Genomic DNA, 72,089 nt, shown 5'->3' on the forward strand with positions numbered 1-72,089 from the left:
TCTTTATATAAAGAAATGGATATGTGATGATTGTTTTGTGAGTCCTTGATCTTTTAAGCTTATCTGAAACCTCATATGTATGCATAGATGATCTTATTGCCAGAAAATATTATCTCTTTCTTTCCTCTCTTCATATGTCACACTTGTTATGGCATTATTATTATTATTGCTCTGGCTATGTATTACAATGTAATTGTTTGACCCTAGAGTCTTCCTTCTTATTGCTTCCAATACATTTCACAGTAATGAGAATAAGAAGGGAATTAAGGGAACAAGGTCAGCTCAGGCTTGCAGGAGTGAGAGGGTGAGCTTTAGAATAACTCAGATCAGGGGGCTATGCCCATCCCTGTCACTTAAGCAGCTATGGGAGGTTTGTCACATAATTAAACTCTCTGAGAGAGCCTTGGGCTCTTTAACTCTGAAGGGAGTTTGGCAAGCCCTGCCTGGATGGACAGGTGGCATGTGGTGGTAACTGTAAAGCATCTGCCACAGTGCCTGGCAGGCACCATATCCCTCCTTTCTCATGACTGGTGGCTGTACTTTCCAACCAAGATCTGGCCTCCTTTAGGCCTGATATAGGGCTTCCCTGGTGGCTCACCAGTAAAGTGTCCGCCTGTGATACAGCAGCTGCAAGAGATGCAGACTCAATCTCTGGGTCAGGAAGATCCCCTGGAGGAGGAAATGGCAACCCACCCCAGAATTCTTCCTTGGAATATCCAATGGACTAAGGAGCCTGGTGGGCTACAGTCCATGGAGTCACAAGAGAGTCCGACATGGCTTAGCAATTCAACAAGAAGAAGGAGGCCTGGTATAAAGATGTGAGGGAGAGCCTTGCCTGACAGTCTTCCCCTGAGCTTTCTAGAACTGACATCAAAGGGCAGGGCATGACTCTCTTTAGTCCCCTCTATTCAGGGATGAGTAGACCCCTCAACCTTCACTTGGACTTCACAATTTGACTTCTGGTGAGGCCTGAGGAATCCCCTCCTTCTTGACCTGAAGCCTACCTCCTCCTAGTAAGACCCATACGTCCCTGTGAGCCTGGACAAGGAGACAGGGTGGCCTTATCTAGCCACCCCTGCCCATAGTCTCACAATAATGAAAGCTGTGGCAAGCTCCTTGAGGATGATAGATGGTTCCTCTCAGGGTCCCAAGTCAGGGTCCAAAATTTGACTCTTAGCCAAGCCCAAAACTCCCCCCTCTGTTGATATGGGTCCACCACCATCAGACCAAAACCCCAACTTCCCTGCCATTACACAGTCAGAACTGAAGGGGCCCTTGGCCTGACAACTCTACCTGTGGCCTTCTAGTCTGACAGTAGGGAAGATTCTGTGTGGCTCTCCTGGTATGTGTGTTTAAACAGTTTTAACATCCCCACCCTGACTTGGAGATAACCTGGAAATATTCATAAACTGTAAATATTCCCTGGTTTGCCTTAAGGCTTCTCCCCTCAGGCCCCCAATTCCCCGAGACCCCCAAGGGAGAAGTGGAATTTGCCTCATCGGTCCACCACAGCCTGTGGTCTTCCGAGGCTAACAGCAGTGGAAGGAATATGTTTTGCCCCTATTGTTTTGACACAGATGGTCTTTTCAGTCATCAGGGTCCCTACCTTGGCTTCTGGTGCAATCTGGAAATCATCCTTCTGCTGAGCTGTGGCTGCTCCCGTTGACCAGGATGAGGTTCCTTCCCTCCACGAGACGCTCTGGGAGGAAGTGAGTAGGACTCACCAGGACACCAGACCTAAGTGGCAGAGTCTCAGGCCTGACAGGGACAGCGCCCTCTGTGGCCACCTTCCTTCTGGGAGGCATCCTTCATTGTCAGCCTGTGCCATCAGTTGACTCCTGTTTGGAACTCAGTACCCGACCTCAACTGGATGGGGCCTCTTGCACTAGTCCAAGGACTGTAAGGCCCTGAAGCCATTCGCCTTCAGAAAATGAGGGATAAACCTAGTCTGAAAGTCCTGCCTGTTCCCTCCCAGGGCTCATTACATTTGCAGGACTTTGTAAGAATTTCTCTGTAGCGGGGTAGTTGCCTGCTGCACTCCTCAGACAAGGTTGGGCCACTCTCATACCTCACATTTCCACTCTGATGAACATCCAGTCTATAAACCAAGGTCCTCACCTCCTTGACACCAACTAGGCAGAAGTCTGCAGGCCCTTGAGCTAACCAGCACTTCCCTCTGCCTCCCAGGGCTCACTGGAGAAGATGGGCTAAGTGTAGCCCTGTTGGCTGTGAGTTGAGGGGCTTCCATGTCCATACGCTGGGTCTTCACTTTGACTCTGCACCCTTCCTGGGGCTGCTCTATCCTCTGCTGATTCCCAAAATCCCTACTTTTCAGGGACCTGAGTTGAAAGTGTCAACCACAGCAGCCCACATCGTTCTGGACTTCATGGGCTTGTCAACAAGGTCACGTATATCTTCACAGGTTCCTACTATGTCGCTGCATCTTTCCATCACCCTCATTCAGGTTTCTCACTGTCAGTTCTGAGAGACTGATCCTCTCTCCTCTACCAACCTCAGAATTCTGCACCGAGACCAAGGTTCTTAGGTCTCTGAGAGGCCTGAAGAATAAGCGAGGCTATGCTTAGCCTAACAGGTCTGAGATCCCCTGTGACTGAGAGCAGTTGGGACTGCTGTTCCAGTGATCAACCCCCATATTCTGGGGTGTTCCTCTCCTCAATCCTCCAACATGGTGTCCTCATCTTGCTTTCTGGGTCTTGGATTAAAGGCTTCTGGGGAAATTCCACATCTCTGCAAACCCTGGAGCCATGCTTGCTCTGCAGTGCTACAGAGAATGAATGGGTCCTTTTCCCAGGAGTGATAGGAGATGGAGAAGCTACAGCCAAAGGCAGGAGTCCCAGGACAGGTGGTCATCCGTCAGGGAAAAATGGTACATCAATCTATCTCATCAGCCAGGGGAAGGTTCTCACGTCATTTCTGTTCTGATAGATTTACTTTCTACAGACAAGAGACTGTAGGCATGATATGGAGAGCCCCTGGTCTTCAGAGGTTATCTCACACGGCCAATGCACATGCTAATGCTGTCACCAAATAATGTCTCTTTCATTAATCTATGAGTAATGAATAAGGGATACATACTTCTGGTTAAATGTATTTGGTATTCTTACTGCTCTGGCTACACATTCTGATCCACCAACTTGAGCAGAAGGGTATTCTTTTTTATCACCTAGGACAAATTTTGAAGTATTGAGAGAAACACTGAAATAAAACACACATGGTGGGGACTTTCCTGGTGGTCCAGTGGCAAGTACCCCAGGCTCCCACTGCAGGGGTCCCAGGTTCCATCCCTGGTGAGTGAAGTAGACCCCACGTGCCGCAAATAAGATCCAGCACAGCCACATAAATAAATAAGAAAAAGGAAATTAAATGTCAAATATTAAAAGTACTTGTTTAAAAGAAAAGACAAGGGTATGTCTCTGGGTCGGGGAAGAAGAACAATATGTATGCTACAGTAGTTTAGAGCAGGAGTCTAGTGTTAGCTCTGTCATTTAGCAGCCTGAAGTAGTTTGGCACTAAACCAAACTCTAACTCTATGAGCCTCTGGCTCTCCACTGTGAAGTGAGTATTATAAACCCTGCCTTGTCAGACTGGTGGAATATATGTATTCATGGAAAGCATCTAACACAGCACCTGTCTCTATTGAGAACTTACAGACAATCACAGTTATTATGATTATCTTGACCTCAGATGTTACATCAGCTGGGTTTCTTTTCTTTTTTTGCATCCATCAGATGTCAGAAACTATGCAGCGTTCTAACTGAAAGAAAAACAAAAGTGACCCCAACTCCCCAATCAGCGAAAATTCTGCTTAGCAATGAAACCAAAGTAATATATTCTCTCCACTCCCTCTTTACCCTGCTTCGTTCTTGTTCTTCTTGAAATAGAGAGTATCTCAGCCTCTCCTGTAGAATAACAGCTTCCCTGGAAACTATAATTGAATGGGCAGACTGGGAGGTTCTTTGACCAAACAGCGCCAGTACAGGCCTGAAAGACTTCCTTGAAGCAGATGCTCAATTAATGTTTGTGTAAAAGAAGAGCCACAAATAAATCATTTGCTATAATTTATATTCTCAAACATTCTTGAAAACCACAAGCAGATCCAAGGATATATCTTATACATTTACAAAAGAGGAGACTATAACAGAGAGTAAAGCAAACCAAAAATTGAAGAACTTTCAGCTCTCTATGTATCTATGTTCTGAGCTTCTATTAGTGTGGTGTCTTTCACATTTCTAAGGCTATTCTTATCCTAAAGTGATGTTATTCTCATCCGGGATCACAAAAATCATTTGAGGATTTCCAATATGCATTTCCAAAACCAAAATTCCTACTCATAAATTTGACAAACAGCAAAGTGTGTGTGACCCATGTTATTCAAATACTTGTATCATCAACCTAAATACACTTTCTGTTGAAAAAAGAAAGAACTGAAAACTGGGGGGGGGAGGGGCAAGTCAACAGGAACACAGGCTGATGACAGGCTTTTCTGAACACAAAGTGAAGAATGGCCTTCAGCCCACACTAGGGGCGAGATGACCAGCTGGATGCGGCCCTAGCGTGGGCACTGGCCGAGACAGAAGGGCCAGCACTGGCTGCAGCAGAAATGCCAGGCATGGCTGAGGCAGGATGCTCAGCCTGGGCTACAGCAGAAGGGCCATCCCAGACCGAGAAAGAAATGCCTGCAGTATCCCAGACAGACGTGCCAGCCCTGCCCGAGGCAGAAGTGCCAACGCTGGCTACAGCTCTGGGGCTGGTGCTCTCTACTACCTCTCCGGAAGACTCCTCAAAATGCTCCAGAAAGGTAGCAGGGACCGTATCATTGACCTTGGCCCAAAACTCCAGGACTTTCATCTTGTTGGATTCCATGAGTGCTCTCGGACCCCACAGGAACTCATAGCGAGGGGGATCACTGCCTGGCACCTGGCGGTACTCCACGTACTCTTCCCGCACCAGATCTTCTGTGAGGAACTTCCTGGTATCTCCAAAGATGAAGTGCCTTCTTCCATCATAGATGCCCAGAAAATTCAGGACCTTCCAGATCTTCTCCTCAGAGAGGCGGTGGCCATTCATGTAGATGACACCCAGAAGAGGCATCAGAAGACCATTCTTCGGCAGCCCCCGGTCACCTCTCATAGACTCACTGTCACTGAGTTCTAGGTTGCTCACCAGGATATAGGAGTGACCGTCCGGCCTGACTTCCTTCAGCACCAGGCCAAACACCATCTCTATGTGCTTCGAGGCTTTCCTGAGGATCTCAGGGAATTGCCCCCTGTACCTTTTATTGATTGCCTTCAGCATTTCTGACCTCTTAATGAGCTCCCTCTCTTTATACTTATACAGCATCTTCTGCACCAACACCTGCACCTTCATGGTCAGAGGATCTGTGTGAGAGCTCTCAGCAGCAGCTGAGGCCTGGGAGGAATTTCCACCTCCCTGACCTTGGCCCTCGGCACCTACACCAGCTCTTGGGCGTGCTGTGGCACCAACACGAGCTCTTGAGCGTGCTGCAGCACCGACACCAGCTCTTGAGCGTGCTGCACCACAGACATCAGCTCTTGAGCGTGCTGCACCACAGACATCATCTGTTGAGCGTGCTGCACCACAGACATCAGCTCTTGAGCGTGCTGCACCACAGACACCAAATCTTTTGGGTATAGCACCTGCAGCAGCACTGGTGGTGCCTTGGGGTCCCTGAGGCTCCTTCGGGGTGCCAGCACCTGAGGAGCTTGAGGGAGCACTCTCTACATCAGGAAGGGAGGAGGAGGTGGTCTCTTCTCCCCTAGATGTGGTGGCTTGATCATGAAGACCCTGAGTCTCAGACCGGGCCTGGTGATGTTTCTCATGACCACGGACCTTACTCTTCTGCCTACGGGGCATGATGGCCGTGGACAGGAACTACAGGCAGGAGTCTGGGTCAAAGGACAGGAGATTGGTGCACCTAGAGGATGGAGAATGAGGCGATGTGAGCAACTTAAAATGGGGAGATTCCACCTTGCCTTTATCAAAGGCCGCCTCTGCAGGTGTCCTTGAGGACACTGCCCGAGGAACCCACAAGGCTCCTGTTTCGTGCTCAGCTGTCCCCACAGAATCCCACAGAGGAGGAACTGAGGCCTTCGATTTTCCCTCTGCATCCTCTCAGCCCTGCTTTGGATTTACTGGCATTGCGGTCCTCTCAGCTCATCTTTAGTGTTACCGTGTCAAGCCTTGGCAGAGCCTGGGCACCCTTCTCTCTGCTACTCTGATGCAGACAACTTTAGACCTCCACATTATCCAGAAGCCAAGTGAAGGGATATCTCAGGCCACCTCCCTCCCAGGGGATACCCAGTGCTGAGGGCTCAGTAGGGTTTTTTCCATCCTGAGTTCACTGGGATCACCATTCATGGTCCTTACCTTGGCTCCTTAAAACATTGGGCACCATTCTCCATTTGCTGACTGGTGGCTGTACCTTCAGACTAGACATTTCCCCTCCCCTAGACTTGGTATAAAGCGGTGAAGTAGATGCTCAACCTCACAGCCCTTCCCTGAGATTTCCTGGGCTCAAATCCAAGAGATGGGATAAGTGCACCGAGTACTCACTCAGGTTCCTCAATTGGGCTCCTGGCAGAGAAGCTCCTCTTTTTCTCCTGAATTGATGCCTGTGAGATAGTAAAAGCCAATCACCGTGTGTCCCAACAGGAGGAAGTAAGATGACCTTATCTTACCAAACACAGTCTTCTAAGAACAGGTGCTTTTATAGGCAGGTTGATGTCCCTGTGGTCCCTCACAGGATCCCAATTCAAGGCCTATAATATCTTTTTGCTTCTCTTTTCTTCTCTCTTTTCATAATTAAATTTATTTACTATTAATTGGAGGATAACTGCTTTACAGTATTGTTTTTGTTTCAGCCGCACATCAATATGAATCAGCCATAGGTATACTGTACGTCCCCTCCCTCTTGAAGTTTCCTCCTACGTCCCAGCCCATCCCACTACTCTAAGCTATCCCAGAGCACGGTGTTTGAGCTCTCTGTCTCATATGAATAATTCCCAGTGGCTATCTAATTTACATATGGTAATGTGTGTGTTTTCAATGTTACTCTCTCAGTCTGTCCCTCCCTCCCTTTCCCCCCGTGTCCACGAATCTGTTCTCTATGTTTGCAAATCCACTGCTGCCCTGCAAATAGGTTCATCAGTACCATCATTTGAAATCCATGTATATGCGTTAATATACAATATTGGCTTTCCTCTTTCTGACTTAATTCACTCTGCATAGAAAATTAGGACTAAAATTACCACATGGAAAGTGGAGCTAAGATGGCGGAGGAATAGGACAGGGAGACCTCTTTCTCACCTACAAATTCATCGAAAGTACATTTGAACGCTGAACAAACTCCGTAAAACAACCTCTGATCGCTAGCAGAGGACATCAGGCGCCCAGAAAAGCAGCCCATTGACTTCGAAAGGAAGTAGGACAAAATATAAAATATAAAAAGAGAGACAAAAGAGTTAGGGACAGAGACCCGTCTCGGGAAGGAAGTCTTAATAGAGGAAGTTTCTAAACACCAGGAAACACTCTCACTTGCGGGTATGGGGGATGTTTTCAAGTCTCGGAGAGCAACTTAACTGGGAGGAAAAATAAATAAAACCCACGGATTACATGCCTAAAAGCAACTTTCAGCAGAAAAGTACCCAAGACGCTCGCACCCGCCACCAGCTAGTGGGGGCAAAACGGAGAGGAGCGGGAAGCATTGCTTATGGTAAGAACCGGGCCTGAATGCCCTGCGGGCAATCGGAGAGAGCTAACCTGAGATGGCAACTTAAACTGTGGGATAGCAAGAGAGAGAGAGAAAATTAACCTGTGAAAAGCCCTAACTGAAGACACTGCCGGCTGTTGACAGAACAAAGGAAGGACTGAGCAATTCCGGAGAAGAGCTAACCGGCTGTGGACTGGCCTGTCCCCTGCCCGAGGCAGGAGGCAGTGGGGAGGGGAAAGGGGCAAACCTGGCCCCAGAGACAGCATCCCCTACCAAACTGCAAATAGGTTTCCAGTCTCTAACCAAAGACTTTCTGAGATTCTGGAGGGTTGACACCTGCTGGGAGGGTCGCAGCTAGAGACCAGCTCCCCAGAAGAGACACAAGGCGTGCCAGACAGGTGGAAACTGAGGCTGGGTCCACAGAGGGGAGAAGGTGCACGGCACCCTGGGAGAGTGAGCCCATCAAGCTCCTGGCTGCCTGAGCTGCTTGGCAGGGAAGGCACAAAACGCATGCCGAACAGAGTCTGCGCTTTCGTGGAGTACCCGAAAACTGGAACCTGCGTGGCTTAGGCCTCAGAAGTGCATGCACCTCAGGGCCCGCTCCCTGTAGAGCAACCTGGAGCCTTAGCACTGTAGATGGGGAAAGCACACACGCCACGAGTGGGGGCAAAACCAGTGTGGCCGGAAAACCGCGAGTGCTCCCCACACACGCCAGTGATACGTCTGCAGTGCCCCGCCCTCCTGCCCACAGCACGACTGAACAAGCAAACTTAAACAAGAGTCCACCTCTGTCCGTGTGTGTCAGGGCTGAAATTAGACACTGAAGAGACCTGCAAACAGAAGCCAAATAAACAAAGGGAACCGCTTCACAAGTGACAGGTGCAACAGATTAAAATCCCTGTAGTTAACACCAACTCTACTGGAAGGGGCCTATAGATATCGAGAAGTGTAACCTGGAAGAAGCAGCTATCTGAAACTGAACCGAACCCACACTGCCCGCAACAGCTCCAAAGAATATCCTAGACATACTTTTACTATTTTTTGAATTTAAAAAAAATTTTAATGTTTTTCTTTTCTTTTTTTGGAAATGGCAACCCACTCCAGTATTCTTGCCTGGAGAATCCCATGGGGGGAGGAGCCTGGGAGGCTACAGTCCATGGGGTTGCAAAGAGTCAGACACCACCGAGCTACTTGACTTTCACTTTCACTTTCTATTACTCCTCTACTGCTCCTTAATTTTCATTTTCATAACTGACTATAACCTTGCAAAAAAAGACCCTATTTTTAAAGCAAACTTCATACATATTTCTTAAATTTTTTGTGTTTTTGTTTTTAATATTGTATTTTTAAGAGTCTAACCTCTACTCTAGATTTTTAATCTTTGGTTTTCAGTATTTGATATCAATTTTGGACATTTTAGAATCCAATATTCAGTACCCATTTTTACTCAGGAGTGTGATGATTACTCTCTCCCCCTTTTGACTCTCCTTTTTCTCCCCCAGATCACCTCTATTTCTTCCATCCCCCTTCTCTTCTCAGTCCAATTCTGTGAATCTCTGTGGGTGTTCTGGGCTATGGAGAACACTTAGGCAACATAGTACTGCGTAGATCTGTCTCTCTCCTCTTGAGTCCCCCTTCTTCTCCTCCTGCTCATCTCTATCTCCTTCCTCCCTCTCCTCTTGTTATTGTAACTCTGTGAACCTCTCTGGGTGTCCCTCATGGTGGAGAATCTTTTCACCATTAACCTAGAAGTTTTATTATCAGTGCTGTACAGTTGGAGAAGTCTTGAGGCTACTGGAAGATTAAGACTGAAATCCAGAGACACGAGACTTACACCCAAAACCTGAGAACACCAGAGAACTCCTGAATACAGGGAACATTAAGTAATAAGAGATCATCCAAAAGCCTCCATACCTACACTGAAACCAACCACCACCCAAGAGCCAATAAGTGCCAGAGCAAGACATACCACACAAATTCTCCAGCAACGCAGGAACATAGCCCTGAGTGTCGACATACAGGCTGCCCAAAGTCACACCAAACCCATAGACCCATCTCAAAACTCTCTACTGGACACTCCATGGCACTCCAGAGAGAAGAAATCCAGCTGCACATACCAGAACACCGACGCAAGCTTCCCTAAACAGGAAACCTTGACAAGCCAATCGTACAACCACACCCACTGGAAGAAACATTCACAATAAAAAGGAACCACAGACCACCAGAATACAGAAAGGCCACCCCAAACACAGCAATCTAAACAAGATGAAAAGGCAGAGAAATACCCAGCAAGTAAAGAAACATGAAAAATGCCCACCAAGCCAAACAAGAGGAGGAGATAGGGAATCTACCTGAAAAAGAACTTAGAATAATGATAATAAAAATGATCCAAAATCTTGAAAACAGAATGGAGTTACAGATAAATAGCCTGGAGACAAGGATTGAGAAGATGCAAGAAATGTTCCACATGGACCTAGAAGAAATAAAAAAGAGTCAATTAAAAGTGAATAATGCAATAAATGAGATAAAAAACACTCTGGAGGGAACCATCAGTAGAATAACGGAGGCAGAAGATAGGGTAAGTGAGGTAGAAGATAAAATGGTGGAAATAAGTGAAGCAGAGAGGAAAAACGAAAAAAGAATCAAAAGAAATGATGACAACCTCAGGGACCTCTGGTACAATGTGAAACGCCCCAACATTCGAATCATAGTAGTCCAGAAGACGACGACAAAAGAAAGGACATGAGAAAATACTCGAGGAGATAATAGCTGAAATCTTCCCTAAAATGGGGAAGGAAACAGCCACCCAAGTCCAAGAAACCCAGAGAGTCCCAAACAGGATAAACCCAAGGCGAAACACCCCAAGACACATAGTAATCAAATTAACAAAGATCAAACACAAAGAAAAATACTAAAAGCAGCAAGGGAGAAACAACAAATAATACACAAAGGGATTCCCATAAGGATAACAGCTGATCTATCAGTAGAAACTCTTCAGGCCAGAAGGGAATGGCAGGACATACTTAAAGTAATGAAAGAGAGTAATCTACAACCCAGATTACTGTACGCAGCAAGGATCTCATTCAGATATAAAGGAGAATGCAAAAGCTTTACAGATAAGCAAAAGCTGAGAGAATTCAGCACCACCAAACCAGCTCTTCAGCAAATGCTAATGGATCTTCTCTAGACAGGAAACACAGAAAGCTTGTATAAACGCGAACCCAAAACAGGAAAGTAAATGGCAATGAGACCATACCTATCAATAATTACCTTAAATGTAAATGGGTTGAATGCCCCAACCAAAATACAAAGACTGGCTGAATGAATACAAAAACAAGACCCCTATATACGCTGTCTACAAGAGACCCACCTCAAAACAAGGGACACATACAGACTGAAAATGAAAGGCTGGAAAAAATTATTCCACGCAAACAGAGACCAAAGGAAAGCAGGAGTCACAATACTCTTATCAGATAAAATAGACTTTCAAATAAAGGCTGTGAAAAGAGACAAAGAAGGACACTACATAATGATCAAAGGATCAATCCAAGAAGAAGATATTACAAGGATAAATATATATGCACCCAACATGGGAGCACTGCAATATGTAAGGCAAATGCGAATGAGTATGAAAGGGGAAATGAACAATAACACAATAATAGTGGGAGACTTTAATACCCACTCACATCTATGTAAACAGAAAATTAACACAGAAACACAAACTTTAAATGACACAATGGACCAGCTAGACCTAATTGATATCTATAGGAAATTTCACCCCAGAACAATCAATTTCAACTTTTTCTCAAGTGCACACAGAATCTTTTCCAGAATAGATCACATCCTGGGCCATAAATCTCGCCTTGGTAAATTAAAAAAATTGAAATCATTCCCGTCATATTTTCTGACCACAGTGCAGTAAGATTAGATCTCAATTACAGGAAAAAAAAATATTAAAAATTCAGACATATGGAGGGTAAATAACACTCTTCTGAATAACCAACAAGTCATAGAAGAAATCAAAAAAGAAATCAGAATATGCATAGAAACAAATGAAAATGAAAAAACAACCACCAAAAACCTAGGGGACACTGTAAAAGCAGTGCTAAGGGGAAGGTTCATAGCAATACAGACTTACCTCAAGAAACAAGAAAAAAGTCAAAAAAATAACCTAAATCTACAACTAAAGCAACTAGAGAAGGAAGAAATGAAGAACCCCAGGGTTAGTAGAAGGATAGAAATCTTAAAAATTAGGGCTGAAATAAATGCAAAAGAAACAAAAGAGACCATAGCAAAAACCAACAAAGCTAAAAGCTGGTGTTTTGAAAAGATAAACAAAATTGACAAAGCATTAGCAAGACTCATTAAGAACCAAAGGGAGAAGAACCAAATCAACAAAATTAGACATGAAAATGGAGAGATCACAACAGACAACACTGAAATACAAAGGATCATAAGAGACTACTACCAGCAGCTCTATGCCAATAAAATGGACAACTTGGAAGAAATGGACACATTCTTAGAAAAGTATAACTTTCAAAAACTGAACCAGGAAGAAATAGAAGATCTTAACAGACCCATCACAAGCAAGGAAATCGAAACTGTAATCACAAATCTTCCAGCAAACAAAAGCCCAGGACCTGATGGCTTCACAGCTGAATGCTACCAAAAATTTAGAGAAGAGCTAACACCTATCTCACTCCAACACTTCCAGAAAATCGCAGAAGAAGGTAAACGTCCAAACTCATCCTATGAGGCCACCATCACCCTAATTCCAAAACCAGACAAACATGCCACAAAAAAAGAAAACTACAGGTCAATATCACTGATGAACATAGATGCAAAATCCTTAACAAAATTCTAGCAAACAGAATCCAACAACATATTAAAAAGATCATACATCATGACCAAGTGGGCTTTATCCCAGGAATGCAAGGATTCTTTAATATCCGCAAATCAATCAATGTAATACACCACATTAACCAATTCAAAGATAAAAACCATATGATTATCTCAATAGATGCAGAAAAATCCTTTGACATATTCAACATGTATTTATGATAAAAACTCTACAGAAAGCAGGAATAGAAGGAACATACCTCAACATAATAAAAGCTATATATGACGAATCCACAGGAAATATTAACCTCAATGGTGAATAATTGAAAGCATTTCCCCTAAAATCAGGAAGAAGACAAGGGTGCTCACTCTCACCACTACTATTCAACATAGTTTTGGAAGTTCTGGCCACAGCAATCAGAGCAGAAATAGAAGTAAAAGGAATCCAGATAGGAAAAAAAGTAGTGAAACTATCACTGTTTGCAGATGACATGATCCTCTACATAGCAAACCCTAAAGACTCTACCAGAAAATTACTAGAGCTAATCAATGCATATAGTAAATTTGCAGGATATAAAATTAACACACAGAAATCCCTTGCATTCCTATACACTAACAATGAGAAAACAAAAGGAGAAATTAAGGAAACAATACCATTCACCATTGCAACAAAAAGATTAAAATACTTAGGTGTATTCTACCTAAAGAAACTGAAGACATACATAGAAAACTATAAAACACTGATGAAAAAAATCAAAGAGGACACAAAGAGATGGAGAAATATACCGTGTTCAAGGATTGGAAGAATCAATATTGTGAAAATGAGTATACTACATTACTTTTCCAACAAAGTCCGTCTGGTCTTGGATAAAGATCTAAATGTAAGACCAGAAACTATAAAACTCCTAGAGGAGAACATAGGCAAAACAGTCTCTGACATAAATCACTGCAAGATCCTCTATGAACCACCTCACAGAATATTGGAAATAAAAGCAAAACTAAACAAGTGGAACTTAACTAAATTTAAAAGCTCTTGCAAAACAAAGGAATCTATAAGCAAAGTGAAAAGACAGCCTTCAGAATGGGAGAAAATAATAGCAAATGAAAAAACAGACAAAGGAGTAAATTAATCTCAAAAATATGCAAGCAACTCCTGCTGCTCAATTCCAGAAAAATAAACGACCCAATCAAAAAATGGGCCAAAGATCTAAACAGACATTTCTCCAAAGAAGACATACAGATGGCTAACAAACACATGAAAATATGCTCAACATCACTCATTATCAGCGAAATGCAAATCAAAACCTCCATGAGATACCATTACACGCCAGTCAGAATGGCTGCTATCCAAAAGTCTACAAGCAATAAAGGGTGGAGCAGGTGTGGAGAAAAGGGAGCCCTCTTACACTGTTGTGGGAATGCAAACTAGTAGAGCCACTAGTACGGTGTGGAGATTCCTTAAAAACTGGAAATAGAACTGCCATATGACCCAGCAATCCCACTCCTGGGCATACACACCGAGGAAACCAGATCTGAAAGAGACACGTGTACCCCAATGTTCATCGCAGCACTGTTTATAATAGCCAGCACTTGGAAGCCACCTAGATGCCCATCAGCAGACAAATGGATAAGAAAGCTGTGGCACACAACGCAGAGTACTAACCACTATACGATCACAGCAAAGAATGAAACTAGAACACTTTCTAACACCATACACAAAAATAAACTCAAAATGGATTAAAGATCTAAATGTAAGACCAGAAACTATGAAATTCCTAGAGGAGAACATAGGCAAAACATTCTCTGACATAAATCACAGCAGGATCCCCTATGACCCACCTCCCAGAATATTGGAAATAAAAGCAAAAATAAACAAATGGGACCTAATTATACTTAAAAGCTTTTGCAAAACAAAGGAAACTAAAAGCATTGTGAAAAGACAGCTCTCAGATTGGGAGAAAATAATAGCAAATGAAGCAACAGACAAAGGATTAATCTCAAAAATATACAAGCAACTCCTGCAGCTCAATTCCAGAAAAATAAATGACCCAATCAAAAAATGGGCCAAAGATCTAAACAGACATTTCTCCAAAGAAGACACAGATGGATAACAAACACATAAAAGATGCTCAACACACTCATTATCAGAGAAATGCAAATCAAAACCACAATGAGGTACCATTACATGCCAGTAAGGATGGCTGCTATCCAAATGTCTACAAGCAATAAATGATGGAGAGGGTGTGGAGAAAAGGGAACCCTCTTACACTGTTGGTGGGAATGCAAACTAGTACAGCTGCTATGGAGAAGAGTGTGGAGATTTCTTAAAAAACTGGAAATAGAACTGCCATATGACCCAGCAATCCTACTCCTGGGCATACACACCAAGGAAACGAGATCTGAAAGAGACACGTGCACCCCAATGTTCATTGCACCACTGTTTATAATAGCCAGGACATGGAAACTACCTAGATGCCCATCAGCAGACGAATGGATAAGGAAGCTCTAGTACATATACACCATGGAATATTACTCAGCCATTGAAAGAATTCATTTGAATCAGTTCTAATGCGATGGATGAACCTGGAGCCCATTATTCAGAGTGAAGTAAGCCAGAAAGATAAAGAACATTACAGCATACTAACACATATATATGGAATTTAGAAAGATGGTAATGATAACCTTATATGCAAAACAGAAAAAGAGACACAGATGTACAGAAGAGACTTTTGGACTCTGTGGGAGAAGGCGAGCGTGGGATGTTTCGAGAGAACAGCATCAAAACATGTATATTATCAAGGGTGAAACAGATCACCAGCCCAGGTTGCATGCATGAGACAAGTGCTCAGGGCTGGTGCACTGGGAAGACACAGAGGGATCGGGTGGAGAGGGAGGTGGGAGGGTGGAATCGGAATGGGGAACACATGTAAATCCATGGCTGATTCATATCAATGTATGGCAAAAACCACTGCAATTCTGTAAAGCAATTAGCCTCCAACTAATAAAATTAAATGGGAAAAAAAAGAAAGCTGTGGTACATATAGAAAATGGAATATTACTCAGCCATTAAAAAGAATCAATTTCAATCAGTTCTAATGAGGTGGATGAAAGTGGAGCCCATTATTCAGAGTGAAGTAAGCCAGAAAGAAAAACACCAATACAGTATACTAATGCATATATATAGAATTTAGAAAGATGGTAACGATAACCCTATATGCAAGACAGAAAAGGAGACACAGATGTATAGAACAGAATTTTGGGCTGTATGGGAGAAGGCGAGGGTGGGATGATCTGAGAGAATGGCATCAAAACATGATTATCAATTGTGAAACAGATCACCAGCCCAGGTTGCATGCATGAGACAAGTGCTCAGGGCTGGTGCACTGGGAAGACACAGAGGGATCGGGTGGAGAGGGAGGTGGGAGGGTGGAATCGGAATGGGGAACACATGTAAATCCATGGCTGATTCATGTCAATGTATGGCAAAAACCACTGCAATTCTGTAAAGCAATTAGCCTCCAACTAATAAAATTAAATGGGAAAAAAAAGAAAGCTGTGGTACATATAGAAAATGGAATATTACTCAGCCATTAAAAAGAATCAATTTCAATCAGTTCTAATGAGGTGGATGAAAGTGGAGCCCATTATTCAGAGTGAAGTTAGCCAGAAAGAAAAACACCAATACAGTATACTAATGCATATATATAGAATTTAGAAAGATGGTGACAATAACCCTATATGCAAGACAGAAAAGGAGACACAGATGTATAGAACGGAATTTTTGGCTGTATGGGAGAAGGCGAGGGTGGGATGATCTGAGAGAATGGCATCGAAACATGATTATCAATTGTGAAACAGATTGCCAGTCCAGGTTGGATGCATGAGACAAGTGCTCGGGGTTGGTGCACTGGGATGACCCAGAGGGATGGGATGGGGAGGGATGTTCAGGACGGGGAACACATGTAAATCCATGGCTGATTCATGTCAAAGTATGGCAAAAACCACTACATTATGGTAAAGTAATTAGCGTCCAACTAATAAAAATAAATGAAAAAAATGAAAAAATAAATTACCCCAGGAGCCAACAATCCGATACTGGGCATATCCCCTGAGGAAACAGAAACTTAAAAAACACTTCTACTCCAAAGTTCGTTGCAGCACTCTTTACAATAGCCAGGACATACCTGGATAGCAACCAAGGCCTACATTTGATTTATGACAGGATCTAAGATTTCTCAGTGTGCTGACCATGCCGCTCAGACAAAGGCGGAGTGGTCAGAGGGGACTTGCTTCCCCTTTAGGCTGCAGTGGGAACCGCCATGTATTCTTGAGGTCTCAAAGGGATGATGACAGGGAGGATGTGGTCTGAATGATGTGGTGTGGAACATCCCCACAGCCCCTGAGGTTCTCACCATCCCACCAGGGAACGCGAAACTCTCCCTTCCCAGCCTGACGCTCCCCGCTTTCACCTGGTCTCTCACTTCCCTGAGATGATCTGGGAAGCGTCATGTCACAATGCCTGATTGCGACTCCGTTTCTTATGGGAGGAGCCCCCATCCTCACTCAGCGTCACAACCATCAATCGTGTTGGGGACTAGGCCCCTTTGTTGAACTAGGTTTATTCCTTTAGAGCAAGCTTCTACCTCCCTGATCCCACCTCCAGCAAACGATAGGGGGCACCACAGTCGGCCAGCTCCACGTGGGGCCTCCTAGAGCTGAGTGCAGGGGGGCCGCTCAGTGTGGCCCCCATGCGGTTTCGAAGTCTGATAACTGGCCCTCAGGGACGTTATCTAGGACCGACACGTCCTTCAAGGGTAGAACCCGGGCCTACCCCCACAGACCAGCAACTTCACCTAAGACACGCTAGACCATATTCAGCCGATAGCTCTGAGGGACTCGAAAGAGCCAGATAACAGGGGTGGGATGCGGCTGGGTCACTTTTCTTAATAGTGGGTTCGCAAAGTCCCTTCAGTTACATTCCGGTCCTCACCTTGGTTCCGGACAAGTCCTGGACACAGAAACGCCACCAAAGAGACGCCACGACTCCCAGTCAATCTCCTCGCCTTTGAAGCGGAAGTGGATGGGAGCTGCGTACGGTCATACGGGGGGTCTCCCGGGGATGACGGCAGGGGCCTGGTGCTACGGGAACCCCGGTAGCTCAATATTCATCCGTCCCTGGGTCCTCCTTCTGCAGTGTGTTAGAGCCTGGGACGTCTCCAGCTATGAATCCAAGTCCTCCAGCCCCCAAACAAAGCCCTTGCCTCCCTGAGTCCCTAGTGGGAGGAGTCAGGGCGCTGCTCTGAACATCTCAGCTTGTCAGGAGGGGCGCCACTCTGTGAGCCTCCCTCGTTGGGGGAGACCCTCTCACTAGCACTGATGGTCCTCACTTTAAGTCTGGTTATGGTCAAGACGTCCCCTCAGCAGATCTGGGGCCTAATCCTGCTAGAGGAGGCCCTGCCCTCCCCGAGATCACACAGGTGGAATGAGGGGACCACTTAGAAGTAGCTCTTCTCGTCTCTCAGGGCTAAGAATTTACAGAATTCTGTTTGGCTCCCTCTCCAGGGGTCCCCTCTAAGAGTCAGCATTGTCATCTGAGGTCCTGCTTGGGCTCAGGTCCATTCTTCTGTGAAATGGAGGCTGATCCTATTAGACAGAGATTTCACCTCACTGGGACTTGCCAGACTGAAATCAACCTGACATCTGTTTCCAGAGCTTCCCAGGTAGCCCAGCATCAGATATTTTCCAGGGCCTCCTTTCATGGTGTGTGCTACCATGAGTCCACTTTCAGGAACTCATATTGACACATGATAAATCCTATAACTCCACTCTCTACTTTATGAAGCTTCTTGTCTTACATCAAGGTCCTAGTCTCCTGCGAATTCCACGTTGGAAGTCAGGGTGATCCTCTTGTGATCCTAGTCCATCAGGGCCTCTGAGAACAGACAGTGAGGATGCAACTTGAGTCCTTCTGGATTCCTCCTGCTCAGCATCCTCACTACATCTACCACAGCCAGGGATTACTCCTTCTACTGATCTAAGATTCCTCTTCTTAGTCTTTGGGTGACCCCTGTATTCAGGGGTGATTGTCTCCTCAGTCCTCCTTCATGGAGGTTCCCATATCAGCTTCTGTCCTTTGATTAAAGACTTCCTGGGAAATGCATATTCCTACACACATTGAGCAGATACCCTCTAGAAAATCTTGGAGAAAAGGGGACTAGGTCCCAAAAGTGATGTTAGATCAGGAAAACGGAGCAGAAATCAAGGAACTCAGGACAGATGTTATGCTGTCAGAGAAAAAGAGCTGATATATTCCTTGTCTTCAGCCACATTTAAGGGGTCTGCTAAGTCGCTCAGTTGTGTCTGACTCTTTGTGACCCCATGGACTGTAGCCCGCCAGGCTCTTCTGTCCATGGGAATTCTCCAGGCAAGAATACTGCAGTTTCTGGCCATACCCTCCTCCAGGGGATTTACCAAATTCAGGAATCGTACCCAGGACTCCCATATTGCAGATGGATTCTTTACTTTCTGAGCCATGAGATTTAGGGTAGTTCTGAAGTATTTATCTCGGCATCTCCCTGTGGGTCCAGTGGTTAAGACTCCGCACTCCCAATGCACAGGACCTGGGTTCAATCCCTAGTCAGGTAACTGGATTACACATGCCAGAACTAAAAGTTCACGTGCCACACCAAAAAGCATCACATGCTGCAGCTAAAGAGCCTGCATGTGGCATTAAAGATTCCAAGTATCACAACTAAATGCAGCACAGCCAAAAAGTAACTATTTTTATTTAAAAATTAAAATGTTTACTTTCTATATAGAAGGATAGTGCCACATAATCTTGTAAGCCCTCCATCACTTGAGGGTGTCTGAATTTGCACATGCAGATGATCATGTGATTACTGAGCATCATCTCCTTCTCTCCTTTATTCATACCTCTTAATTATTTTGGTGTTTGTATTGCCTTGGCTATGTATCCCAACCCAGTGTTTTGCTCACAGAGTCCTTCTTTCTATCACTCAAGATACATTTTGGAGTGCTAGAAGACAGTGAATTAACTGCCTCATGAGCACCTCAGGCTGGGACAAATGGAAGGGTATGTGCTCTGGACAAGTTCAGACCAGCGCTCTAGTCCCAGCTCTGTCTCTTATCAGTTGTGTGGACTTGGGTCCATCCCCAAACTCTGGGAGCCTCAGGTGAAGTGGCTTTTTTAGGGCTAGTGGCATGTAGCTAAAGCACCTGGCACAGTGCCTGGACCACACTGAGACTTTACACAATATCTGTTTTTACTATGATCATGATTATTTTGTTCCCAGAGGATACCACATACCCTGATGTAGTTTTAACTCCAGGAGATGTCAGAGAATCTGTGCCATTCTTGGACATAGAACACCAAACCAGTCCAAAATGCTGTTTAGAAAGAATCTTTCATTTCTACTACTAAATCATATTTTGAGTGTGGGGGTAGCTTTTTTAGGTGAATGAAATTCACATAGTCTAGAATTTGGTTCTGAGACTAACGCTTCCTTCCTTCCAAGCTGCTCTTTCATTTAAACAACTCCTAGAGTTGTTTTGCCTTGGAGAAGGAAATGACAACCCACTCAAGTGTTCTTACCTGGATAATCCCAGGGATGGCAGAGCCTGATGGGCTGCCCTGTATGGGGTCACACAGAGTCGGACATGACTGAAGTGACTTAGCAGCAGCAGCAGCAGAAGAGACTCGCTAATTGGCTAAGAATCTGTTCTCCAAATGCAGTGGGCCTGGGTCCCATCCCTGATCAGGCAACTAGACCCCACTCCACACACCACAAGTAAAAGATACCACATGCCACAACTATAACATTCCTCATGCTGTAACTAAAGAATTCTCAGGCTGCAAGGAAGTTCGAGGATCCTGGATGCCAAAGACAAGACCAAGCATAGACAAATAAATAAGGAATTTGCCTAAGCTTCATTAGGCCTGGGAAGAATTGCTGGAGGAACACTGGGACATCACTGGATTGGGCCCTCTCTTCCTCATCTTTCAAAGCTGTGATTCACAGGATCTCCTATAGCTCACAGAAGGGGTGGGGTGGGGTGGGGCTGGGATGGGGGTGGGGCTGAGGGGGAGGGGGTGGGTGTGGGGAGAAGCCTGATGGGGTGTTCTACAGTCCTCATTCACAGTCCACATCTTCGTATCTATCAGAGCCTGACAGTCCTCCCTTTACTGAACTGTGTCCACAAGCCTCCAAACAAAGTTTCACCTCTTACAGTTCGGCAGGGGAGAAGTCCGGGAATTGAGCGCATGGGTGCCGCTTTGTGTCGCCATCTTCACTGCCCCATGCCTCGTTAGCACTCGGCACTCTGCCAGGACTGGAGTTAGGCATTTACAGAATCAAGTAATTGCTTATCTTACACAATGTCTTAGATCAACATAAACAGAAAATCAGCCTAAGAGAATTGTAGGAACCGTCCCCTGCCGATCACCGAGATGAGACTTTGGGCGTACTCTTTGTTACAGGATGGGGGAATGGTCCCTTACGACCACATTCAGGTCCTCACCTTGCCTTCAGCTAAGTCCTGGGAATCCACTCCTAGCCACACAAATGCACTGAACATCAGTCCGAGCTCTTCCCACTAGCACGGAAGTTTTGCGGAGACACTTCCGGCTATGGCTGCCTTATGCAGGATCTCTGAGGGATGATGACAGGGGCAGGGCTCTGTGGGGACCCCGTCGTTTAGTGTTCAGTGGTCCCTGGGTCACCATTTAGGTTCCTGAACATGCCGTCTGTTAGAGTCCGGGACCCTTCGCCCTATGGATTTGAGTCCTCCAGCCCCCAAACCAAGCCCTCACCTCTCCGAGTCCCTAGTGAGGAGTCAGGGCACTGCTCTGAGCATCTCTCCTTGACAGGAGGAGCGCCACTCTGTGAGCCTTCCTCCTTGGTGGCAGAGACCCTCTCATTAGCACTGATGGGCCTCATCTTCCCGGTGGTGATGGCCAAGACGCCACCCTCCTAAGAACTGGGGTTTCCATCCTGATAGAAAAAGTCTTTCCCTCACTGAAACCAGACAGAAATGAAGAGGCTTCTCATCCCTATAACTCTGCCTGGAACCTCTGGGGTTAAGAATAGGGGCAGGGGTCTGCAAAGCCTCCTCATTTGTGAGTCTAGTGATACTTCTTTCTTCACTCAGGGGTCTCACCATGATCCTGGCCAGTCCTGGGAGCTGACCTTCCAACCTGAGATTCTTCCTCCTCTGAACCGAGGCCATTCTTCTTAGACTCAGATTTTGACCTCACAGAGAACTACAAGGCTTCTAAGAGGGAATGTCCTGTCTGGGAATTCTAGGCCTGAGAGCAAGTTTGGGCAGGTCTCTGAGTGACGTGTATTTTAGGGTGGTTGTCTCTCCAGTCCTCACTTATGGGGGCCCAAATTTTGTCTATCTCTTGGATTAAAAGATTCCAGGGAAAACCACATCCCTGCAAACTCTGGAGCCGTGTCCCTAATGCAAACCTTACAGTTTCATGTCCCAGACTGGACCTGAGATGGGGAAAATAACACAGAAGGCAGGGGGCAGGATGGGGTGTGCTCCCAGAAAAAAATGCTGACCCATCCTTTCAAAAGCCAGGTTCAGTCTCTTTTCATGGCTTGTTTTAACGATTTACAGGCATACTTTTCAAACATTGTACTGCACGGAATCATTGTTCACAAATACTGTGTTTCGTTACAAACTGAAAGTTTATGGTAACCATGCATTGAACGTGTCTATGGCACCATTTTCCCAACATCATGTATTCACTTGGGGTCCCTTTTCCACATATTGTTCATGCTTTAAATATTTTAAACTCTTTCCTTATTTGATTTTTTATGGTGCTCTGATCAGTTGTATTTGTTACTATTGTAACTGTACGACATTTGTAAATTAAGATATGTGCATTTTTAAGACATCTTCTAGTAAGCCTATAATAGGATTAACAACTTTTATAAGCACTGGGAATCCCCCAAATTCCTAATGATTTACTTTATGACAGGGTTCACTTTATTGCAGTGATCTAGAACCCAATTCACCATATCTGAGACATGAGTACAATTCTAAAGGAAAAAGCCATCCAAGATGCTTTTGTGGTATTCTGATTGAGGTCATCTGACACTGCAGAGAGAAATGATCTGACTGTCCATGTCATCTGTTTCTCTTCCTTTTTCCTGTCATTTCCTGAGGTAGCCTTCAAGGCTTTGTGCCTAAAGAAGTGCATTGGAAAAAAAAAAATAAAAGAGGTGCATTTGAATATATCCAGAGGCCTTACTTTCATCCCAAGATACATTTTGAGTGGTAAGGAACACAACTCTGCTTTAGGACAAGAGGAGTATAACAGTATAGGCTCTAGAGTAATTAAAAGAAGAATCTAATTCCAGGCCTATCAGTCACAAGTGTTCCCCAGCAAGGGCTCACTGCCTGATGCACAAGGAAGCGAAGATTATGGAACGGGCTTTTGAGAGAAAAACTTTAATCCTAGGTGGAGTAGCAAGAAGACAGGAAGTCGGGCTCTCAAATCTGTCTCCTCAATCCAGAGTTTGGGGTAAAATTAAAGGGTTTAGTGGAACTGCAAACTTGGAAGCTAATTGGCTAGTCTTGAATTAGTTCATGTGAGCTATTCATGCTGCTAGAAGCCAAACTGTCCCTATTGAAGGACTTCATACAGTTCTCCCATGGCAACATTCCTACTCTCAGTGTTCCACAGACTGAACCCTCTTGGTTCGGGGCTCATCCTGGAAACAGGGGCTCCTTTTTTGCACTTGTATAGTGCTGCCTCTAAAAATAACTCAAGGTTTGATTAATCAATAACCTGTTTTAAGGAGGAAAAACAAGTTTAAACTGGTCAGTGCTTTATGTTTCAATCCCCCCATTTCTCTTCGTACATTCTTCAAGCTTGTGGGAAACCATCCTCAATTTGGTTAATGATTCTCAAATTGTGTAGAAAATGATAATCCCAGGTCCCAGATTTTTGTACCAACAGGACTGGAGTGTTATATAAGCATTGACAACGTTGAATTAATTGGTATTTAAGAAAGGTGATTATCAGAGGCTTTGTTTCCTTCACATGTGTCTTTACAGGATATTGCTTTAGATGTGGCATTTTGGTGGCTGCATGGAATTTATCACTACTGGGTCAGCTGTCTTGGCTTTTCCTGGCCACTCATCAGCCCAACCTGAGCTCTGCAGTTGAATGATTAATTTCTTCTACTGTAGGGCTCTTTCAAAATTAGTTTACATTTTGGCCAGCAAACAGAGCCTGGACCACCTGCATTTAACCAATGCTTGCTGCCTCTTCCTAGCCTTCACGGATTGCAGTCGACATCAACCAGCACTCTTATCAGGAACTTGAGGTCTCTGGATGAGGCAGAAATGTTGGCTTCCCCCAGAAAACCCTTGCTTTCATGGGAGCTGTAGGAAGGCCTTCAGGGCTTGTCTTTCTGTGGCTCAGAGTGCTTTGTTCCTTTCTAGGAAGAAAATGGGCAAACTAGAGGCAGTGTCCCTTAATTTAGGACCCAATTCCATCTCCTAGGTTGGTTTCTGGGAGGAATTGGCTGTATGAATTCCCTGGAGAAACCACTGAGAAGAATGGACAGTCAAAGGTGACCAGCTTGGATCTGAGGGTTCACTTAAAGAACCCTGAAAAGTTTTCCATTACATGTGGTTATCAAACTGTAGCTTGAAAGGCACACGTGCTACCCAGCTTCCAAGGAATCTGTCCCACCAGTTCCAAGACTGGAGCCCATTTGGTCAGAGGCTCCCAAAATTTCTGCCACCCCATGTGATGAGGAGAAGCTTGTCCTCAAAGAGAGTCCTATGGAAGTTCAGGCTCTGTCTCACTCTCCACATGGAGAAACTTACCTAGTGAGGAGGAGGCTGAGATAGTGATTGCATGACATTGAAGAAAGTGAAAGAGGAAGCTGTCTTAGACTCAGGCAGAGCTGACTTTCAGAGAGCAACTGAGGAGCACACACGTTTAAACACCATTTTCCTCACTTCCTTTCTGTGCATGCTGGGGTTTAATCTTTCTGGTAGATGACTGGGCCACTTGGGAAGCCCACATCTACAACTAATATAAAATAGCAATAACCAAAAAGCGCCTGCTGTATAACACAGGGAACTCTACCCAATAATCTGTAATAATCTGTATGAGAAAAGAATCTGAAAATGAGTGAATATGTGTATGTATAACTGAATCACTTTGTTATACACCTGAAACTAACACAACATTTTAAATTAATTATACTCCAATAAAATGAAATAGAAAAATAATACAACCATAGCATCCAGCAATCTGACTCCTGGGCATATATCCTGAGAAAATCATACTTCGAAAAAGGAACAATCACCCCAATGAAAATTGAAGCAATATTTACAATACCCAAGACATGGGAGCAACCTAAGTATCCATCAACAGAGGAGTAGATAAACATGTGTTCCAGAAATACAAAGGAATATTACTCAGCCATATGAAAGAATGTAATTTGCAGCAATGTTTACCATACCCAAGACAGGGGAGCAACCTAAATGTCCATCAACAGAGGAGTAGATAAACACGTGGTCCGGAAATACAAAGGAATATTACCCAGCCACATGAAAGAATGCCATTTGCAAGAACCTGAATGGACCTAGGGATTGTCATACTAAGTCAAGTAAGTCAAACACAACTCGATCCCTCATCTGTGGAATCTAGTTTAGAAAAGAGATAAAATGAACTTATTTACAAAACAGAAAACTTATGGATCCTGAAAATGAACTTATGGATACTAAAGGGGAAATGTAATGAGGGATGGATAAATCAGGAGCTTGGGATGAACTTACACACACACTATATATAAAAGAGATAACCAATAAGGACCTCCTGCATAGCACAGGGAACTCGAATTGATATTCTGTGATGCCTATATGAGAAAAGAAACTGAAAATGAATTTATATATGTATAACTGAATTACTTTGCTATATGCCTAAAAGTAACACAACATTGTAAATCAACTATACTCCAATAAATTTTCAAAAATAGACTATCTGGGCATATATCTGAAGAAAACCATAATTTGAATAGGAACAAGCACCCCCATGTTCACTGCAGCACTGTTTACAATAGCCAAGACATGGAAACCACCTGCAGGTCCATCAACAGATGAGAAAGACGTGATACCTGAATACAATGGAAGCATACTCAGCCATAAAAATGAATCAAATATTGCCATTTTTGGCAATATGGACGACCTAGAGATTTTCATACTGAGTGAAGTAAGCCAGACAAAGACAAATACCACAGTATACTGCTCACAGGTGTAATCTAATTTTTTAAAATGACACAGATGGACTTATTTACAAAACAGAAACAGACTCACACAATTTGAAAACAGATTTATGGTTACCATAGGGGAAATTTGTGAGGAGGGATACATTAGAAACTTGAGATGAACATACATACAGACAACCAGTATAGAAAATAGATAACCGAACAGGACCTCATATATAACAAAGGGAACTCTACTCAATATTCTGTAATAGCCTATATGGGGAAAGAATCTGGAAAAGATTGAATATATGTGTAACTGAATCACTTTGCTGTATACCTCAAACTAACACAGGATTGTAAATCAAGAAATCTCCAATAAACTTAAAAAAATATATATATCCATCTGTAACAATACCGCTGTGCTGCCACCTTAGGCAAAGGGGAAAAACCCCATCACCTCCATAAAGCAATGTTTCCAGTCCAGGAGCAAGGTGTTTTATCTCCCGATTCAGAGGATCCTCATTAATTATAGGTTGAAAAAGTTTCACCACATTTATCCAATAGCCAACTCCTATTAGCCAGTCCCAACACATTAAACAGTCAGACACAGACAAACATAGGCAATTAAATCCAAAGGCCTGGAACCTTAACCCAGTGTTCAGAGCTCTAACCCAATCATTTGAGCACCTCAGTAGCTCTAACCTCTGGCATTGTCCTCTTAGGGTGGGTCTCAAACCCACGACTGTAGCCTTAGGATTCTAATCAGACAGAAGAAACTCTCCTAGGTGGGACTCTAACCCACAGTGTTGTTGTCGTTCTTCAATCAATCAGTCATGCCTGACTCTGCTTCCCAAAGGACTGCAGCATACCAGGCTTCCCTGTCCTTCACTTTTTCCTTGGGTTTGCTCAAAAAAAAGAAAAAAAAAAAAAAAAAACTAAATGTAAGACCAGAAACTATAAAACTCTTAGAGGAAAACATAGGCAGAACACTTGATGACATAAATCAAGCAAGATCCTCTATGTCCCACCTCTCGGAGTAAAGGAAATAAAAATAAAAGTAAACAAGTGGGACCTGGTGAAACTTAACAGCTTTTGCACAGCAAAGGAAACTATCAGCAAGGTGAAAAGACAACCCTCAGAATGGGAGAAAATAATAGCAAATGAAACAACTGACAAAGGATTAATTTTATACAAGCAGCTCATATAACTCAATACCAGAAAAACAAACAATCCCATCAAAAAGTGGAAAAAGACCTAAACAGACATTTCTCCAAAGAAGACATATAGGTGGCTAACAAACACATGAACAGATGCTCGAAATTTCTCATTATTAGAGAAATGCAAACCAAAACTACAATGAGCTATCACCTCACACCAGTTGGAATGGCCATCATCAAAATGTCTACAAACAATAAAGGCTGGAGTGGGTGTGGAGAAAAGGGAACGCTCTTGCACTGTAGGTGGGAATGTAAATTGATACAGCCAGTATGAAAGACGATATAAAGATTCCTTTAAACTAGGAATAAAACCACCATATGACCCAGCAATCCCACAACCTGGCATATACCCTGAGGAAACCAAAATTGAAAAAGACACATTGTTTGTTGCAGCACTATTTACAATATCTAGAACATGGAAGCAACCTAGATGTCCATCAACAGATGAATGGATAAAGAAGTTGTGGTACATATACGCAATGGAATATTGCTCATCCATAAAAAGGAACACATTTGAGTCAGTTCTAATGAGGTGGATGAACCTAGAGCCTATTATACAGAGTGAAGTAAGTCAAAAGGAGAAAGATAAATATTGTATTCTAACGCATATATACAGAATCTAGAAAAATGGTACAGAAGAATTTATTTACAGGGCAGCAATGGAGACGAACAAAGCTACAGGAGGTGATGGAATTCCAGTTGAGCTATTTCAAATCCTTAAAGATGATGCTGGGAAGGTCCTGCACTCAGTATGCCAGCAAATTTGGAAAACTCAGCAGTGGCCACAGGGCCGGAAAAGGTCAGTTTTCATTTCAATCCCAAAGAAAGCCAATCCCAAAGAATGCTCAAACTACCACACAATTGCACTCATCTCACATGCTAGTAAAGTAATGCTCAAAATTCTCCAAGCCAGGCTTCAGCAATACATGAACCATGAACTTCCATATGTTCAAGCTGGTTTTACAAAAGGCAGAGGAACAAGAGATCAATTTGCCAACATCTCCTGGATCATGGAAAAAGCAAGAGGGTTCCAGAAAAACATCTACTTCTGCTTTATTGACTATGCCAAAGCCTTTGACTGTGTGAATCACAATAAACTGTAGAAAACTCTGAAAGAGATGGGGATACCAGACCCCCTGACCTGCCTCTTGAGAAACCTATATGCAGGTCAGGAAGCAACAGTTAGAACTGGACATGGAACAACAGACTGGTTCCAAATAGGAAAAGTGGTATGTCAAGGCTGTATATTGTCACCCTGCTTCTTTAACTTATATGCAGAGTACATCATGAGAAATGCTGGGCTGGATGAAGCACAAGCTGGTATCAAGATTGCCAGGAGAAATATCAATAACCTCAGATATGCAGAAGACAACACCCTTATAGCAGAAAGTGAAGAAGAACTGAAGAGCCTCTTGATGAAACTGAAAGAGGAGAGTGAAAAAGTTGGCTTAAAGTTCAACACTCAGAAAACTAAGATCATGGCATCTAGTCCCATCACTTCATGTCAAATAGATGGGGAAACAGTGGAAAACAGTGGCTGATTTTATTTTTCTGGGCTCCAAAATCATTGCACATGGTGACTGCAGCCATGAAATTAAAAGAAGCCTTCTTCTTGGAAGGAAAGTTATGACCAACCTAGACAGCATATTAAAAAGCAGAGACATGACTTTGTCAACAAAGGTCTGTCTAGCCAAGGCTATGGTTTTTTCTGGTGGTCATGTATGGATGTGAGATTTGGACTATAAAGAAAGCTGAGCACCGAAGAATTGATGCTTTTGAACTGTGGTGTTGGAGAAGACTCTTGAGAGTCCCTTGGCCTGCAAGGAGATCCAAACAGTCCATGCTAAACGAGATCAGTCCTGGGCATTCATTAGTAGGATTGACGCTGAAGCTGAAACTCCAATACTTTGGCCACCTGATGCAAAGGGATGACTCATTTGAAAAGACCCTTATGCTGGGAAAAATTGAGGACAGGAGGAGAAGTGGATGACAGAGGATGAGATGGTTGGATGGCATCACTGACTCGATGGACACGGGTTTGGGTGAACTCCAGGAGTTGGTGATGGACAGGGAGGCCTGGCTTGCTGTGGTTCATGGGGTCACCAAGAGTTGGACATGACTAAGCAACTACACTGAACTGAACTGGATGGAGAAACAGTCATAGAGAATAGCCTTATGGGAATGGGGAGAGGGGAGGAGAGGGTGAGATGTATGGAGTGAGTTACATGGAAACTTACATTACTGTGTGTAAATTACATAGCCAAAGGGAATTTGCTGTATGTCTCAGGAATTAAAATGGGGCTTTGCTATATGCAAAACAGAAAAAGAGACACAGATGTACAGAACAGACTTTTGAACTCTGTGGGAGAAGGTGAGGGTGGGATGTTTCGAAAGAACAGCATGTATATTATCTATGGTGAAACAGGTCACCAGCCCAGGTGGGATGCATGAGACAAGTGCTCAGGCCTGGTGCACTGGGAAGACCCAGAGGAATTGGGTGGAGAGGGAGGTGGGAGGGGGGATCGGGATGGGGAATACGTGTAAATCTATTGCTGATTCATGTCAATGTATGACAAAACCCACTGAAAAAATAAATTAAAAAAAAATGGGGCTTTGTATCAATCTAGAGGGGTGGGATGGATAGGAAGATTGGAGTGGGGTTCAAAAGGGAGGCGATATATGTATACCTATGGCTGATTCATGTTGAGGTTGGACAGAAAACAACAAAATTCTGTAAAGAAATTATCTTTCAATTAAAAAACCTCATATTTCCACATGAGTGATGTGATCTCCATCTTTTCGTGACTTCAGTATATATGAAAATCTCAAGGATGTCTACTGTCTCCACTTTTACTCAACATGATTTCAGAAGTACTAGCTGTAGCAAACAGAGATGAGAAAAAATGAAAGGAATCGAAGTTGTAAAAGAAGTGAAACTGGCACAGTTTGCAGATGATATGATACTAGACATAGAAAAGCCTAAAGATGCTACCAGAAAGCTACTAGAGCTCATCAATGAATTGGTACATTTTCCGGATGCAAAATTAATACCTAGTGATTTTCTTAATGGCATCTGGGAATGCATCTGTTGCCTGTTGATATTACAAAAGCTGCTTCTCCTATTATTTTTATATTTTATGTCAAACCTCTTTCTAGAGTTGTCAGGCCATTCTTTGCTGCCATTAAATTCTTCAGCTTTAGATCCTTCAACCCCCTTTTGCTTTAGGTTGTCATAATGACTTTGATTTTTCTTCAATCATATTAGAGTCTATAGATATGCCTTGATTATAGCAATCCTGCACCCACATACAAGCTATATTTTCAACATAAGATAAAAAGATATTTCCCAAAAAGCACAAGGTTTTCACACCTGCTGGTGTAGCTGAAGTGATGCCTTCTTAAACTTCATGTTCTTTTTCTTACAGTGGTCCTTATGCTGGATTCATTCATCTTGAAATGGTGGCACCTACAACTGCAGACCCAAACTGTGGTACATAACAAGCAATTCAACTTTTTTGCGTAATGTCGTGACTTCCCTCCGCTTCTTGAGAGTGCTTCCAACACCACTAGGGCCACTTGATATGAGTCCTATCATGTTATTCAAGGTTTACAATATCATGGTAAACACAATGAGAACTACGTGAGAACCACTGGTGGTCAGATTTTTTTAGATCACAATTTACTACCGAAACTGCTCAACCGGGATTGAATAGTGCTATTCACAGTCGATAAGTGTGTGTGTGCGTGTGTGTGTGTGTGTGTGTGTGCGAGCGCATAACTTTTGATAAATTTAAGCTTTTCATATTTGTGTATATTTTATGGTAGTGAGTGCTAAAATGGACTAGTAACTACATAAGTTTTATGCATTCACGATACCTTTCTCTCAATCTTTTTATATTGCTAGGCTATGCGAGTCACCTGTTTTTTCAAGTCATCTCAAATCTCTGAATAGTTTTCAATGTATTTATTGAAAAAAAAATCATCTATCTGTGGACCTGCACAGTTCAAATTTGTGTTGTTCAAGGGTCAACTGCATACAAGGAGGTGGCAATGCTGAGTTGTACGATAGTTACATTTGTGATTTTCTGAGGAACCTCCACACTGTTTTCCATAGTGGCTGTGCCAATTTATATTTCCAGCAACTGTGTACAAGGGTTCCCTTTTCTCAACAACCTTGCCAAAACGTGTTATCACTTGGCTTTTTGATAATAGCTGTGCCATCAGGCATGAGGCGATGTCTTACTGTGGTGTGGATTGTCATCTCCCTGATGGTTAGTGATGCTGAGCTCCTTTTCATATAGCTGCTGGCCATTTGTATGTCTTCTTTGGAAAATGTTTAGGTTCTTTGCTCCTTTTTTTAGTGATTTTCGATTAATTAGTCTGTCATAGAGTTGTCTGAGTTCCTTTTATAAGATATTAATTTATGAGATATATGGCTTGCAAACTTTTTCTCCTATTCCACCTTTTCATTTAGTTGATTGTTTCCATTGCTATACAGAATCTTTTTAATTTGATGTAGTGCCATTTAGTTTTGTTTTTCTTGCCTGTGTTTCTGTTGTCAAATTGAAAAAAAATAATAAAACTAAAATCCCCAGAACATTGCCAAGACAAATGGCAAGGAGTTCTCCCCTATGATTTCTTCTAATTGTTTTTAGGTTTCTGGTCTCATTTTTAAGTCTTTAATCCATTTTGCATTTTTTGAGTATGATGTAAGATACGACTCCTGTTTAATCCTTTTCATGCAAACATTCAGTTTTCTCGACACTATTGGGTGACTGAGGATAACCTCTTTTTCACTGTGTATTCTTAGTGCCTTTGTCAAAGATGACTTGACTTTCTGTGCATGGTTGTATTCCTAAGCTCTATTCTGTTCTATTGGTCTGTGTGTCTATGTACATGCTGGTATCACACTGTCTTGAACAAAGGCAAGAAGTGCCAGGCTTCCACCTTTGCTCGTCTTTCTCAACATTATTTTGTCTATTCAAGGTCTTTTTTGGTTTCATAAGAATTTTACCATTTCTATTTCTCTGGAAAATTCCAGTGGAATTATGACACACAGTACATTAAGTCTGTAGATCACTTTGGGCAGGATGGATACTTTCACAGTATGGCTTCTTCCAATTCATATACTTGGGGCATCTTTTTATTTGTGTCTTTTCCAACTTCTTCCATCAGTGTCTTGTTGCTTTCAGTGTATAGATATTTCACTTCTTTGATTAAACTTATTTCTAAGTATTTTATTCTTTTTGACATATTTGAAGTAGAACTGTTTTCTTAAGTTCTTTTTCAGATAGTTTGTTGTTGGTATTTAGAAACACAACTCATTTTTCTGTGTTATTTTGTGTCCTGCACCTTTCTTGAATGCATTTCTTAGTACTAACAGGACTGAAACTCAAATCATTCACCACACTGACACTTCCCCCTACCAAGAAATGTCACAATCTCTCTTGGTACCCAGCTGTACCAGCCCGAGACAGGGGGTGATGTCAAAGAGTCAAATTGCTGTGCTTACACATTTCAAGTGCAGCTGATGTAAATTTTATGCTTACCTATGGTACTGCAATTTCTTAATTGGGTTCTAGACCTTCTATAAAGGTATTTTGTTACTTATAGAATTTTAAAATCTGGGTTGCTATGGGGAAACAGGGGCTGGGAATTCCTGTTCCACTGTATTGCAGATGCCACACACTCAAGACCCTTTTCGTTATTTCCTGATATAAACAATTTCACTTAGTATTCATTCACATTGGTAAGAAACTCCCAATACTCTTGACATGTTATCTTGCTCTGAATCACAAAGAGAGACTCAAGGATTTCCAATTCGTTATAGAAAATACCAAAACCTTTATACTTATACTGAAATGCAGTAATAAATGGGATATACTTTGTTCATAAACACAGATATGGAAGTAAAAGAGACCTTCAATGACAAGGAAGTATATTTCAATACTATGAAAAAGAAAGCCCTAAGCAGAAAAAGATACATCTCCCAGTTACTGAGGTCAAGCAAGAACAAAAAAAGACATAAAATGTATTCCCTTAATCTCCATCTTGGCACTCAATTACTTCAAATACTTCCTTCTCTTTTCAACCTCAAGATGAAGGATCTGTCCTGGATGTCACTGTGGGAGGAGCAAGAGGACTGAGATCTGGAACGTGCCCTGCTCATGGCAGTAGCACTCTCTCTAAGCTCTCGAGGCCTCTCTCTACCTCATCCTATGATGGAATTCAGGACCTCCAAGGGCTGACAGAACGAAGTGGATGCTACAGAACCCCAGCGGTTCTGGGTCACTATTTCTTTCACTTCTTTGTCAGGGGCTTCAAATATATATTGGACAATTCCTACTCTGACCTGAGATAGTCCTGCTTAGACCAAAGGTTTCAAGTCCCTGACAACTCCACTGTGACAACAGGGAAAAGAGATGTTCACCTTGAGATCTCTCCCTGGAACCTTCTTACACCTAATATTCTTGGGGGTGCTTTCCTCAGTCCAGACATATGGGTGTCCTCCTATAGGCCCTTACCCCTTTGATTAAAGGCTTCTTGGGAAATGCCACATCCCTGAAAAGCCCCAATCACTTTCCCTGCTCAAAACTTGCAGAGAATGAATCCCTGTCCTAGGAGTGATAAGAGATGGGAAATATATGGCATAAGTAAGGGGGGCCAGGTAGAGACCTGCGAGAGAAACAAAACGTGGTAACCTGTCCCTTCTCTCCTTCAGCCAGATTTCTCAGGCAACCTCTAATAAATAAACTTGATATTTTAGATCTAACAGAGATTTCTTTATACAAAGAAATGGCTATGTGATGATTGTTTTGTGAGTCCTTGATCTTTTAAGCTTATCTGAAACCTCATATGTATGCATAGATGATCTTAATACCAGCAAATATTATCTCTTTCGTTCCTCTCTTCATATGTCAGATTTGTTATGGCATTATTATTATTATTGCTCTGGCCATGTATTAGAATGTAACTGTTTAAACCTAGAGTCTTGCTTCGTTTTGCTTCCAATATATTTCACAATAATGAGAAGAAGGTAATTAAGGGTACAAGGTCAGCTCAGGCTTGCAGGAGTGAGAGGGTGAGCTTTAGAATAACTCACATCAGGGGGCTATGCCCATCCCTGTCACTTAAGCAGCTATGGGAAGTTTGTCACACCATTAAACTCTCTGAGAGAGCCTTGGGCTCTTTAACTCTGAAGGGAGTTTGGCAAGGCCCGCCTGGAAGGACTGGTGGCATGTGGTGGTAACTGTAAAGCATCTGCCACAGTGCCTGGCAGGCACCATATCCCTCCTTTCTCATGACTGGTGGCTGTACTTTCCAACGAAGACCTGGCCTCCCTTAGGCCTGATATAGGGCTTCCCCGGTGGCTCACCAGTAAAGTGTCCGCCTGTGATACAGCAGCTGCAAGAGATGCAGACTCAGTCTCTGGATCAGGAAATGCCCTGGAGGAGGAAATGGCAACCATCCCCAGAATTCTTCCTTGGAATACCCCATGGACTAATGAGCCTGGTGGGCTACAGTCCATGGAGTCACAAGAGAGTCCGACATGGCTTAGCAATTCAACAAGAAGGAGGAGGCCTGGTATAAAGATGTGAGGGAGAGCCTTGCCTGACACTTCCCCTGAGCTTTCTAGAACTGACATCAAAGGGCAGGGCATGACTCTCTTTAGTCCCCTCTATTCAGGGATGAGTAGACCCCTCAACCTTCACTTGAACTTCACAATTTGACTTCTGGTGAGGCCTGGGGAATCCACTCCTTCTTGACCTGAGGCCTACCTCCTCATAGTAAGACCCATACGTCCCTGTGAGCCTGGAGCAGGAAATAGGGTGGCCTTATCTAGCCACCCCTGCCCATAGTCTCACAAGAATGAAAGCTGTGGCAAGCTCCTTGAGGATGATAGACGGTTCCTCTCAGGGTCCCAAGTCAGGGTCCAAAATTTGACTCTTAGCCAAGCCCAAAACTCCCCCCTCTGTTGACATGGGTCCACCACCATCAGACCAAAACCCCAACTTCCCTGCTATTACACAGTCAGAACTGAAGGGGCCCTTGGCCTGACAACTCTACCTGTGGCCTTCTGGTCTGACAGTAGGGAAGATTCTGTAGGCCATCTTGGTATGTGTGTTTAAACAGTTTTACCGTCCTCACCCTGACTTGGAAATAACCTGGAAATATTCATAAACTGTAAATATTCCCTGGTTTGCCTTAAGGCTTCTCCCCTCAGGCCCCCAATTCCCCGAGACCCCCAAGGAAGAAGTGGAATTCGCCTCATCGGTCCACCACAACCTGTGGTCTTCTGAGGCTAACAGCAGTGGAAGGAATATGTTCTACCCCTATTGTTTTGAGACAGATGGTCTTTTCAGTCATCAGGGACCTTACCTTCTGGTACAATCTGGAAATCGTCCTTCTGTTGAGCTGTGGCTGTTCCTGTTGACCGGGATGAGGTTCCTTCCCTCCACGAGACGCTCTGGGAGGAAGTGAGTAGGACTCACCATGACACCAGGCCTAAGTGGCAGAGTCTCAGGCCAGATAAGGAAAGTGCCCTCCGTGGCCCCCTTCCTTCTGGGAGGGATCCTTCGTTGTCAGCCAGTGCCATCAGTTGACTCCTGTTCAGAACTCGGTACCCGACCTCAACTGAATGCGGCCTCCTGCACTTGTCCAGGGACTGTAAGGCCCTGAAGCCATTTGCCTTCAGAAAATGAGGGATAAACCTAGTCTGAAAGTCCTGCCTGTTCCCCCCAATTGCCCATTACATTTGCAGGACTTTCTAAGAATTTCTCTGTAGTGGGGTAGTTGCCTGCTGCACTCCTCAGACAAGTTTGTGCCACTCTCATACCTGGCATTTCCACTCTCTCATGAACAGCCAGTCTATAAACGACGGTCCTCACCTCCTTGACACAAACTAGGCAGAAGTCTGCGGGCCCTTGAGCTGACCAGCACTTCCCTCTGCCTCCCAGGGCTCACTGGACAAGATGGGCTAAGGGTAGCCCTGTTGGCTGTGAGTTGAGGGGCTTCCATGTCCATACGCTGGGTCTTCACTTTGACTCTGCACCCTTCCTGGGGCTGCTCTATCCTCTGCTGATTCCTAAAGTCCCTACTTTTCAGGGACCTGAGTTGAAAGTGTTAACCACAGCAGCCCACATCGTTCTGGACTTCATGGGCTTGCCAGTGAGGACAAGTATATCTTTACAGGTTCCTACTATGTGGCTGCATCTTTCCCTCACCCTCATTCAGGTTTCTCACTGGCAATTCTGAGAGATTGATCCTATCTCCTCTACCAACCTCAGAACTCTGCACCGAGACCAAGTTACTCAGGTCTCAGAGGCCTGAAAAATATGCGAGGCTATGCTTAGCCTAACAGGTCTGAGATCCCCTGTGACTGAGAGCAGTTGGGAGTGCTATTTCAGTGATCAACCCCCATATTCTGGGGTGTTCCTCTCCTCAATCCTCCTACATGGGGTCCTCATCTTGCTTTCTGGGTCTTGGATTAAAGGCTCCTGGGGAAATTCCACATCTCTGCAAACCCTGGAGCCATGCTTGCTCTGCAGTGCTAGAGAATGAATGGGTCCTTTTCCCAGGAGTGATAGGAGATGGAGAAGCTACAGCCAAAGGCAGAAGTCCCAGGATGGTGGTCATCCGTCAGGGAAAAATGGTACATCAATCTATCTCATCAGCCAGGGGAAGGTTCTCATGTCATTTCTGTTCTGATAGATTTACTATCTACAGACAAGAGACTGTAGGCATGATATGCACAGCCCCTGGTCTTCAGAGGTTATCTCACACGGCCAATGCACATGCTAATACTGTCACCGAATATTGTCTCTTTCATTAATCTATGAGTAATGAATAAGGGATACATATTTCTGGTTGAATATATTTGGTATTCTAACTGCTCTGGCTATACATTCTGATCCAGTAGCTTGAGCACAATGGCATTCGTTTTTATCACCTAGGACAAATTTTGAAGTATTGAGAAAAACAGTGAAATAAAACATACATGGTGGGGACTTTCCTAGTGGTCCAGTGGCTAGTACCCCAGGCTCCCACTGCAGGGGTCCCAGGTTCCATCCCTGGTCAGGGAAGTAGACCCCATGTGCTGCACCTAAGAGTCAGCACAGCGAAATAAATAAATAAGAAAAAGGAAATGAAATATCAAATGTTAAATGTACTTGTTTAAAAGAAAAGACGAGTATGTCTCAGGGTCGAGGAAGAAGAACAGTATGTATGCTACAGTAGTTTAGAGCAGGAGTCTAGTCCCAGCTCTGTGAGTGACCAGCCTTAAGTATTTTGGCACAAAACGCAACTCTGACTCTATGAGCCTCGGGCTCTCCACTGTGAAGTGAGTTTTATAAACCCTGCCATGTCAGGCTGGTGGAATATATGTATTTATGGAAAGCATCTAACACAGCACCTGCCTCTGTTGTGAAATTAGAGGCAATTCAGTTATTATGATTACCTTGACCTCAGATATTACATCAGCTGGGTTTCTCTTTTTGCATCTATCAGATGTCAGAAACTATGCAGCATTCTAACTGAAAGAAAAATAAAAATGACCCCACCTCCCCAATCAGCCAAAATTCTGCTTAGCAATGAAACCAAAGTAATATATTCTCTTCACTCCCTCTTTACCCTGCTTTGTTCTTGTTCTTCTTGAAATAGAGAGTATCTCAGCCTCTTCTGTAGAATAACAGCTTCCCTGGAAACTATAATTGAATGGGCAGACTGGGAGTTTCTTTGACCAAACAGCGCCAGTACAGGCCTAAAAGACTTCTTTGAAGCAGATGGTCAATTAATGTTTGTGTAAAAGAAGAGCCACAAATAAATCATTTGCTATAATTTATATTCTCAAACATTCTTGAAAACCATAAGCAGATCCAAGGATATATCTTATACATTTACAAAAAAGGAGACTATAACAGAGAGTAAAGCAAAGCAAAAATTGAAGAACTTTCAGCTCTCTCCTATGTATCTATGTTCTGAGCTTCTATTAGTGTGGTGTCTTTCACATTTCTAAGGCTATTCTTATCCTAAAGTGATGTTATTCTCATCCGGGATCACAAAAGTCATTTGAGGATTTGCAATATGCATTTCCAAAACCAAAATTCCTACTCATAAATTTGACAAACAGCAAAGTGTGTGTGACCCATGTTATTCAAATACTTGTATCATCAACCTAAATACACTTTCTGTTGAAAAAAGAAAGAACTGAAAACTGGGGGGGGGGGGGGGCAAGTCAACAGGAACACAGGCTGATGACAGGCTTTTCTGACCACAAAGTGAAGAATGGCCTTCAGCCCACACTAGGGGCGAGATGACCAGCTGGATGCGGCCCTAGCGTGGGCACTGGCCGAGACAGAAGGGCCAGCACTGGCTGCAGCAGAAATGCCAGGCATGGCTGAGGCAGGATGCTCAGCCTGGGCTACAGCAGAAGGGCCATCCCAGACCGAGAAAGAAATGCCTGCAGTATCCCAGACAGACGTGCCAGCCCTGCCCGAGGCAGAAGTGCCAACGCTGGCTACAGCTCTGGGGCTGGTGCTCTCTACTACCTCTCCGGAAGACTCCTCAAAATGCTCCAGGAAGGTAGCAGGGACCATATCATTGACCTTGGCCAAAAACTCCAGGACTTTCATCTTGTTGGATTCCATGAGTGCTCTTGGACCCCACAGGAACTCATAGTGAGGGGGATCGCTGCCTGGCACCTGGTGGTACTCCACGTACTCTTCCCGCACCAGATCTTCTGTGAGGAACTTCCTGGTATCTCCAAAGATGAAGTGCCTTCTTCCATCATAGATGCCCAGAAAATTCAGGACCTTCCAGATCTTCTCCTCAGAGAGGCGGTGGCCATTCATGTAGATGACACCCAGAAGAGGCATCAAAAGACCATTCTTCGGCAGCCCCTGGTCACCTCTCATAGACTCACTGTCGCTGAGATCTAGGTTGCTCACCAGGATATAGGAGTGACCGTCGGGCCTGACTTCCTTCAGGACCAGGCCAAACACCATCTCTATGTGCTTCGAGGCTCTCCTGAGGATCTCAGGGAATTGCCCCCTGTACCTTTTATTGATTGCCTTCAGCATTTCTGACCTCTTAATGAGCTCCCTCTCCTTATACTTATACAGCATCTTCTGCACCAACACCTGCACCTTCATGGTCAGAGGATCTGTGTGAGAGCTCTCAGCAGCAGCTGAGGCCTGGGAGGAATTTCCACCTCCCTGACCTTGGCCCTCGGCACCTACACCAGCTCTTGAGCGTGCTGTGGCAATGACACCAGCTCTTGAGGGTGCTGCACCACACACATCAGCTCTTGAGCGTGCTGCACCACAGACATCAGCTCTTGAGCGTGCTGCACCACAGACATCAGCTCTTGAGCGTGCTGCACCACAGACATCATCTGTTGAGCGTGCTGCACCACAGACATCAGCTGTTGAGCGTGCTGCACCACAGTCATCAGCTCTTGAGCGTGCTGCACCACAGACATCAGCTCTTGAGCGTGCTGCACCACAGACATCAGCTTTTGAGCGTGCTGCACCACAGACATCAGCTCTTGAGCGTGCTGCGGAACCAACACCAAATCTTTTGGGTATAGCACCTGCGGCAGCACTGATGGTGCCTTGGGCTCCCTGAGGCTCCTTCGGGGTGCCAGTAGCTGAGGAGTTTGAGGGAGCACTCTCTACATCAGCAGGGGAGGAGGAGGTGGTCTCTTCTCCCCTAGATGTGGTGGCTTGATCATGAAGACCCTGGGTCTCAGACCGGGCCTGGTGATGTTTCTCATGACCACGGACCTTACTCTTCTGCCTACGGGGCATGATGGCCGTGGACAGGAACTACAGGCAGGAGTCTGGGTCAAAGGACAGGAGATTGGTGCACCTAGAGGATGGAGAATGAGGCGATGTGAGCAACTTAAAATGGGGAGATTCCACCTTGCCTTTATCAAAGGCCGCCTCTGCAGGTGTCCTTGAGGACACTGCCCGAGGAACCCACAAGGCTCCTGTTTCGTGCTCAGCTGTCCCCACAGAATCCCACAGAAGAGGAACAGAGGCCTTCGATTTTCCCTCTGCATCCTCTCAGCCCTGCTTTGGATTTACCGGCATTGCGGTCCTCTCAGCTCATCTTTAGTATTACCATGTCAAGCCTTGGCGGAGCCTGGGCACCCTTCTCTCTGCTACTCTGATGCAGACAACTTTAGACCTCCACATTATCCAGAAGCCAAGTGAAGGGATATCTCAGGCCACCTCCCTCCCAGGGGATACCCAGTGCTGAGGGCTCAGTAGGGGTTTTTCCATCCTGAGTTCACTGGAATCACCATTCATGGTCCTTACCTTGGCTCCTTAAAACATTGGGCACCATTCTCCATTTGCTGACTGGTGGCTGTACCTTCAGACTAGACATTTCCCCTCCCCTAGACTTGGTATAAAGCGGTGAAGTAGATGCTCAACCTCACAGCCCTTCCCTGAGATTTCCTGGGCTCAAATCCAAGGGATGGGATAAGTGCACCGAGTACTCACTCAGGTTCCTCAATTGGGCTCCTGGCAGAGAAGCTCCTCTTTCTCCTGAATTGATGCCTGTGAGATAGTAAAAGCCAATCAGCCTGTGTCCCAACAGGAGGAAGTAAGATGACCTTATCTTACCAAACACAGTCTTCTAAGAACAGGTGCTATTACAGGCAGGTTAATGTCCCTGTGCTCCCACACAGGATCCCAATTCAAGGTCTATAATATCTTTTTGCTTCTCTTTTCTTCTCTATCTCTTTTCATAATTAAATTTATTTACTATTAATTGGAGGATAATCGCTTTACAGTATTGTTTTTGTTTCAGCCACACATCAATATGAATCAACCACAGGTATACCTTATGTCCCCTCCCTCTTGACACTCCCTCCCAGCTCCCAGCCCATCCCACTCCTCTAAGCTATCACAGAGCACCGGGTTTGAGCTCTCTGTGTCATACCACTAATTCTCACTGGTTATCTATTTTACATATTGTAATGTGTGTGTTTTCAATGTTACTCTTTCAGTCTGTCCCTCCGTCTCTTTCTCCCAGTGTCCACGAGTCTGTTCTCTATGTCTGCAACTCCACTGCTACCCTGCAAATAGGTTCATCAGTACCATCCTTCTGAAAGCCATGTATATGTGTTAATATACAATATTGGCTTTCCTATTTCTGACTTATTTCACACTGCATAAAAAATTAGGACTAAAATTACCACATGAGCCAACAATCCCACTACTTTGCACATCCCTGAGGAAACAGTAACTTAAAAAACACTTGTACTCCAAAGTTCGTTGCAGCATCTTTGAAATAGCCAGGGCATAGAAGCTACGAAGGCCTACATTTGATTTATGACAGGGTCTAAGATTTCTCAGTCTGCTGACCACGCCCCACAGGCCAGGGTGGAGTGGTCTGAGGGGAGCTGCATCCCCTTTAGCCCGCAGTGGGAACCGCCATGTATTCTTGAGGTCTCAAAGGGATGATGACAGGGAGGATGTGGTCTGAATGATGTGGTGTGGAACATCCCCACAGCCCCTGAGGTTCTCACCATCCCGCCAGGGAACCCGAAACTCTCCCTTCCCAGCCTGACACTCCCCACTTTCACCAGCTCTCTCACTTCCCTGAGATGATCTGGGAAGTGTCATGTCAAAATGCCTGACTGCGACTCCGTTTCTTATGGGAGGATACCCCATCCTCACTCAGCGTCACAACCATGAATCATGTTGGGGACTAGGTCCCTTTGTTGCACTAGGTTTATTCCTTTAGAGCAAGCTTCTCACCTCCCTGATCCCACCTCCAGCAAACGATAGGGGGCACCACTGTCAGCCAGCTCCACGTGGGGCCTCCTAGAGCTGAGTGCAGGGGGGCCGCTCAGTGTGGCCTCCATGCGGTTTCAAAGTCTGATAATTGGCCCTCAGGGCCATTATCTAGGACCGTGAGCTCCTTCGCGGGTAGAATCTGGGCCTACCCCCACAGACCAACGCCTTCACCTGAGACATGCTAGACTGCATTCAGCCGATAGCTCCGAGGGACTCGAAAGAGCCAGATAACAGGGGTGGGATGCGGCTGGGTCACTTTTCTTAATAGTGGGTTCGCAAAGTCCCTTCAATTACATTCCGGTCCTCACCTTGGTTCCGGACAATTCCGAGACACTGAAACGCCACCGAAGAGACGCCACGACTCCCAGTCAAGCTCCTCGCCTTTCAAGCGGAAGTGGACGGGAGCTGCGTACGGTCCTACGTGGGGTCTCCCGGGGATGACGGCAGGGGCCTGGTGCTACGGGAACCCCGGTAGCTCAATATTCATCCGTCCCTGGGTCCTCCTTGCGCAGTGTGTTAGAGCCCGGGACATCTCCAGCTATGAATCCAAGTCCTCCAGCCCCCAAACAAAGCCCTAGCTTCCCTGAGTCCCTAGTGGGAGGAGTCAGGGCGCTGCTCTGAGCATCTCTGCTTGTCAGGAGGGGCGCCACTCTGTGAGCCTCCCTCGTTGGGGGAGACCCTCTCACTAGCACTGATGGTCCTCACTTTAAGTCCGGTTATGGTGAAGATGTCCCCCTCTGCAGATCTGGGGCCTAATCCTGCTAGAGGAGGCCCTGCCCTCCCCGAGATCACACAGGTGGAATGAGGGGACCACTTAGAAGTAGCTCTTCTCGTCTCTCAGGGCTAAGAATTTACAGAATTCTGTTTGGCTCCCTCTCCAGGGGTCCCCTCTAACAGTCAGCATTGTCTTCTGAGGTCCTGCTTGGTCTCAGGTCCATTCTTCTGTGAAATGGAGGCTGATCCTATTAGAGATTTCACCTCACTGAGACTTGCCAGACTGAAATCAACCTGACATCTGTTTCCAGAGCTTCCCAGGGAGCCCAGCATCAGATATTTTCCAGGGCCTCCTTTCATGGTGTGTGCTACCATGAGTCCACTTTTAGGAACTCATACTGACACATGATAAATCCTGTAACTCCACTCTCTACTTTATGAAGCTTCTTGTCTTACATCAAGGTCCTAGTCTCCTGAGAATTCCACGTTGGAAGTCAGGGTGATCCTCTTGTGATCCTAGTCCATCAGGGCCTCTGAGAACAGACAGTGCGGATGCAACTTGAGTCCTTCTGGATTCCTCCTGCTCAGCATCCTCACTACATCTACCACAGCCAGGGACTGCTCCCTCTACTGATCCAAGTTTCCTGTTCTTAGTCTTTGGGTGACTCCTGTATTCAGGGGTGATTGTCTCCTCAGCCCTCCTTCATGGAGGTTCCCATATCAGCTTCTCTCCTTTGATTAAAGGCTTCCTGGGAAATGCATATTCCTACACACATTGAGCAGATACCCTCTAGAAAATCTTGGAGAAAAGGGGAGTAGGTCCCAAAAGTGATGTTAGATTAGGAAAACGGAGCAGAAATCAAGGAACTCAGGACAGATATTATGCTGTCAGAGAAAAAGAGCTGATATATTCCTCCTCTTCAGCCAGATTTAGGGGGTCTGCTTAGTCTCCCAGTTGTGTCTGACTCTTTGTGACCCCATGGACTGTAGCCTGCCAGGCTCTTCTGTCCATGAGAATTCTCCAGGCAAGAATACTAAAGTATGTGGCCATACCCTCCTCCAGGGGATTTACCAAATTCAGGAATTGAACCCAGGATTCCCATATTGCAGATGGATTCTTTACTTTCTGAGCCACGAGATTTAGGGTAGTTCTGAAGTATTTAGTCTCGGCACCTCCCTGTTGGTCCAGTGGTTAAGACTCCACACTCCCAAGGCACAGAGCCTGGGTTCGATCCCTGGTCAGGTAACTGGATTACACATGCCAGAACTAAAAGTTCATGTGCCACACCAAAAAGCATCACATGCTGCAGCTAAAGAGCCTGCATGTGGCATCAAAGATTCCGAGTGTCACAACTAAATGCAGCCCAGCCAAAAAATAACTATTTTTAAATAAAAAATAAAATGTTTACTTTCTACATAGAAGGATAGTGCCACGTAATCTTGTAAGCCCTCCATCACTTGAGGGTGTCTGAATTTGAACATGCAGATAATCATGTGGTTGCTGAGCATTATCTCCTTCTCTCCCTTATTCATACCTCTTTATTATTTTGGTGTTTGTATTGCCTTGGCTATGTATCCCAACCCAGTGTTTTGCTCACAGAGTCCTTCTTTCTATCACTCAAGATATGTTTTGGAGTGCTAGAAGACAGTGAATTAACTGCCTGCTGAGCACCTCAGGCCGGAACAAATGGAAGGGTATGTGCTCTGGACAAGTTCAGACCAGCGCTCTAGTCCCAGCTCTGTCTCTTATCAGTTGTGTGGACTTGGGTCCATCCCCAAACTCTGGGAGCCTCAGGTGAAGTGGCTTTTGTAGGGCTAGTGGCATGTAGCTAAAGCACCTGGCACAGTGCCTGGACCACACTGAGACTTTACACAATATCTGTTTTTACTATGATTATGATTATTTTGTTCCCAGAGGATACCACGTACCCTGATGCATTTTTTAAAACTAGGAGATGTCAGAGAATCTCTGGCATTCTTGGACATAGAACACCAAACCAGTCCAAAATGCTGTTTAGAAAGAATCTTTCATTTCCACTACTAAATCATATTCTGAGTGTGGGGGTAGTTTTTTTCACTGAATGAAATTAAAATAATCTAGAATTTGGTTCTTAGACTAACTCTTCCTTCCTTCCAAGCTGCTCTTTCATTTAAACAACTCCTAGAGACTTGCCTAGGTGGCCCAGTAGCTAAGTGGCTAAGAATCTGTGCTCCAAATGCAGTGGGACTGGGTTCCATCCCTGATCTGGGAACTAGACCCCATCCCACACACCACAAGAAAAATATCCTATAAGCCACAACTAAAACATTCTTCATGCTGGAACTAAAGTACTCTCAAGCTGCAAGGAAGTTCGAGGATCCTGGATGGCAAAGATAAGACCAAACACAGCCAAATAAATAAGTAACCAAATAAAATAAGCCTCTATCTTCATCAATTTCACCATCACCTAAAATATACTCATCTCATACACTTTGTGGAATTATCAACACAGCCAAAACCGCTGAATGGAAGGCCCTTTCAATAACATGAGCTCTGTCTCCATGACTCACAGCAAAGAGTGTCAGCCGACTGGCTTCTGAGTTTCCAGTTTCATTTGACTATTGCTTTTATTTCACAGAATCTCCTTGCAGTTGATGAGCATGAAACGTCTGGGTTGAGCACTGTGTTCACGTGCACTGGGACAGGAGCACACGGCACATTCCAGCCCCTACCCCACGGGGGATTTCTCTCTGGTTTACTCATGTTGCTGTTTAGTCCCTCAGTCGTGTCTGACCCTTTTCTACTCCATGGACTGAACAGATTGCTCTGTCCACGGGATTCTCTAGACAAAACTACTGGATTGGGTAGCCATTTCCTCCTCCAACGGATCTTCCTGATCCAGGGGATGAACCCACATGTCCTGCATTGGGAGGTGGATTCTTGACCACTGAGCTGTGTGGGAAGCCTGATAATTGAAAAGTAATTTTTCAGGGTAGTTTTCCATTCCAGGCTTAAGTCTCTCAACTTTGAGACCCACCATCTGAGGGTCTGGCTTCTATTTAGTGTTTCTACAGCGTCCCAGGTGGGCTCAACATGTAGCCTAACTTAAAACTACCTTCCACTGCCAGACTTTTATTATCCTAAAGTCTCCAAGTGCCTTGCTTCAGTGTATTTACACTAGACTCCTCATGAGGAAGCCCTCAGTCCCCTCACCTCCATACACCTCATTTTTATTGGGCCCCTAGATCTTAGTTCACCAGCTACTTTATATGAATACTGCTCTTAGACTCTAAAATTCTATAAGAAGGGGTTGAGTTTCTTTCTCTTAGCATCCCCAAAACCACTCAGAAGCCTTCCAAAGAGCAGATGCTAAATTGATATTTGAACAATTATAGTGTAAGTGTGCAAGAAGTCAATTTTACTGGGATTTCACTTCTCCTACATTCTTAAATAAGCGAAGGCAATCCAGGTAAATACACTTCAATTTTACAAAGAAAGACTAAATCAAATAAAACAAACCAAAAAGTGAATACCTCTCAAGATTTTTTTTTTCTGTATCTTATAATCACACAGACTTCACTGTGGAAATATTTCCATTTTGACAAAAAAATCCATATTCCAATATCATGTTGTCTTGTTCTGAATGACAAGAAATGATCCAAGGATTTCAGTCTGTGCTATGTAATACGAAAATTCTTACTTTTCAACTTGATAATATGCAGTACATGTGGGAGCTGTGCCATTAGTATGCTTAGACTCTGAAGCTAAACACATCTTTGATTAAAAGGAACAATATTTAAAAACAGACAAAAAGAAAAATCTCCAATTTGTGCATATTGTATAGGAACACAAGTACGTTATATGCTGAATTTCCATGAGCCCCACCTTGGCCCTCCGCTAGTTGGAAGACTGCCTGCTTTCTTGAAATGCAATGTGAAGTATCTGCTCAGACGTCACTAGGGGTGGGAGCAGCTTTGGTCATGCTCGGGAAAGTGCACTGGCCCTGGCACCATAGGAACCCTGGCTGCAGCTCTGGCTCTGGCTCTCTCTTCTTCAGCTCTCAAAGCCTCCTCGTACCAGGATGCAGAGGCACTGGACTTAGTATCACTGACATTAGCCCCAAACTCCCACATTCTTTTGTATATCTATATCTATCATGGAAGCATCCCTTATTACTTTACAAAATTGTACTCATTCCTTTTTATAGCTGTGTAGTACTCCACTCAGTGGATATATCATGTTCCCTCAATTAACATGTGCATGGGCATTTATGTCTTTTCATATGGTTGTGGATGTCTCTTCAGGTAAATTTCTGAAAACACTGAATTACTGGCTCAAATGTAAAAGCATATTTAATTTTCTGACATTACCAAATTGTATTTATGCTCTCATCTCATTCTTTGATATGTAGCTGTCAAAGAATGAGATCAGTACATTCTCTAACACTACATACGAAGGTAAACGGAAAAGGGATTAAAGACCTAGATATAAGAGTGGAAACCATAAGACTCCTAGAAGATAACATTATTTATGTCAAACAGTGTTCTGCTCATAACAATATTTTTTTGGATCTGTCTCGTAAGCTAGGGAAATAAAAGCAAAAAGAAATAAATTGGTTGTAATTAAAGTTAAAATGTTTGCACAGCAAAGGAAACCATTGACAAAATGAAAAGCCAACCTACTATATGGGAGAAAATATTTGCCAATGATATAACCAATAAGGGGTTAATATCCAAAATATATAAACAGTTTATACAACAGTTTAAAAAAAATCAAGCAAAAGATGGGCAGAAGACTTAAATAGACATTTTTCCAAAGAAGACATACAAATGGCCGAGAGGCACATGAAAAGATATTCACCATCATTATCATCATACGAATGCAAATTAAAACCACAATGAGGTATTTACCTTATACCTATCAGAAGGGCTCTGATCCAAAAGGAACAGAAGTAACAAATATTGGTGAGCATGTGGAGAAGATCTGTACACTGTTGGTGGGAACGTCAACTGGTGCAGCCACCATAGATAACAGTAAGGAGGTTCCTCCAAATCTAAAAAGAGAACTAGCAAATGACCCAGCCATCCCACTCCTGCATGTATATTTAAAGAAAAATGGCCCACTCATTTGGATGGTCTGCTTCATCCATTTGGATGGTACTCGACGCTTGTCCGAGTCTGAGGGTCTCCACTGCTCATCTCCCCTCTCCCCATCTACTCTCCATAGGCGACCCCGCCCCAGTCCAACCTCCCTGTTCACTAAGAGGCACCTGTGTCTGCAGAGCCAGTGTGAGATGAAGAGAGAGCCCTTGCCAGCCACCAGATAATCAGGAGTTTTGGCTGGACCTTTGAGCACACACTGAGACCGTGAGGAGTCAGACAAAAAGCACAGACTATGGCGCTGAAATGGATTAGTAAGGAACTTAGCGATGTGGCCAGTGGCCCTCCAGCCCAATATTCTGCAGGTCCAGTTGGGGAGGATACATTTCATTGGCAGACCACAATTATGAAAAAGGACGGCAGCCCACATCAAGGCAGTGTATTCTGCGTGACAATTCATTTCCCTAAAGACTACCCGTTCACACTACCTAAGGTTGCATTTGCAACAGAATTTATCATCCAGACATGAACACTAATGGCAGCACTTGGTTCAATATTCTAAGATCACGGTGGTCTCTTGCTTTCATGATTTCTAAAGTTCTGGTATCCATTTGTTCCCTGCTATGTGATCCGAACCTAGATGACAGCCTCCCCAGTGCCAGAGGTCGCAGAGATCTATAAAACAGAAATAAGTACGAAAGAATTTTTCAGGAATGTACTCAGAAGTATGCCATGCAATGCTACCTTAAAGTCAGAAGAGAATAACCTGCATTAAAGCTTGAATAAACTTTAAATTACTGCTAAAAATGAAAAACAATACCCCACTAATTCAGAAAGATCCACAGACACACACAGTGGAATATTACTCAGTCATAAAAAAGAATGAACTTTTGCCATTTTCAAGAACCTGGATTGATTGGAAGGTATTATGCTAACTGAAATATGCCAGATAGAGGAAGACAAACACTGTAGAATACCATTTATATGGAGAATTAAAAAATAAAACAGATGAGGGAGATGAATCAGACTCACAGATATAGAGAACAAGCTGGTAGTGGTTACCAGTGGAAAGCAGCAAGGGGGAGGGTAAGGGCAGGGATAGAAGATTAAGAGGTGCAACCTAATATGTATAAAATATATAAGCTACAAGGATATATTGAAAAACAAAGGGAATATAGCCAATATTTTATAATAACTATAAATGGAACATAATCTTTAAAACCTGTGAATCACTTTGTTGCGTACCTGAAGCATAAAATATTGTACATCAACTATGAAAATGAAGTGAAAGTGTTAGTTGCTCAGTCTTTCTCAACTCTTTTTGACCCTATGGACTGTAGCCCGCCAGGCTCCTCTATCGATGGAATTCTCCAGGTAAGAATTACCCACTGGAGTGGGTAACCATTCCCTTCTCCAGGGGATCTTCCTGACCCAGGGATTGAACCCAGGTCTCCTGCCTTGCGGTCAGATTCTTTGCCATCTGAGCCACCAGGGAAGCCCACATCAACTATACCTCACTTTAAAAATATATATTCTCTCAGGAACATTCATATATACAATACAGTATTATTAACTATGTGCTTCCCTGGTGGCTCAGTGGTAAAGAATCTGCCTGTTGATGCAGGAGATGCGGGTTCAATTCCTGGGTCGGGAAGATCCCCTGGAGGAGGACATGGCAACCAAATCCAGTATTCTTGCATGGAAAATTCCAAAGACAGAGGAGGGTGGCAAGCTACAATCCATGGGGTTGCAAAGAGTAGGAAAGCACCTGGCGACTTAACAACAACAATTATTAACTACAGTCAACATGTTGTACATTATATCCCTAAGACTTCTCTATTTTGTAAGTGAAAGTCCTGAGTGTTTATGCCATTTGGTCACTTACACCCATTTCATCCATCCTCCAACCCCCTCTTGTGGCAACCACCAATCTGCAACATGATGGACCTAGAGATTACCATACTGATTGAAGAGATTCAGACAGAGAAGGGGAAATATTATATGACATATCTTATATGTATAATTTTAAAAGAAATGATACAAATGAACTTCACTACAAAATAGAAAGACTTACAGTCTCAGAGAACAAATTTATGGTTGCCGCTGGGGAAGGATGTGGGACAGGAATAGTCAGGGTATTTGGGATGGATATATACACACACACACACACACACACACACACACACACTGCTATATTTAAAATGGATAAGCAACAAGGATGTATTGTATAACACAGGGAACTCTGCTTAGTGTTATGTGGCAGTACTGATGGGAATTTGGGGGAGAGTTGATATGTGGATATGTATGGCTGAGTCCCTTCACTGTTCACCTGAAACTGTCACAATATTGTTAATTTACTATACCGCAACACAAAATAAAAAAGTTAAAAAAAAAAACAAACAAACCTGTGCCTCCAGTGCCAAGGGTGTGAGTTCAAACCCTGGTTGGGGAATTAAGATCCCATGTGCCACACAGCAAATCAATCAACAAAATATCATCACAGAAAAAAGTGATGGGGATCCATGAAAGAAATAACTGATAAGCTAGATTTCATTCCCTTTAAACTTCTGCCCTATAAAAATACACCATCAAGAGAACAAGAAGATGAGCCATAGTCTGGGAGAAAATTTTTGCAAAAGACATATCTGATGAAGGCTCTAATCTAAAATATACAAAGGACTCTTAATATTAAGAAGAAGAAGATGGACAAAAGATATGAATAGATACCTCACCAAGGAAGATACACAGATGGCAAACAAGCATATGAAAAGATGCTCCACATCATATACCCTTAGGGAACTGCACATTAAAAAAACAAGCAGATACCACGACATGCCTTTCAGAATGGCCAGCACCCAAAGGACTGAGAACACCAAATGCTGCCAAGGACGTGAATCAACAAGAACTCTTATTCCTTGGTGGTGATGATGGAAAATGGGAGAGCCACTTTGGAAGACAGCTTGCAAGTTTCTTAGTAAACTAAACATATTCAACACTGCTGGTAGGAATGTAAATTGGTACAGCCAATTTACAGGGAAAAGAGTGTAGCAGTTCCTCAAAAAATCAAAAATAACACATGATCCTTTCCACAAAATTCCACTACTATCCAAAGGAATTGAAATCAGGACCTCGAAGAGAGCTCTGCACTCCCATGTTCATTGCAGCACTACTCAACAATAGCCAAGAGAGGGAAGCAGCCTAGGTGTCCAGTGATAGATGAATGGATAAAGAAGATGTAAAATACACATACAGTGGAATATCATTCAGCCTTAAAAAGAAGCTAACCTCTCCAATTATGACAGCATGGATAAATCTAGAGGACATCATGCTACAGTGAAATAAGCCAGACACGGAAGGACAAATACTGCATGTCATTTATATGAGGAATCTAAAATGGTCAAAGTCAAAAAAACAGAGAGTAGAGTGGTGGTTGCCACAGTCTATGTGAGGGTGAATGAGAAGGAACTGTAGACTTAAAAAACATTCACATTTCCACATTAATCAAAGTTAATATATTTTATAATTTTACATGTTTAGAATACTTAACTTTGGGTCATATGTATCTAATTTAATATGATAATTTATGAGAGTAACTCTTTATGTTATGCCTTATCTCATTTTCCAAAACCTTTAATATGAGATTTCAACACTCATTTTTTATCTTTGGGGTTTAAGTACATTTTATTAATTGGATATTGATATTATTAATATTAATAATAAAATCAATATTAATTAAAAAACATTCACAATCTATGCATGAGACAGGGTGCTCAGGGCTTGTGCACTGGGATAACCCAGAGAGATGGGATGGGGAGGGAGGTGGGAGGGGGGTTCACGAAAGGGAACACATGTACACCCATGGCTAATTCAGGTTAGTGTATGGCAAAAACCACTACAATATTGTAAAGTAATTAGCCTCCAACTGAAATAAATAAAAGAAAAAAAATCACAACCTAAACATTGACAGGCATATTCTATTTGGTAGAAACATTTAGGACTTCAACCCAGGAGGCAGCATCTTGAGTAACCTTGAGAGAACTGCTCCAAGGAAGGGAGGGGAGGAGCCAGGTTACATAGAAGTTTTGCAACAAACGGCAGGTAGTCTGAATATCAAAACATTATCATAAAAGAAAGTGAAGTCATTCAGTCATGTCCAACTCTTTGAGACTCCATGGACTGTAGCCCACCAGGCTCCTCTGTCCACGGGATTCTCCAGGCAAGAATACTGGAGTGGGTTGCCAGTTCCTTCTCCAGGGGATCTTCCCGACCCAGGGATCAAACCAAGGTCTCCCGCATTCCAGGCAGACGCTTTAACCTCTGAGCTACCAGGGAAGCCCATCATAAATGAAGGAAAACCAGATAACCCAGGTTAAGGAATGTAGCACTTTTCTATATATGCAAAGATGCAAGAATCGGGGCTCACTGAAATCATTCCTTTGATATGAACTTCACATATCTGGGGCCTGTATCCTGTATTTTTACATCCTGTGTTCCCTCAGGCCTCACCATTCGTGGTGGCTGCAACTGTTGATAACTAACAGTGTTTATTCACTGATACAGCAGGCAGTATTCCAATTCTAAGTATTAATCAAAACTTACAAAGTTTAATTATACAAAATGAATAAGTTCTAGGGATCTACTATATAATATAGAGCTTATAGTTAAGAATACTATATTGTACACTGTCTAAGAGGTCAAATCTCATGGTAAGTGTTCTTATCACACATACAAAACATAAAGGGTGAGAAGGCATCTGTCAAAATGGCCATCATCAAAAAATCTATAAACAATAAATGCTGGAGAGGGTGTGGAGAAAAGGGAACTCTCTTGCATTGTTGGTGGGATTGGAAATTGATACAGCCTCTATGGAGAAGAGTATGAAGTTTCCTTAAGCATTAGGAATAAAACTACCACATGACCTAACAATGCCACTACTGGGCATAAACCCTTAGGAAACGATACGTGAATAAGACACATGTACCCCAATGTCCAGTGCAGCACTAGTCACAATAGATAGGCCACAGAAGCAACCTGGATGCCCATCGACGAATGGATAAAGAAGCCTTGGTACATATATACAATGGAATACTACTCAGTCATAAAAAAGAACATATTTGAGCGAGTCTAATGTAGGGGGTGAACCTAGGGCCTATTATACAGAGTGAAGTGAGTCAGAAAGGGAAATAGGAATATCGTATACTGACACATACATATGGAATCTAGGAGATAGTACTGATGAATGTATTTGAGGGCAGGATGGAGATGCAGACAAAGAGAACAGACTTGTGGACACAGGGGTATAGGAGAGGGTGGGACAAATTGAGAGTAATATTGAAACAGATACGTTACCAAATGGAAAATAGATAGCCAATGGGAATTTTCTGTGCGATGCAGGGAGCTCAAACTGGTGCTCTGTGATAACCTAGAGGGGTGGGAAGGAGTGGGAGGTGGGGGGGATGTTCAAGTGGGAGGGGACATATGTATACCTATGGCCAATTCATGTTGATGTGTGGCAGAAACCAACACAACATTGTAAAGCAACTATACACCGATTAAAAATAAACTTAAAAAAGGATGAGAGGGAAATTTTGGAGGTAATGGATATGTTTATGTCATTAAGTGTGGTGGTCATTTCACAGGAGTAGACTTATCTCCAAACTCATCAATAAATTAAATATCTATAGGTTTTTGCATATCAATCATACCTCAATAAACTGTCTTTTTTTTAAACCAGACTTATTTAGGCCAGGAGTCTTCTTCCATCCCTGTCATTTAGGAAACTGAATACCTTTCCAAACTCTGCAAGCCTCAATTTCTTCATCTGTGACATGGGTTTCAGAAGTTCTGTCTCGGGGACTGAGAATAATGCCTGTAAAATGCCTGGCCCATTGCCTGGCCTGTCCTGAGACTGTCAAGGATGCCAGTCCTTACCGTGATCAATTTGTCCCCCGGAGATTCAACCCACCACACCGTGGTTCAATTTTCAACCCAGGTGATGTCAAAGAATAAGCAGGGGTCTAGGGCAAAGAACCCTCTATGAGAAAAATCATGGTTAGCAAGGTAAACTAGTGTTTTCCTGTGAAGAGTAAGTCACTGAAGGTCACCATGAGGTAGACATCCTCAGTGGATGTAACACAGTTCCAAAATATTTCAAGGACCCCAAACTTACCTATCTCTCACTTGCCCTTTTTTATAAACCACTCCCGCTTTCATTCATTTACCCACAAGTATCTATTCCTTCCCTATTGTTTGCTAAATCACAGTCAAGATAACTTGATTTGAATTATTAGTTTTGTTTTGTTTTTAGTGGTGTGGGCGCTGGCTCCCCCAGAGAGGGCAGAGTGTGCCAGTCCAGCAGCTTCAAGGCATCATCCCACTTCAGGGGAGTGCCATCCTGATTTCTGGGAAATGCCATAGAGAGAAGTCAACATGAATAAAACATCTAATCTCACAGTGTTTACCTCTACTGGAATAAGAGGACAGGACACATTCCATGCCAGCTTCACATGATTTCTCTCTGATTTACTCACAATCCCAAAGCACAGTCACACCTGGAAAATACTGCAGGTTTGGTTCTCAACCCCCAAAGGAAAGTCCATATCACATTTGAGTCATACGAATTTTTTGGTTTCCCAGTGCTTTCATAAAATTTATGTTTATACTATACTATAGGCTATTAAGTGGGCAATAGCATTATGCCTCAGAATGATATAGATATCTTTTTTTTAAAATTTTTTTAAATTTTTTTTTATTAGTTGGAGGCTAATTACTTCACAACATTTCAGTGGGGTTTGTCATACATTGATATGAATCAGCCATAGATTTACACGTATTTTCCATCCCGATCCCCCCTCCCACCTCCCTCTCCACCTGATTCCTCTGGGTCTTCCCAGTGCACCAGGCCGGAGCACTTGTCTCATGCATCCCACCTGGGCTGGTGATCAGTTTCACCATAGATAATATACATGCTGTTCTTTCAAAACATCCCACCCTCACCTTCTCCCACAGAGTTCAAAAGTCTGTTCTGTATTTCTGTGTCTCTTTTTCTCTTTTGCATATAGGGTTATCGTATACAGAGTGAAGTAAGCCAGAAAGATAAAGAACATTACAGCATACTAACACATATATATGGAATTTAGAAAGATGGTAACGATAACCCTAATGATATCGATATCTTAAAAACACCTCTTTGCTAAAAGAAAAAAGATGCTAACCATTATCTGAGCCTTCAGTGAGTCCATCATTTTTGCTGCTGAGCGTGTGAACACTGCAAGAATTATCAAAATGTGACACAGATATGAAGTGAGCAAACGGTGTTGGAAACATGGAGCCAAAAGACTTACTGCAAGCAAGGCTGGCTGACAAACTTTTAATTTGTTAAAGAAAAAGAACAAAGAAAAGAAAAGAAGTACCTGTGAAATACAATAAAGCAAAGTGCAACAGAGTGAAGTGTGCCTATAACTGTCAAGGGCAGTTTCCCATCCCAGGCTTTGTCTTTAAACTACGGGGCCCACCATGCGAGAACCTGGTCCCTGGTCAGGATTACCGCAGCCTCATCCAGCCCGCCATGCCCTCAACTTATATTTACTTCCCACTGAAGGACTTATATTTTCCCAAGGCCCACCACTACCTTGCATCAGGGAATTCACATTTGACTGCTGTCATGTCACCATTTTCTTTACATGACAGCTGCTTCTCAACTCTATAATTTTATGGTCAGTGGCTAGATCTTTTGCTCAGCTCTCCAAGTACTAGCATGGAGTCTTCTATGAGCAGAGGCTCAATTAATGTTTAGGGAATAAATGAGCCTGTGAGCATGAGGATGAATTTCTTAGAATTTAATTCTACATTTTTGAATTAACGAAGCATACACTGTCATTTATAATTTTGTAAAACACAGACTACAAAAGATGAGGAAACCAAATACCATCCATCTTACTTTCCCTCTATTACTTGATCCCACATATTTCACTGCTTAATTTTTTCATATTTTCAAGGAAATAACATATTGTAATGCCATGTTACCTTGCACCAGCTGACTAAATAAGATGGAAGCTTCCCCATTTGTTTAACACAGCAGGAAAACTCTTATCCTTAAGACCGATAAACAACAGTTAAGTGTGACTGATGTCATTCGGACACTTAGATTATTAGCTTTCATTAAGGAGCAACCTTTGAAAAGCAGCAAGAACATAAAAACACAGATTTTTCTCTAAATTCCTCATACAGAACACAAACTCCAAGGAATTATACACTGTGCTCCCTCAGGGATACCCAGTTCTATACTCCTTATAGAACACTGAATACTATCTTCAGGCACAAAGTACAGAATTTCCCTAAGCTTCATTAGGCCTGGGAAGAATTGCTGGAGGAACACTGGGACATCACTGGCTTGGGCCCTCTCTTCCTCATCTTTCAAAGCTGTGATTCACAGGATCTCCGATAGCTCACAGAAGGGGTGGGGTGGGGTGGGGCTGGGATGGGGGTGGGGCTGAGGGGGAGGGGGTGGGTGTGGGGAGAAGCCTGATGGGGTGTTCTACAGTCCTCATTCACAGTCCACATCTTCGTATCTATCAGAGCCTGACAGTCCTCCCTTTACTGAACTGTGTCCACAAGCCTCCAAACAAAGCTTCACCTCTTACACTTCGGCAGGGGAGAAGTCCGGGAATTGAGCGCATGGGTGCCGCTTTGTGTCGCCATCTTTACTGCCCCATGCCTCGTTAGCACTCGGCACTCTCCCAGGACTGGAGTTAGGGCCTAGGTTTCCTTCATTTACAGAATCAAGTAATCGCTTATCTTACACAATGTCTTAGATCAAGATATACTGAAGGGGGAAAAAAAAAGATATACGGAAGAAATCAGCCTAAAAGAATTAGAACCATCCCCTGCCGATCACAGAGATGAGACTTTGGGCATACTCTTTGTTACAGGACGGGGGGAATGGTCCCTTGAGACCACATTCAGGTCCTCACCTTGCCTTCAGCTGTCCTGAGAATCCACTCTTAGCCACATGAATGCACTGAATATCAGTCCGAGCTCTTCCCACCAGCACGGAAGTTTTGCGGAGACACTTCCGGCTATGGCTGCCTTATGCAGGATCTCTGAGGGATGATGGCAGGGGCAGGGCTCTGTGGGGACCCGGTCGTTCAGTGTTCAGCGGTCCCTGGGTCATCCTTTAGGGTCCTCACCATGCCGTCTGTCAAAGCCCGGGACCCTTCGCCCTACGGACTTGAGTCCTCCAGCCCCCAAAACAAGCCCTCACCTCTCCGAGTCCCTAGTGGGGAGTCAGGGCACTGCTTTGAGCATCTCTCCTTGACAGGAGGAGCGCCACTCTGTGAGCCTTCCTCCTTGGTGGCAGAGACCCTCTCATTAGCACTGATGGGCCTCATCAGTGGCCCATCGCCACTGCGGCCATCAGTCTTGGCCATCAGTGGCCAAGACGCCACCCTCCTGAGAACTGGGGTTTCCATCCTGACAGAAAAGTCCTTCCCTCGCTGAGACCAGACAGAAATGAAGAGGCTTCTCATTCCTATAACTCTGCCTGGAACCTCTGGGGTTAAGAATAGGGGCAGGGGTCTGCAAAGCCTCCTCATTTGTGGGTCTAGTGATACTTCTTCTTCACTCAGGGGTCTCACCATGATCCTGGCCAGTCCTGGGACCTGACCTTCCAACCTGAGATTCTCCCTCCTCTGAATCGAGGCCATTCTTCTTAGACTCAGATTTTGACCTCACAGAGAACTACAAGGCTTCTAAGAGGGAATGTCCTGTCTGGGCATTCTAGGCCTGAGGGCAATTTTGGGCAGGTCTCTGAATGACCCGTATTTTAGGGTGGTTGTGTCTCCAGTCCTCACTTATGGGGGCCCAAATTTTGTCTATCTCTTGGATAGGTTTTCACACCTGCTGGTGTAGCTGAAGTGATGGCTTCTTAAATTTCCTGCTCTTTTTCTTACAGTGGTCCTTATGCTGGATTCATTCATCTTGAAATGGTGGCAACTACAACTGCAGACCCAAACTGTGGTACATAACAAGCAATTCAACTTTTTTGCATAATGTCGTGACTTCTCTCTGCTTCTTGAGAGCACTTCCAGCACCACTAGGGGCACTTCATATGAGTCCTATCATGTTATTCAAGGTTTACAATATCATGGTAAACACAATGAGAACTACCTGAGAACCACTGGTGGTCAGATTTTTGAGATCATAACTTACTACCGAAACTGCTCATCAGGGATGAATAGTGCTATTCATGGTCCATAAGTTGTGTGTGTGTGTGTGTGCATAACTTTTGATAAATTTAAGCTTTTCATATTTGTATATATTTTATGGTAGTGAGTGATAAAATAGACTAGTATCTACATAAATTTTATGCATTCATGATACCTTTTTCTTAATCTTTTTTTATTGCTAGGCTATGTGATTCACCTGTTTTTTCAAGTCATCTCAAATCTCTGAATAGTTTTCAATGTATTTATTGAAAAAAAATTCATCTATCTGTGGACCTGCACTGTTCAAATTTGTGTTGTTCAAGGGTCAACTGCATACAAGGAGGTGGCAATGCTGAGCCGTACGATAGTTACATTTGTGATTTTCTGAGGAACCTCCACACTGTTTTCCATAGTGGCTGTGCCAATTTATATTTCCAGCAACTGTGTACATAGGTTCCCTGTTCTCAACAGCCTTGCCAAAACGTGTTATCACTTGGCTTTTTGATAATAGCTGTGCCAACAGGCATGAGGTGATGTCTTACTGTGGTGTGGATTGTCATCTCCCTGATGGTTAGTGATGCTGAGCTCCTTTTCATATAGCTGCTGGCCATTTGTATGTCTTCTTTGGAAAATGTTTAGGTTCTTTGCTCCTTTTTTTAGTGATTTTCAATTAATTAGTCTGTCATTGAGTTGTCTGAGTTCCTTTTATAAGATATTAATTTATGAGATATATGGCTTGCAAACTTTTTCTCCTATTCCACCTTTTCATTTAGTTGACTGTTTCCATTGCTATACAGAATCTTTTTAATTTGATGTAGTGCCATTTAGCTTTGTTTTTCTTGCCTGTGTTTCTGATGTCAAATTGAAAAGCAAAACAAAACAAACAAACAAAAAAACAAAATAAAGTCCCCGGAACACTGCCAAGACAAATGGCAAGGAGTTCTCCCCTAAGTTTTCTTCTAAGTGTTTTTAGGTTTCTGGTCTCATTTTTAAGTCTTTAATCCATTTTGCCTTTTTCAAGTGATGTAAGATACAACTCAAGTTTAACCCTTTTCATGCAAATATTCAGTTTTCTCGACACTATTGGGTGACTGAGGATACCCTCTTTTTCACTGTGTATTCTTTTTTTTTTTTTTTTATTAGTTGGAGGCTAATTACTTCACAACATTTCAGTAGGTTTTGTGATACATTGCCATGAATCAGCCATGGAGTTACATGTATTCCCCATCCCGATCCCCACTCCCAAACCTCCCTCTCCACCCAATTCCTCTGGGTCTTCCCAGTGCACCAGGCCGGAGCACTTGTCTCATGCATCCCAGCTGGGCTGGAGATCTGTTTCACTATAGATAATATACATGCTGTTCTTTCTAAACATCCCACACTCGCCTTCTCCGACAGAGTCCAAAAGTGTGTTCTGTACATCTGTGTCTCGTTTTCTGTTTTGCATACAGGGTTATCATTACCATCTTTCTAAATTCCATATATATGTCTTAGTATGCTGTAATGGTCTTTATCTTTCTGGCTTACTTCACTCTGTATAATGGGCTCCAGTTTCATCCATCTCATTAGAACTGATTCAAATGAATTCTTTTTAATGGCTGAGTAATATTCCATGGTGTATATGTACCACAGCTTCCTTAGCCATTCGTCTGCTGATGGGCATCTAGGTTGCTTCCATGTCCTGGCTATTGAAAACACTGCTGAGATGAACATTGGGGTGCACGTGTCTCTTTCAGATCTGGTTTCCTCAGTGTGTATGCCCAGAAGTGGGATTGCTGGGTCATATGGCAGTTCTATTTCCAGTTTTTTAAGAAATCTCCACACTGTTTTCCATAGCGGCTGTACTAGTTTGCATTTCCACCAACAGTGTAAGAGGGTTCCCTTTTCTCCACACCCTCTCCAGCATTTATTGCTTGTAGACTTTTGGATAGCAGCCATCCTGACTGGCGTGTAATGGTACCTCATTGTGGTTTTGATTTGCATTTCTCTGATAATGAGTGATGTTCAGCATCTTTTCATTCACTGTGTATTCTTAGTGCCTTTGTCAAAGATGACTTGACTTTATGTGCATCTTTGTATTCCTAGGCTCTATTCTGTTCTATTGGTCTGTGTGTCTATGTACACGCTGGTATCACACTGTCTTGAACAAAGGCAAGAAGTGCCAGGCTTCCACCTTTGCTCGTCTTTCTCAACATTATTTTGTCTATTCAAGGTCTTTTGTGGTTTCATAAGAATTTTACCATTTCTATTTCTCTGGAAAATTCCAGTGGAATTATGACACACAGTACATTAAGTCTGTAGACCACTTTGGGCAGGATGGATACTTTCACAGTATTCCAATTCATATACTTGGGGCATCTTTTTATTTGTGTCTTTTCCAACTTCTTCCATCAGTGTCTTGTTGCTTTCAGTGTTTAGATATTTCACTTTCTGGATTAAACTTATTTCTAAGTATTTTATTCTTTTTCACACATTTGAAGTAGAACTGTTTTCTTAAGTTCTTTTTCAGATAGTTTGTTGCTGGTATTTAGAAACACAACTCATTTTTCTGTGTTATTTTGTGTCCTGCACCTTTCTTGAATGCATTTCTTAGTACTAACAGGACTGAAACTCAAAACACTCACCCCACTGTCATTTCCCCCTACCAAGAAATGTCACAATCTCTCTTGGTACCCAGCTGTACCAGCCCGAGACAGGGGGTGATGCCAAAGAGTCAAATTGCTGTGCTTACACATTTCAAGTGCAGCTGATGTAAATTTTATGCTTACCTATGGTACTGCAATTTCTTAATTGGGTTCTAGACCTTCTATAAAGGTATTTTGTTACTTATAGAATTTTATTTTATTTTATTTTTAATTTTTATTTTTTTATTATTTTTTTTTCCAGTGGGTTTTGTCATACATTGATATGAATCAGCCATGGATTTACATGTATTCCCAATCCCGATCCCCCCTCCCACCTCCCTCTCCACCCGATTCCTCTGGGTCTTCCCAGTGCACCAGGCCGGAGCACTTGTCTCGTGCATCCCACCTGGGCTGGTGATCTGTTTCACCATAGATAGTATACATGCTCTTCTTTTGAAATATCCCACCCTCACATTCTCCCACAAAGTTCAAAAGTCTGTTCTGTATTTCTGTGTCTCTTTTTCTATTCTGCATATAGGGTTATCGTTATCTCCTTTCTAAATTCCATATACATGTGTCAGTATGCTGTAATGTTCTTTATCTTTCTGGCTTACTTCACTCTGTATAAGGGGCTCCAGCTTCATCCATCTCATTAGGACTGGTTCAAATGAATTCTTTTTAATGGCTGAGTAATATTCCATGGTGTATATGTACCACAGCTTCCTTATCCATTCATCTGCTGATGGGCATCTAGGTTGCTTCCATGTCCTGGCTATTATAAACAGTGCTGCGATGAACATTGGGGTGCACGTGTCTCTTTCAGATCTGGTTTCCTCAGTGTGTATGCCCAGAAGTGGGATTGCTGGGTCATATGGCAGTTCTATTTCCAGTTTTTTAAGAAATCTCCACACTGTTTTCCATAGTGGCTGTACTAGTTTGCATTTCCACCAACAGTGTAAGAGGGTTCCCTTTTCTCCACACCCTCTCCAGCATTTATTGCTTGTAGACTTTTGGATAGCAGCCATCCTGACTGGCGTGTAATGGTACCTCATTGTGGTTTTGATTTGCATTTCTCTGATAATGAGTGATGTTGAGCATCTTTTCATGTGTTTGCTAGCCATCTGTATGTCTTCTTTGGAGAAATGTCTGTTTAGTTCTTTGGCCCATTTTTTGATTGGGTCATTTATTTTTCTGGAATTGAGCTGCAGGAGTTGCTTGTATATTTTTGAGATTAATCCTTTGTTTCTTCATTTGCTATTATTTTCTCCCAATCTGAGGGCTGTCTTTTCACCTTACTTATAGTTTCCTTTGTAGTGCAAAAGCTTTTAAGTTTCATTAGGTCCCATTTGTTTAGTTTTGCTTTTATTTCCAGTATTCTGGGAGGTGGGTCATAGAGGATCTTGCTTTGATTTATGTCGGAGAGTGTTTTGCCTATGTTCTCCTCTAGGAGTTTTATAGTTTCTGGTCTTACATTTAGATCTTTAATCCATTTTGAGTTTATTTTTTGCATGGTGTTAGAAAGTGTTCTAGTTTCATTCTTTTACAAGTGGTTGACCAGTTTTCCCAGCACCACTTGTTAAAGAGGTTGTCTTTTTTCCATTGTATATCCTTGCCTCCTTTGTCAAAGATAAGGTGTCCATAGGTTCGTGGATTTATCTCTGGGCTTTCTATTCTGTTCCATTGATCTATATTTCTGTCTTTGTGCCAGTACCATACTGTCTTGATGACTGTGGCTTTGTAGTAGAGTCTGAAGTCAGGCAGATTGATTCCTCCAGCTCCATTCTTCTTTCTCAAGATTACTTTGGCTATTCGAGGTTTTTTGTATTTCCATACAAATTGTGAAATTCTTTGGTCTAGTTCTGTGAAAAATACCGTTGGTAGCTTGATAGGGATTGCATTGAATCTATAGACTGCTTTGGGTAGAATAGCCATTTTGACAATATTAATTCTTCCAATCCATGAACACGGTATGTTTCTCCATCTGTTTGTGTCCTCTTTGATTTCTTTCATCAGTGTTTTATAGTTTTCTATGTATAGGTCCTTTGTTTCTTTAGGTAGATATACTCCTAAGTATTTTATTCTTTTTGTTGCAATGGTGAATGGTATTGTTTCCTTAATTGCTCTGTCTGTTTTTTCATTGTTAGTATATAGGAATGCAAGGGATTTCTGTGTGTTAATTTTATATCCTGCAACTTTACTATATTCATTGATTAGCTCTAGTAATTTTCTGGTAGAGTCTTTAGGGTTTTCTATGTAGAGGATCATGTCATCTTCAAACAGTGAGAGTTTTATTTCTTCTTTTCCTATCTGGATTCCTTTTACTTCTTTTTCTGCTCTGATTGCTGTGGCCAGAACTTCCAACACTATGTTGAATAGTAGGAGGAGCCAAGATGGCGGAGGAGTAGGACGGGGAGACCACTTTCTCTCCTACAAATTCACTTATAGAATTTTAAAATCTGGGTTGCTGTGGGGAAACAGGGGCTGGGAATTCCTGTTCCACTTTATTGCAGATGCCACACACTCAAGACCCTTTTCGTTATTTCCTGATATCAACAATTTCACTGTCTTCATTCACATTGGTAAGAAACTCCCAATACTCTTGACATGTTATCTTGCTCTGAATCACAAAGAGAGACTCAAGGATTTCCAATTCGTTATAGAAAATACCAAAACCTTTATACTTATACCGAAATGCAGTAATAAATGGGATATACTTTGTTCATAAACACAGATATGGAAGTAAAAGAGACCTTCAATGACAAGGAAGTATATTTCAATACTATGAAAAAGAAAGCCCTAAGCAGAAAGAGATACATCTCCCAGTTACTGAGGTCAAGCAAGAAAAAAAAAGACATAAAATGTGTTCCCTTAAGCTCCATCTTGGCACTCAATTACTTCAAATACTTCCTTCTCTTTTCAACCTCAAGATGAAGGATCTGTCCTGGACGTCACTATGTGGGAGGAGCAAGAGGACTGAGATCTGGAACGTGCCCTGCTCATGGCAGTAGCACTCTCTCTTAGCTCTCGAGGCCTCTCTCTACCTCATCCTATGATGGAATTCAGGACCTCCAAGGGCTGACAGCAGGAAGTGGATGCTACAGAACCCCAGTGGTTCTGGGTCGCTATTTCTTTCATTTCTTTGTCAGGGGCTTCACATATATATTGGTGAATTCCTACTCTGACCTGAGATAGTCCTCCTTAGACCAAAGGATTCAAGTCCCTGACAACTGTACTGTGACAACGGAGAAAAGAGATGTTCACCTTGAGATCTCTCCCTGGAACCTTCTTACACCTAATATTCTTGGGGGTGCTTTCCTCAGTCCAGACGTATGGGTGACCTCCTATAGGCCCTTGCCCCTTTGATTAAAGGCTTCTTGGGAAATGCCACATCCCGGGAAAGCCCCGATCACTTTCCCTGCTCCAAACTTGCAGAGAATGAATCCCTGTCCTAGGAGTGATAAGAGATGGGAAATCCATGGCATAAGTAAGGGGGGCCAGGTAGAGACCTGCAAGAGAAACAAAACGTGGTAACCTGTCCCTTCTCTCCTTCAGCCAGATTTCTCAGGGACACTCTAAGAAATAAACCTTATATTTTAGAGATAACAGAAATTTCTTAATACAAAGAAATGGCTATGTGATGATTGTTTTGTGAGTCCTTGATCTTTTAAGCTTATCTGAAACCTCATATATATGCATAGATGATCTTACTGCCAGAAAATATCATCTCTTTCTTTCCTCTCTTCATATGTCACATTTGTTATGGCATTATTATTATTATTGCTCTGGCCATGTATTACAATGTAACTGTTTGAACCTAGAGTCTTGCTTCCATTTGCTTCCAATACATTTCACAGTAATGAGAATAAGAAGGTAATTAAGGGAACAAGGTCAGCTCAGGCTTGCAGGAGTGAGAGGGTGAGCTTTAGAATAACTCAGATCAGGGGGCTAGGCCCATCCCTGTCACTTAATCAGCTATGGGAAGTTTGTCACATAATTAAACTCTCTGAGAGAGCCTTGGGCTCGTTGACTCTGAAGGGAGTTTGGCAAGCCCTGCCTGGAAGGACTGGTGGCATGTGGTGGTAACTGTAAAGCATCTGCCACAATTCCTGGCAGGCACCATATCCCTCCTTTCTCATGACTGGTGGCTGTACTTTCCAACGAAGACCTGGCCTCCCTTAGGCCTGATATAGGGCTTCCCCGGTGGCTCACCGGTAAAGTGTCTGCCTGTGATACAGCAGCTGCAAGAGATGCAGACTCAATCTCTGGGTCAGGAAGATCCCCTGGAGGAGGAAATGGCAACCCACCCAAGAATTCTTCCTTGGAATATCCCATGGACTAAGGAGCCTGGTGGGCTACAGTCCATGGAGTCACAAGAGAGTCCGACATGGCTTAGCAATTCAACAAGAAGAAGGAGGCCTGGTATAAAGATGTGAGGGAGAGCCTTGCCTGACAGTCTTCCCCTGAGCTTTCTAGAACTGACATCAAAGGGCAGGGCATGACTCTCTTTAGTCCCCTCTATTCAGGGATGAGTAGACCCCTCAACCTTCACTTGGACTTCACAATTTGACTTCTGGTGAGGCCTGAGGAATGCCCTCCTTCTTGACCTGAGGCCTACCTCCTCATAGTAAGACCCATACGTCCCTGTGAGCCTGGACGAGGAGACAGGGTGGCCTTATCTAGCCACCCCTGCCCATAGTCTCACAAGAATGAAAGCTGTGGCAAGCTCCTTGAGGATGACAGACGGTTCATCTCAGGGTCCCACGTCAGGGTCCCAAATTTGACTCTTAGCCAAGCCAAAACTCCCCCCTCTGTTGACATGGGACCACCACCATCAGACCAAAACCCCAACTTCCCTGCTATTATACAGTCAGAACTGAAGGGGCCCTTGGCCTGACAACTCTACCTGTGGCCTTCTAGTCTGACAGTAGGGAAGATTCTGTGTGGCTGTCCTGGTATGTGTGTATAAACAGTTTTACCGTCCTCACCCTGACTTGGAAATAACCTGGAAATATTCATAAGCTGGAAATATTCCCTGGTTTGCCTTAAGGCTTCTCCCCTCAGGCCCCCAATTCCCTGAGACCCCCAAGGGAGAAGTGGAATTTGCCTCATCGGTCCACCACAGCCTGTGGTCTTCCGAGGCTAACAGCAGTGGAAGGAATATGTTTTGCCCCTATTGTTTTGAGACAGATGGTCTTTTCAGTCATCAGGGACCTTACCTTCTGGTACAATCTGGAAATCGTCCTTCTGTTTAGTGTTGGCTGCTCCCATTGACGAGGATGAGGTTCCTTCCCTCCATGAGACGCTCTGGGAGGAAGTGAGTAGGACTCACCATGTCACCAGGCCTAAGTGGCAGAGTCTCAGGCCTGACAGGGACAGTGCCCTCTGTGGCCACCTTCCTTCTGGGAGGCATCCTTCATTGTCAGCCCGTGCCATCAGTTGACTCCTGTTTGGAACTCAGTACCTGACCTCAACTGACTGGGTCTTCCTGCACTAGTCCAAGGACTGTAAGGCCCTGAAGCCATTCGCCTTCAGAAAATGAGGGATAAACCTAGTCTGAAAATCCTGCCTGTTCCCTCCCAGGGCCCAGTACATTTGCAGGACTTTCTAAGAATTTCTCTGTAGTGGGGTAGTTGCCTGCTGCACTCCTCAGACAAGGTTGTGCCACTCTCATACCTGGGATTTCCACTCTGTCATGAACAGCCAGTGAGAACGACAGTCCTCACCTCCTTGACACCAACTAGGGAGAAGTCACGGGGCCCTTGAGCTGACCAGCACTTCCCTCTGCCTCCCAGGGCTCACTGAAGATGGGCTAAGTGTAGCCCTGTTGGCTGTGAGTTGAGGGGCTTTCATGTCCATACGCTGGGTCTTCACTTTGACTCTGCACCCTTCCTGGGGCTGCTCTGCTGATTCCCAAAGTCCCTACTTTCCCGGGACCTGAGTTGAAAGTGATAACCACAGCAGCCCAGATAGTTCTGGACTCCACGGGCTTGCCAACAAGGACAGGTATATCTTTACATGTTCCTACTATGTCGCTGCATCTTTCCATCACCCTCATTCAGGTTTATCACTGTCATTTCTGAGAGACTGATCCTCTCTCCCTTACCAACCTCAGAACTCTGCTCCGAGACCAAGTTTCTTAGGTCTCAGAGGCCTGAAAAATAAGCGAGGCTATGCTTAGCCTAATAGGTCTGAGATCCCCTGTGACTCAGAGCAGTTGGGAGGGCTGTTCAAGTGAGTCCCCCCATATTCTTGGGTGTTCCTCTCCTCAATCCTCCAACATGGGGTCCTCATCTTGCTTTCTGGGTCTTGGATTTAAGGCTCCTGGGGAAATTCCACATCCCTGCAAACTCTGGAGCCGTGCTTGCTCTGCAGTGCTACAGAGAATGAATGGGTCCTTTTCCCAGGAGTGATAGGAGATGGAGAAGCTACAGCCAAAGGCAGGAGTCCCAGGACAGGTGGTCATCCATCAGGGAAAAATGGTACATCAATCTATCTCATCAGCCAGGTGAAGGTTCTCACGTCATTTCTATTCTGATAGATTTACTTTCTACAGACAAGAGACTAGGCATGATATGGACAGCCCCTGGTCTTCAGAGGTTATTTCACATGGCCAATGCAGATGCTAATACTGTCACCAAATATTGTCTCTTTCATTTATCTATGGGTAATGTATAAGGGATACATATTTCTGGTTAAATGCATTTGGAATTCTTACTGCTCTGGCTACACATTCTGATTCAGTAGCTTGAGCACAAGGGCATTCTTTTTTATCACCCAGGACAAATTTTGAAGTGTTGAGAAAAACTCTGAAATAAAACATACAGGGTGGGGACTTTCCTAGTGGCCCAGTGGCTAGTACCCCAGGCTCTCACTGCAGGGGTCCCAGGTTCGATCCCTGGTCAGGTAAGTAGACCCCACGTGCCACAAATAAGATCCACCACAGCCAAATAAATAAATAAGAAAAAGGAAATTAAATGTCAAATATTAAAAGTACTTGTTTAAAAGAAAAGACATGGGTATGTCTCAGGACTGTGGAAAAAGAACAGTATGTATGCTACAGTAGTTTAGAGCAGGAGTCTAGTCCCAGCTCTTTCATTGACCGGCCTTAAGTATTTTGGCACAAAACCAAACTCTGACTCTATGAGCCTTGGGCTCTCCACTGTGAAGTGAGTTTTATAAACCCTGCCTTGTCAGACTGGTGGAATATATGTATTCATGGAAAGCATCTATCACAGCACCTGCCTCTGTTGTGAAATTACAGGCAATCGCAGTTATTATGATTAACTTGACCTCAGATGTTACATCAGCTGGGTTTCTTTTCTTTTTTTGCATCTATCAGATGTCACAAACTATCCAGCATTCTAACTGAAAGAAAAACAAAAATGACCCCACCTCTGCAATCAGCCAAAAGTCTGCTTAGCAATGAAACCAAAGTAATATATTCTCTCCACTTGCTCTTTACCCTGCTTCTTTCTTGCTCTTCTTGAGGTAGAGAGCATCTCAGCCTCTTCCACAGAATGACAGCTTCCCTGCAAACTATAATTGAATGGGCAGACTGGGAGTTTCCTTGACGAAACAGTGCCAGTACAGGCCTGAAAGACTTCTTTGAAGCAGATGCTCAATTAATGTTTGTGTAAAAGAAGAGCCACAAATAAATCATTTGCTATAATTTATATTCTCAAACATTCCTGAAAACCATAAGCAGATCCAAGGATATATCTTATACATTTACAAAAACGGAGACTATAACAGAGAGTAATGCAAACCAAAAATTGAAGAACTTTCAGTTCTCTCTCTATGTATCTATGTTCTGAGCTTCTATTAGTGTGGTGTCTTTCACATTTCTAAGGCTATTCTTATCCTAAAGTGATGTTATTCTCATCCGGGATCACAAAAGGGATTAGAGGATTTCCAATATGCATTTCCAAAAACAAAATTCCTACTCATGAATTTGACAAACAGCAAAGTGTGTGTGACCCATGTTATTCAAATACTTGTATCATCAACCTAAATACAACCTAAATCAACTTTTTCAGTTGAAAAAAGAAAGAACTGAAAACTGGGTGGGAGGGGGAAGTCAACAGGACCACAGGATGATGACAGGCTTTTCTGACCACAAAGTGAAGAACAGCCTTCAGACCACCCTAGGGGCGAGATGACTGGCTGGATGCGGCCCTAGTGTGGGCACTGGCCGAGACAGAAGGGCCAGCACTGGCTGCAGCAGAAATGCCAGGCATGGCTGAGGCAGGATGCTCAGCCTGGGCTGCAGCAGAAGGGCCATCCCAGACCGAGACAGAAATGCCTGCAGTATCCCAGACAGACGTGCCAGCCCAGCCCGAGGCAGAAGTGCCAACGCTGGCTACAGCTCTGGGGCTGGTGCTCTCTACTTCCTCTTCGGAAGACTCCTCAAAATGCTCCAGGAAGGTAGCAGGGACCGTATCATTGACCTTGGCCAAAAACTCCAGGACTTTCATCTTGTTGGATTCCATGAGTGCTTTCCGACCCCACAGGAACTCATAGCGAGGGGGATCACTGCCTGGCACCTGGCGGTACTCCACGTACTCTTCCCGCACCAGATCTTCTGTGAGGAACTTCCTGGTATCTCCAAAGATGAAGTGCCTTCTTCCATCATAGATGCCCAGAAAATTCAGGATCTTCCAGATCTTCTCCTCAGAGAGGCGGTGGCCATTCAAGTAGATGACACCCAGAAGAGGCATCAGAAGACCATTCTTCGGCAGCCCCCGGTCACCTCTCATAGACTCACTGTCGCTGAGATCTAGGTTGCTCACCAGGATATAGGAGTGACCATTGGGCCTGACTTCCTTCAGGACCAGGCCAAACACCATCTCTATGTGCTCAGAGGCTCTCCTGAGGATCTCAGGGAATTGCCCCCTGTACCTTTTATTGATTGCCTTCAGCATTTCTGACCTCTTAATGAGCTCCCTCTCCTTATACTTATACAGCATCTTCTGTAGCAACACCTCGACGTTCTTGGTCAGAGGATCTGTGTGAGAGCTCTCAGCAGCAGCTGAGGCCTGGGAGGAATTTTCACCTCCCTGACCTTGGCCCTCGGCACCTACACCAGCTCTTGAGCGTGCTGTGGCACCGACACGAGCTCTTGAGCGTGCTGCACCACAGACATCAGCTCTTGAGCGTGCTGCAGCACCGACATCAGCTCTTGAGCTTGCTGCACCACAGACTTCAGCTCTTGAGCATGCTGCAGCACCGACATCAGCTCTTGAGCATGCTGCAGCACCGACATCAGCTCTTGAGTATACTGTAGCACCGACATCAGCTCTTGAGCGTGCTGCACCAAAGACAGCAGCTCTTGAGCGAGCTGTGGAACCGACACCATCTCTTGAGCGAGCTGTGGAACCGACACCATCTCTTGAGCGTGCTGCAGCACAGACATCAGCTCTTGAGCGTGCTGCAGCACCGACATCAGCTCTTGCACATGCTGCACCACAGATATCAGCTCTTGAGCGTGCTGCAGCACCGAAATCAGCTCTTGAGCGTGCTGCAGCACCGACATGAGCTCTTGAGCGTGCTGCACCACAGACATCAGCTCTTGAGCGTGCTGCACCACAGACATCAGCTCTTGAGCGTGCTGCACCACAGACATCAGCTCTTGAGCGTGCTGCACCACAGACATCAGCTCTTGAGCGTGCTGCAGCACCGACATCAGCTCTTGAGCGTGCTGCACCACAGACTTCAGCTCTTGAGCGTGCTGCACCACAGACATCAGCTCTTGAGCGTGCTGCACCACAGACATCAGCTCTTGAGCGTGCTGCAGCACCGACACCAAATCTTTTGGGTATAGCACCTGCGGCAGCACTGGTGGTGCCTTGGGCTCCCTGAGGCTCCTTCGGGGTGCCAGCAGCTGTGGAGCTTGAGAGAGCTCTCTCTAAATCAGGAGGGGACGAGGAGGTGGACTCTTCTCCCCCAGATGTGGTGGCTTGATCATGAAGTCCCTGGGTCTCAGCTCGGGCCTGGTGATGTATCTCATGACCACGGACCTTACTCTTCTGCCTACGGGGCATGATGGCCGTGGACAGGAACTACAGGCAGGAGTCTGGGTCAAAGGACAGGAGATTGGTGCACCTAGAGGATGGAGAATGAGGCGATGTGAGCAACTTAAAATGGGGAGATTCCACCTTGCCTTTATCAAAGGCCGCCTCTGCAGGTGTCCTTGAGGACACTGCCCGAGGAACCCACAAGGCTCCTGTTTCGTGCTCAGCTGTCCCCACAGAATCCCACAGAGGAGGAAGAGAGGCCTTCGATTTTCCCTCTGCATCCTCTCAGCCCTGCTTTGGATTTACCGGCATTGCAGTCCTCTCAGCTCATCTTTTATTACCATGTCAAGTCTTGGCGGAGCCTGGGCACCCGGCCTTCTGCTACTCTGATGCAGACAACTTTAGACCTCCACATCATCCAGAAGCCAAGTGAAGGGATATCTCAGGCCACTTCCCTCCCAGGGGATACCCAGTGCTGAGGGCTCAGTAGGGTTTTCTCCATCCTGAGTTCACTGGGATCACCATTCATGGTCCTTACCTTGGCTCCTTAAAACATTGGGCACCATTCTCCATTTGCTGACTGGTGGCTGTACCTTCAGACTAGACATTTCCCCTCCCCTAGACTTGGTATAAAGCGGTGAAGTAGATGCTCAACCTCACAGCCCTTCCCTGAGATTTCCTGGGCTCAAATCCAAGGGATGGGATAAGTGCACCTAGTACTCACTCAGGTTCCTCAATTGGGCTCCTGGCAGAGAAGCTCCTCTTTCTCCTGAATTGATGCCTGTGAGATAGTAAAAGCCAATCAGCCTGTGTCCCACCAGGAGGAAGTAAGATGACCTTATCTTACCAAACACAGTCTTCTAAGAACAGGTGCTATTACAGGCAGGTTAATGTCCCTGTGCTCCCACACAGGATCCCAATTCAAGGTCTATAATATCTTTTTGCTTCTCTTTTCTTCTCTATCTCTTTTCATAATTAAATGTATTTACTGTTAATTGGAGGATAATTGCTTTACAGTATTGTTTTTGTTTCAGCCACACATCAATATGAATCAGCCATAGGTATACTGTATGTCCCCTCCCTCTTGAAGTTTCCTCCTACCTCCCAGCCCATCCCACTCCTCTAAGCTATCACAGAGCACCGGGTTTGAGCTCTCTGTGTGATACGACTAATTCCCACTGGTTATCTATTTTATGTATGGTAATGTGTGTGTTTTCAATGTTACTCTCTCAGTCTGTCCCTCCCTCTCTTTCCCCAAGTGTCCACAAGCCTGTTCTCTATGTCTGCAAATCCACTGCTGCCCTGCAAATAGGTTCATCAGTACCATCTTTCTAAAAGCCATTTATATATGTTAATATACAATATTGGCTTTCCTCTTTCTGCCTTAATTTACTCTGCATAGAAAATTAGGACTAAAATTACCACATGGAAAGTGGAGCTAAGATGGCGGAGGAATAGGACGGGGAGACCACTTTCTCACCTACAAATTCATTGAAAGTACATTTGAACGCTGAGCAAACTCCATAATAACTTCTGATCTCTAGCAGAGGACATCAGGTGCCCAGAAAAGCAGCCCATTGTCTTT

At 43.9% G+C, this 72,089-nt stretch overlaps 3 protein-coding genes and 1 pseudogene across 3 annotated transcripts; 1 reads left to right on the forward strand and 3 right to left on the reverse strand.

Annotated features, from left to right (window-relative positions):
- Positions 1–4,539: 4,539 nt before the first annotated feature.
- Positions 4,540–5,895, reverse strand: LOC133051846 (melanoma-associated antigen B2-like). Its single transcript, XM_061136498.1, has 2 exons — positions 5,652–5,895; positions 4,540–5,510 (listed from the first exon to the last, which is right to left on the reverse strand). Exons 1-2 carry the CDS (start codon positions 5,893–5,895, stop codon positions 4,540–4,542), a joined length of 1,215 nt encoding a protein of 404 aa, XP_060992481.1.
- Positions 5,896–38,362: 32,467 nt separating this feature from the next.
- On the reverse strand, positions 38,363–39,868 carry LOC133051852 (melanoma-associated antigen B2-like). The gene is made up of 2 exons (XM_061136509.1): positions 39,625–39,868; positions 38,363–39,333 (listed from the first exon to the last, which is right to left on the reverse strand). The coding sequence occupies exons 1-2, from the start codon at positions 39,866–39,868 to the stop codon at positions 38,363–38,365; spliced, it is 1,215 nt and encodes a 404-aa protein (XP_060992492.1).
- An 8,089-nt stretch (positions 39,869–47,957) lies between these two features.
- Positions 47,958–48,427, forward strand: LOC133052859 (ubiquitin-conjugating enzyme E2 D3-like; annotated as a pseudogene).
- A 20,208-nt stretch (positions 48,428–68,635) lies between these two features.
- Positions 68,636–70,531, reverse strand: LOC133051831 (melanoma-associated antigen B2-like). The gene is made up of 2 exons (XM_061136478.1): positions 70,288–70,531; positions 68,636–69,606 (listed from the first exon to the last, which is right to left on the reverse strand). The coding sequence occupies exons 1-2, from the start codon at positions 70,529–70,531 to the stop codon at positions 68,636–68,638; spliced, it is 1,215 nt and encodes a 404-aa protein (XP_060992461.1).
- Positions 70,532–72,089: the final 1,558 nt, after the last annotated feature.

Source organism: Dama dama, chromosome X (assembly GCF_033118175.1).
Source record: "Dama dama isolate Ldn47 chromosome X, ASM3311817v1, whole genome shotgun sequence".
In the NCBI taxonomy this organism is placed as follows: Eukaryota; Metazoa; Chordata; class Mammalia; order Artiodactyla; family Cervidae; genus Dama; species Dama dama.

Coding starts and splice junctions, on each gene's coding strand:
- LOC133051846 (XM_061136498.1), bottom strand. CDS start 5,895: ATGCCCCGTAGGCAGAAGAGTAAGGTCCGTGGTCATGAGAAACATCAC. Junction 5,511..5,651: donor ACCCAAAAGATTTGGTGTCT/GTGGTGCAGCAC, acceptor CACGCTCAAGAG/CTCGTGTTGGTGCCACAGCA.
- LOC133051852 (XM_061136509.1), bottom strand. CDS start 39,868: ATGCCCCGTAGGCAGAAGAGTAAGGTCCGTGGTCATGAGAAACATCAC. Junction 39,334..39,624: donor ACCCAAAAGATTTGGTGTTG/GTTCCGCAGCAC, acceptor CACCCTCAAGAG/CTGGTGTCATTGCCACAGCA.
- LOC133051831 (XM_061136478.1), bottom strand. CDS start 70,531: ATGCCCCGTAGGCAGAAGAGTAAGGTCCGTGGTCATGAGATACATCAC. Junction 69,607..70,287: donor ACCCAAAAGATTTGGTGTCG/GTGCTGCAGCAC, acceptor CACGCTCAAGAG/CTCGTGTCGGTGCCACAGCA.